The sequence below is a fragment of the Pipra filicauda genome, unplaced genomic scaffold (assembly GCF_003945595.2).
Source record: "Pipra filicauda isolate LSUMZ 115617 unplaced genomic scaffold, ASM394559v2 scaffold648_size187182_pilon, whole genome shotgun sequence".
NCBI lineage: Eukaryota > Metazoa > Chordata > Aves > Passeriformes > Pipridae > Pipra > Pipra filicauda.
In genome coordinates this window covers 128,866-187,151 of record NW_024104807.1, presented here as the reverse complement: position 1 = coordinate 187,151, position 58,286 = coordinate 128,866, and the positions used below count along the sequence as shown (strand labels likewise).

The 58,286-nt window shown below is 52.2% G+C and overlaps 3 protein-coding genes and 1 long non-coding RNA gene across 4 annotated transcripts in view; 3 read left to right on the top strand and 1 right to left on the bottom strand.

The window, feature by feature from the left end:
- Nucleotides 1-15,697: 15,697 nt before the first annotated feature.
- Nucleotides 15,698-16,186, top strand: LOC120324671 (olfactory receptor 14J1-like; the record flags this gene model as incomplete). The annotated part of the gene is made up of 1 exon (XM_039388412.1): nt 15,698-16,186. A coding segment is annotated over one exon (489 nt), but the record flags the coding sequence as incomplete, so codon positions are not given.
- Nucleotides 16,187-23,983: 7,797 nt separating this feature from the next.
- On the bottom strand, nt 23,984-24,685 carry LOC113983531 (olfactory receptor 14J1-like; the record flags this gene model as incomplete). The annotated part of the gene is made up of 1 exon (XM_027712714.2): nt 23,984-24,685. A coding segment is annotated over one exon (702 nt), but the record flags the coding sequence as incomplete, so codon positions are not given.
- A 5,549-nt stretch (nt 24,686-30,234) lies between these two features.
- LOC120324674 lies at nt 30,235-32,948 on the top strand. The gene is made up of 3 exons (XR_005566159.1): nt 30,235-30,299; nt 32,190-32,251; nt 32,794-32,948. It is a non-coding gene; the product is annotated as an uncharacterized LOC120324674 (long non-coding RNA).
- A 25,186-nt stretch (nt 32,949-58,134) lies between these two features.
- Nucleotides 58,135-58,286, top strand: part of LOC114003808 (olfactory receptor 14J1-like) — a 972-nt gene continuing 820 nt past the window's right edge. Inside the window, exon 1 of the mRNA XM_027751155.2 lies at nt 58,135-58,286. This exon is cut by the window's right edge and continues 820 nt beyond it. Within this exon, the coding sequence (XP_027606956.2) occupies nt 58,138-58,286 (149 nt within the window). The 5' untranslated portion in view covers nt 58,135-58,137.

Here is a 58,286-nt window from a genome sequence, read left to right as displayed (position 1 = left end):
GAGATGAAGGACTGGGACTTCTGTGGACACTTGTGCTGGTTTCTTTGGACACTCGTGTTCCTTCAGAGAGCCCCTGGAAACACTCTGCTGTTCACTCCCAGTGCCACCAGTGCCTGGGTCCTGTCTGCAGCAGCAGATTGCAGTGGGACAGGAGAAATGCTTTTCTGAGCCTCTGGGCTGGACACAGGCACAGCCTGACCCTGAACCCAAGGGAAACAAAGACAAATTCCACGGCTTTAGCTGGAGCAAGGCTGGGGGGGTTTCCTGAGGGCAGCACTAACCAGACTGTTTTGTGTGTGTGTGAGACAGGCAGAAGCACAAATGCCTGCAGAGCCCAGAGCAGTCAGTGTGGGGCTGTGCTTGCTGCTCCAGAGACCCCCAGGGAACAAACCCAGGCAATACTTTGGGTTTATTCCTTGCTCTGTGTCAGTGGAATAGAATGTTCCACAGGAGCTCTGTCCCCCTCTGTGGCACCGGGTGGTTTGAAGCTGAAGAGAGAGGGGGGTCAAGTGCAAGTTCCCTTCTGAAGTGTGTGTCCCTAAGGAGGACACTTGTTCTATTACTGCTTATTATTTGTAACATCTTACAGATACATCATACAATACCTAAGGATGGATTCTATAGAATATGTGCCATATATATGATACAGAATATATCTGGTTATTGCTTTATCTGTCTGTCCAGACAGATATTGTGTATGCAGAGAGATTGTATTTGAGGGATATGTTCCTCTCAATACTCTGTGACCTCTACTCCCAGTGCCAGCAAATTCCTGAAGCTCCCACTTCTGTGCCCTGCAGGTTTTGGCAGATTTGCAAGAGCAGGGGAATCATTCCCTGCAGCCCCTTTGCACTGCAGGAAATGGGAGCCCTGTGCACATCCTGCTGCCTCCAGATTCCATTCTGGGTGTGGGAAGGACCCTGTGGGGAGCCAAGAAATGCCTGGTTCTGCAGCAGCTGCAGATGCTCAAGGGGCAGCAGGACCAAGTCAGGGGCCTGGGGGGGCCTGGGGGGCTTTGGGGTGCGGGAGGGTCCTGGGGGAGCTGGGGAGGGGCTTTGGGGATTGGGAGTACAAACCAGGACAGACCAGGACAGACCAGGACAGACCAGTACCTCCTCACTGCTCCCCAGATCTCTCCTGGAGCTGGACCACATTGTCATGGGACACCTGAGCCCCCCCAGTGCCCTCCCAGTACAGCCCAGTGCCCCCAGTACAGCCCACTGTGTTCCTGTCCCAGGGTGCCGGGTGATCCCTCTTTGGGAGGAGTTGGAAGGGATTTGAGGGGGGGCTGTGGGAGATTTGGGGGGATCTGAGGAGTTTGGATGGGGATTTGGGGGTTTTGAGTGCCTTTAGGGAAGTTAAAAGAGGTCTTGGGGACATTGGGGGGTCAGAGGTACCTATGGGGGGGGGATTAAAGGGAAAATGGAGGTTAGGAGACATTTGAGAGGGGTTAATGAGGCCTGGGCGGGCAGAGGAGGGGCTGCACCAAGATCAGGTGAGTCCTGAGACCCCCCCTGGTGTCCCCAAGACCCTCTTGGTGTCCCCAGTTCCTCCCTTGACACCCCGAGGCCCCCCTGGTGTCTCCAGTGTTCCCAGGACCTCCCCATGGCCCCAATTCCCCCCTTGACACTCCCAATTCCACTGTCCACAAACCCCTCCCCACTGTCCCCAAAGCCCATCCCTGATGTCCCCAACCCTCCATCTCACCCCAGGAGCCCCCCTGGACCCTCTGACCACAAAAACACCCCCACACACACTCACAGAAAGGCCAAGGGCATCTGGGGACATGTTGGGGACAACTGGGGGTTTTGTGGGGCACTGGGGGATTACTGGGGGATACTGGGACACACTGGGGGGAACCAGGGGGCACTGGGAGGGACTGGGGAGTTACTGGGGGATTACCAGGACACACGGGGAGACACTGGGCAGTTACTGGGCCATACTGGGGGTTACTGGGTGCTCACTGCAGGATCACTGGGCCATCCTGGGGGGCAGTGGGAGGTCACTGGGACACACTGGGTGGTCACTGAAGGGGTCACTGGAAAGTCACTGGGATATACTGGGGTCTAGGGATCCCCTTACCCGGATGTGGTACATTTCCCCCCCCGGATTTTGGGGGCCACCCCTAGGACCCCTCCACTTGGGGCTGGGAGACCCCCTGGACCCACTGCTGGGCTTTAGGAGACCCCCCCAAAATGTCCTCAAAACTCCTGAAATCCCCCCCCTCGACACATCAAAACCTTCTCAAGGTCCCCTCAAATGCCCTCAGAGACCTCATCCCTCCCCAGCACCTCTAAACCCTCTCAGTGACCCGCAAAACCCACCTGGGACCCCCCAGTCCCCTTTAGGGACCCCCCAAACCCCCTCAGAGACCCTCAAAACCGTCTAAGACCCCGTAAACCCCCTAGAGACCCCAAAACTGCCTAAAAGGTCCCGCCAGGACCCCCAAACTTCCTCAGAGACCCCCAAAGCCCACCTGGCACCCCCCAAATCTCCTCAGAAACCAAAACCCCCTCAGAGACCCCCAAACCCCTTCAGGAACCTTCAACCACCCCCTGAGTCCCCTCAGGACACCGAACTCCCTCAGGGACCCCTCAAAACCTCCTCGGGAATCCCCGAACCCCCCCGCTAAACCCTCCCGATCCCCCCCGGGGGGACTCACAGCACTCAGAGCGAACCGCAGGCCCCGCCGCCAGCACCGATTCCCGGCTGCGCGCGCACCGCGTTCCGAGAACGCCGCCGCAGCCAATCAGCGCGCGGCCACGCCCCCGCAGCCCCGCCCCCGCCCCTGCCGCGTTGGCTGCCGGGAATCGGTGATGGCGGCGGGTCGGTCGGTGAGCTCTGAGTGCAGGCGGGGGGTGCGGGAGAGCGGGGTCTGGGGATCCCCTCGGGGGCTGCGGGGAGCGCGGCTGTGGGGGGAAAGGCTGGAGGGCTCGGGAGGGTTTAGCGCGGGGGGTTCGGAGGTTCGGAGGACCCTCTCGGGGGCCGCGGGGCCCGGAGGCCTCCCAAGAACCCGGAAGGGTGATTCGATTCCTGAGAAAGGCCTTCGGAAAAAACATTCAAAACCACCCAACCAAGAAAAGAACCCTAAAAAAAAGGAAAAGAGAGAAAAAGGTGAAGGAAAAACTGCAGGGGCCAGGATGATTTTATTGTTTGCTTCAGTTTTTCCTTGGTTTCCTCAGATTCTTTGCTCCCTTCCTTTACAGAAAGCTCTTTTACTGTTCTGTGGTTTTGTGGTCCCTTAGAGGCTTTTAGGGGTGGCTGAGGAGGTTTTTGGGGGTCTGTGAGAGGGTTTGGTGTCGTGAGGGGACTTAGGGGGAGGTTGAAGGTTCCTGAAGGGGTTTGGGAATCGCTGAGGGAGTTTGAGAGTCCCCGAGAGAAACTGAGAGGTCCTGAGGGGCTTGGGGGGGTGTCTTTGAAGGAGTTTTAGAGGTTTCTAGGGGGATTTCAGAAGTCCCAGAGGGTTTTGAGGGTCCCTGAGGGGGTTTTTGAGGTCTCTGAAAGGGTCTGGGGGGTCCCAGATGGGTTTTGCAGGTTACTGAGAGGGTTTAGGGGGTCTTGGTAGGGGGAATTAGGTCTCTGAGGGGATTTGTGGGGCCCTTGAGGAGGTTTGGAAGGGTCCAGAGGTGGATTTCTGAGGGGATTTCTGGGGTTTTGAGGGGACTTTATAGGGTCTCTATGTCGGTGGACTGACCCCAAGGAAAGGGGATCCCAATTCCCCCCCTGAGCCCCAGAGACCCCCAAAGCTCAGCACACAGAGACCCCACAGGGAGGGGGGCCCGGGGGTCCCCTAAAGCCCAACAGTGGGGCTCAGGGGGTCCCCCAGCCCTCAGGAGAGGGATCCTGTGGGTGCCCCCAAAAATCTAGGGAGGGAGATGTACCACATCTGTCTAAGGGGATCCCAGTGCCCCAGTATATCCCAGTGACCCTCAATATAGCCCAGTAACCCCCTCAGTGACCATCCAGTGTGTCCCAGTGACCTCCCACTGCCCCCCAGTATGGCCCAGTGATCCTGCAGTGAGCACCCAGTAACCCCCAGTATGGCCCAGAAACCTGCCAGTGTCTCCCCGTGTGTTCTGGTAATCCCCCAGTAACTCCCCAGTCCCTCCCAGTGCCCCCTGGTTCCCCCCAGTGTTTCCCAGTATCTCCCAGTAATCACCCAGTGCCCCCCAAAGCCCCCCAACTGTCCCCAACGTGTCCCCAGATGCCCTTGGCCTTTCTGTGAACATAGGGGGGGTGTTTTTGTGGTCAGAGGGTCCAGGGGGGCTCCTGGGGTGAGATGGAGGGTTGGGGACATCAGGGATGGGGTTTGAGGACAGTGGAACTGGGGATGCCAAGGGGGGAACTGAGGACACCGAAAGGGTCTTGGGGACACGAGGTGGGTGTCAGGACTCACCTGCTCTTGGTGCAGGCCCTCCTCTCCCCCTTCTAGGCCACTTTAACCCCACCAGATTTCCCCCAACTCCTCTTTTTTAACTTTAATCCCCTTCCCCCAGATACTTTTAACCCCCCAATGCCCCCAAGACCATTTTAACTCCCCCAAATTCACCCAAAGCCCCTCAAAACCCCCCAAATCCCCATCCAACTGCCCCCCCAGATCCCCCCAAATCTCCACCAGTACCCCCCTCAAATCTCTTCCAACTCCCCCCCAAAGAGGGATCACCCAGCACCCTGGGACAGGAACACAGTGGGCTGTACTGGGGGCACTGGGCTGTATTGGGAGGCCACTGGGGGGGGCTGAGGTGTCCCAGGACAACGTGGCCCAGCTCCAGGAGAGATCTGGGGAGCAGTGAGGAGGTACTGGTCTGTACTGGTCTGTCCTGGTCTGTCCTGGTCTGTCCTGGTTTGTACTCCCAATCCCCAAAGCCCCTCCCCAGTTCCCCCAGGACCCTCCCAGACCCCAAAGCCCCCCAGGCCCCCCCAGGCCCCTGACTTGGTCCTGTTGCCCCTTGAGCATCTGCAGCTGCTGCAGAACCAGGCATTTCATCAGCAAATGTGCAGGTGACCCCAAGCTGGGGGTGTGTTGATGTGCTGGAAGGCAGGAGGGCTCTGCAGAGGGACCTGGCCCAGCTGGATCCATGGGCTGATTGCAAGGGGATGAGGTTCCAGCAGGCCAAGGGCCGGGTCCTGCCCTTTGGCCACAAGAAGCCCCGTCAGCCCCCCGGGCTGGGGCCAGAGTGTCTGGAGAGCAGGCAGGCAGAAAGGGAGCTGGGAGTGGGGATGGACAGGAAGCTGAAGAGGAGGCAGAGTGTGGCCAGGTGGCCAAGAGGGCCAATGGCTGGTGTCCTGTGTGAGGAAGAGTGTGTCAGCAGGAGCAGGGAAGTGATTGTTGGGCTGGAGTGAGCGCTGGTGAGGCCACCCCTGGAGTGCTGTGTCCAGCTCTGGGCCCCTGAGTTGAGGAAGGCCCTGGAGGGGCTGGAGCAGGTGCAGAGAAGAGCAGCGAGGCTGGGGAAGGGAGTGGAGCACAAGTGGTGTGAGGAGAGGCTGAGGGAGCTGGGGGTGTTGAGGCTGGAGAAGAGGAGGCTCAGGGGAGACCTCCTGACTGTCTGCAAGTCCCTGCCAGGAGGTTGGAGCCAGGTGGGGGTGGGGCTGTTCTGCCAGGAAGCAGCAGTAGGACAAGAGGGCTGGGTCTGGAGCTGTGCCAGGGGAGGTTTAGGTTGGATATTAGGAAGCAATTTTTTGCTGGGAGAGTAATCAGGCCTTGGAATGGGCTGGGCAGGGAGGGGGTGGAGTCAGCGTCCCTGGAGGTGTTGAAGGTGAGAGTGGATGTGGCCTCAGTGCCATGGTCTGGGAAGCACGGCGGGGTTGGATCAAGGGTTGGACTTGATGATCTCGGAGGTCTTTTCCAACATGGCTGATTCTGTGATTCTGTGATTTCCATTCCTATGGCAGCACATGCTTGAGGCTCTATCCCCAGGGTGATAGAGATGTCTGTCCATATCTATCTCCAAGGTTAGTCTGTAAATGTGTGGTGTTAGAAAAGCAGGCTGAGTTCTGGGATGGTTGTAGAAGGAGAAAGAAGCCCAGAGGCCAGTGCAAGCAGGCAGCCCTCAGCTTGCACCTGATGTCCCCTCCCTGCAGGTTCCTGTCCTTGAGCCCAGGCCCTGAGGTGAGGCTGAGAAGTGGCGCGGAGGTGAGCCCAGAGCTGTCCCTGAGGTGAGGCTGAGAATAAGTGCAAGGCAGAGGTGCTGCTGAGGAAGGAGAGCCCCGTGGTTGGGAAGAGACAGAAGCTGTGAATGCCCATCCCCGAGCAGGTGCTGTGTCCATCCCCTGTGTGCCAGGTGAGCTGGGGCTTTGCTGCAGAGCTGCGGGCGCTGATTTGAGCGGCTGCAAGTGCTGAAATGGTGGGCACCCAGGAACACAAACTGTGCCTGGCCACGGAGCCTGCAAGGAGGAGCAGAGACAGCCCTGGCAGTGTGGGGGGCCAGGTTGTCCCTGTGCCTTCCCCTGCAGGCCCTGTCTGTCCCTGCTGGGCCCCTGTCCATCCCCATCAGGTCCCTGCCCGTCCCCCCGGGCTGAGCTCCCCCAGGAAGTGCCGTGGAGCTGAAGCTGCTGCCATCCCCCCCTGCAGCCGCTGCCCCAGCCAAGGGAGCAGCAAAGGCAGGGCCAGGAGCAGAGGCAGCAGCAGGGGAGCCCTGGGGGGGCCGGGAAGGTCTTGTGTGGGTCAGGAAAGAGGCGCTGGGCACGAGGCCGGGGCTGTGCTGAGCAGGCCCAGCCCTCACATCCCCCCAGCCAACGCCGGCTGCCCGGGGGGCTTGGGAGGGACCCCCATCCCGTGTGCCCCACACTGAGCTGGCAGAGAGAGAGCCAAGGGACAGGGCCACGGGCAGGGCCCCGGGTGAGGGACAGGCAGGGCCATTGCAGGGCCACGGTGAGGGCACAGCCTGTGGCAGCAGAGCTGCCCAGGGCCGGGGGCAGCCGGGGGTGTTGGTACCAGGCAGTGCTGGGGCCGAGCAGAGCACGAGGCCTCTTGCAGACCCCTGGAGCAGCCTCCCACTTGCCAGCCCCGCCCTGGTGGGGTGACACTGTCCCCTCCCTACAGGACACTCCCCCAGAACTCTTCAGGGTGGGCTTTTGTGTCTATTCCTGGTTCCTGATTCCTTCTGGGGACCTGAGGGAGCCTCTGCAATCCCATGCATGGGGCACAATCTCCTCTCCAGAGCTTGACTCACTGCAGACTTTGCAGGGAAATCTGTGCTGGCAGCTGCATCCTGAGCCCCAGGGCAGTTTGTATCCCCGAGTGCTGATCCATTCTGGGGACCCAAGGGATCCTCTGCCACTCCATCCATGCAGCAGGAGTCACCCTCCTGCCCTTGACTCCCTGCAGAGGAACAAGTGCCCTCTCTCTGTTTGGGAGAAGCCAGATGCTGCCCCTGGGCCATCAGAAGTGGTGCTGAAGCCTCTTTCAGCCCAGCCCCGGGTGCAGTTTTCTCATCCCCTCACCGAGTGCCCGCTCCCCCAGCCGGCACTGACCAACCTGGGCGTTTGGCACACGTGGTTTGGTGGTTTGGAGAAACAGCCCTGGACTGGCAGGGGGCCAGAGAACCTCGAGGAACAGCCCTGGAGAGATTTAAGTGATACTACATTAATACAGCTTTTGATTAACATATAGCAACTCAATCAAGTGCTCATGAAGTGACCTCACTCCCCTCATCTTTCCAATTAAACACCTTTTTTTGGACTGAATCTTCATATTTTGGCATATTTTTTGGCTGAATTTTAACTTTTTGCATTTTGTGAGGGGGTTCATCATGCTATTTCTGAGGGGTTTTTTGCCTGAATGTCGGTGGTTTGGTTTTTTCTGTGCTAAATTTTGGTGTTTTGGAGGTTTTTATGGACACAGGATGCCCAATGAGCTCTAGAGATGGACTTGGGCAGGAGGAATCCCCAAGCCAACACGCTCAGCCCTTGTTTTCTCCCCCATCAGGATTTGTCCTTCCCAAAGCTTGGACGGATGGAGGAGGAGGCTGCGAGGAAGAGGAAGATGCCTTGGTCCCCCCAGGCAGGTGAGGAGGAAGTCAGTGTCCCTTTGGGCGGGTGTTGTGCTGGCTCTGGCAGCCTGTGGTGGTTTGAAAAACAGGAATTTCAAAAAGCTAATTTTAGAACTTTTCCTATAAATTTTTCTAATGTGAGAGAGAAGAATTTTTTAGACACACACACAACTTAGTATAGGGGGAGAGGAATATATATTACAGTTTTTTATTAACATATATACATATATATATGTACACGTAGCAATTTAACTATCTCTTCTATGGTGAAACAATATATATACATAGATCGTCTCTCCTTTCCTTCAAAAAAGAGTCCAGAAGGAAAGGAGAAGAAATCCTCTTGCACTTTCAGGCCACAGCTCTTCCAAATTAATTTTCTGTGGCACTGGTAAACGTCTCTTATTTTTAAGGCAGCAAATTTGATTTGTCACAGCCGGGATTCTTCTTTCTTCTGCAGCACGAAATACTAGGAGTTAAAGTCTTTATCCCCTGCTCTTGTTAAGTGGAGGTTCTGGCCCCTGGAGGTTCTGGCCCCCAGGGAATGAGTTCTCGGAGATTTCCACCTCTCCTTCCCAGGGAATAAGAGTTCTAAGGTTTTTAGTTTAGTTCAAGTTCTTACCCTAGAACTGAGTCCAACTAACTCTCTTTCTCTCCATCTGCTCTGTTCTTGGATTCACTGGTTCGGCTGTAGCTGCAGGGTCCAGCCAGCTTCTCACCACTTCTCCCCCTCCACGGTGGGAAAAGGTGGTGAGGTCAGCTGGAGAACTCCTGGGGAGTTTAACTCCTGCAGTCCTGGCTGGGCCAGGACAGCGGGGCCCAGGGATTCCCCAAACCCATGGGAGGAGACTCCCCTCGGCCCTTCCATGACTGTGTGCTGCAGCCGCCTTTCCAAAGGCCAGGGCTCTTCAGCTTGGCCCTCTCCAGCCCCCCCTCGACTCGCGCTGGCTCCGCTCCAGCGCCGCGTCTGCGCCGATTGCAGCCCTCGGGCACCATCGGGCACCTCTGCCGTGTTCCTCCCCCGCCACTGCGAGGGGGGGAAGAAAATGCAACCCAGGGGGTCCTCCCGATCTTTCGGGGTCCCCCTCGGTCACTGGCTTCAGGGGGGCTCCACTCAGTGGCCGTGCTGCTCCTGGTCCCCCCGGCCAGGAGCTGAGGGCAAAGGCCCCCCGGCAGCGCCACACGAGTCCCGTTCAAAGCATGGCTGCCTCTCCTTCCAGCTACGCAGTTAAAATTAACCCTTCTCTTCCCTTTCTGTGAGCAGGTAATTTCTGCAAGGGCGCACAAAGTTTTTGATTGGTCCAGTATCAAAAACACCACCCCTGGGCAGACTATCACAAGCCCCAGGGGGAAAGATTTTTTTTCAAACCACCACAATTTCCACCCCTCGCCCTTGCAAAATTACATACTTACAATGATTTCAAATTCTACAACTAACATACAATCTTCAATAAACAAAATATAATGAAAATTTTTCTGCTACAATTCAGTACAACATTATTACTAACTTAACTCTATCTTTAAGTATTTATATCACAACTATAGTTTTGTTCTCTATAATGGTTTAGTCTGTTGTGTCTGAAAACTTTCTTAGTTGTTTTAAAAAAGAGTTTCATAATTTCTGCTTGTATGATCTAGGCACGCATGACCTAGCATGATCCCTGGCTGCAGAACAACCCCTCTGCCGGGGCTGGAGTTGGGGGTTGTCCTTGGCCTTCCCTGTGGGCCGGAGGCCAATCCCCTGCCTGTCCTTCTTGCTTCCTGCCCCAGGCCCCGAGGTGAGGACGGAGAGCCCGGAGGACAAATCCCCCCGTGAGACCCTGGTGGGAGAGGCCGTTTTGAAGGGCTCCCCGGCGCAGGAAGGCAGCGGGGAGGAAAAGGGCCGGAGATCCCCCCACAGGAGGGGCTCCAAAGCCATCCCAGGGTGCTCTGAGGAGGAAAGACCCAGCCTGTGCCGGGAAGGTGGCCGGAGCTTGAGGCGGAGCTCTGACATGGTAGTGCCTGAGCAGCCTCCCAGCAGGGAGAAGCCCTTCAAATGCTTGGAATGTGGAAAGAGCTTCAGTCACAGCTCCGACCTGACCCGACACCAGCACATGCACACTGGGGAACGGCCCTACATGTGTAGGGAATGTGGGAAGAGCTTCAGTCAGAGTTCCGACCTACTCCGACACCTGCACATCCACACTGGGGCACGGTCCTACTCATGTGGGGAATGTGAGAAGAGCTTCAGGGACAGCTCCAGCTTGATCCGACACCAAATGATCCACACTGGAGAACGGCCCTACACATGTGGCAAATGTGGGAAGAGCTTCAGGGACAGCTCCAACCTGATCCGACATCAGCGCATCCACACCGGGGAACGGCCCTACAAGTGTAGGGAATGTGGGAAGAGCTTCAGGTACAGCTCCCACCTGATCCGACACCAGCTCATCCACACTGGGGAATGTCCCTACACCAGGGATCGGCCCTACACGTGTGGGGAATGTGGGAAGAGGTTTCAGACCAGCTCCAATCTCTTCCAGCACCAGCGGACGCACACGGATGAGAGGCCCTTCCGCTGCACCGACTGTGGGAAGGGCTTCAACCGGAACTCCAACCTCATCACCCACCAGCGCATCCACAGCGGGGAGAGACCCTACAAGTGTGGGGAGTGTGGGAAGAGTTTCAACAAGAGCTCTGGCTTGACCAGACACCAACGGACCCACCAGTAAGGGAAGCCCTACCAGTGCCCCGACTGCAGGAAGAGCTTTGGCTGCTCCTTCCACCTCAAATGAACCCCCTGATGGTGAGGCAACCCCTGGAGTCCAGTGACTGTCACTCCATCCCTTTCAACCACAAAGGACCAGTCCCCTTTCCCAGGGGCAGCTTCTTCCAACAGAACCCTTCCTGGTGGGGTGTGTTCAGGTTTCTGCCTTGGGTGGGGACGCCCCCAAGGTCACTGCTGGAGGTTGAGAGCAGAGATCTCCCCATGAGCGTTGGTCTGGGGGAGTTCCATACAACTCTAATTAAGAATTCTTTCTTTTGTGCCAGCTTGAGTAGAATTGCTTCAACAATTGCTTTAGTGTAGAGCCCTGTCCTATCTTATCCTGTACTCCTGGTAGTTTTAGTGTCTCTATTGTGCAGTAAATAATTCTGAGGAAGATCTTCTGTCTGATCATTTGTATCTCTAAATATTTCATTTTTATCAATAGATCTGTTTTACCATCATTAAAATCACGGAGGACCAAAGTGATTCAGTCACACTTCTGTAATTCCTCTAAAGTGGTGGCATAATCCAAGGCTGAGATTCGATCCAGCAGCCCCCAGTACCCCACAGTAAGTTGGGAGCTCATGGGACCAACCCCCTGGTGCTCAAAGACTCCCATGGGACCATCAGACTTGCCAGACCACCCTCCCTTTTCCACCCTTCTCCCTGTTCCTCCCACTTTAGGACTGTCCCCTCAATCCCCAATTTCTGCCGTGAACAGTTTTTGGGTCCCAACCCCCACTTTTTGTTCCCTCTCCTGTGGGCACTGAAGGAGAAAATGAGGCTGCACACACAGAGTTCCACTGCGGGCCTTGTCCGCCCATCTTTCCGGCGTCCCCCTTTCATTGGGGTTCCTTTGGAAACAGCGCCTGGGGTTATGGCCGGCAGGAGTTCCAGAACACACGCAGACAATCAATATGATCAGGCGATGTTCAATTTATTATTTAAATGAGTTAACTTTTATACAGTTTAGTTTTTCCCGGGTACGTGCTTACAACAAGGTGGTTGGATAGCTCAGTCTGTGCACGCGGACCACGCCTTCGGATCATTGGTTCTGGTGCTCTGTCCACGCGGCCTGACATCATAGGGCCACCCAAAGTCCCTCCTGTTGATCCGCCCTTAGGGACTTTCCAAGATCTTGCAGATGTTCCTTTATCTCCAGTTTTCCCAAAACTTTCAACTATAAACACAGGATTTTCTCATACCTAGGACTATAAACGTATAGCTAACAAGTATAAACATTGCATAGTTCACAGAGTTTGTAAGTATAAACACAGAGCTTTCACACAGTTTGCAACCTCCAAAGTCGTGTCAAGCAGGGCCTAGTGCTCCTTAAAAACCATCATACATTCCCATTGCAATGGTCAGTTACCATGGAAACCATCATACAGTCATGTTGCTACGGTCAGTTACCATGGCAACCATCATACATTCCCATTGCTATGTTCAGTTACCATGGCAACCATCATACATTCCCATTGCAATGGTCAGTTACCATGGCAACCATTCTACATCCCACTGCTATGGTCAGTTACCATGGCAACCATCATACATCCGCGTTGCTACGATCAGTTAGCATGGCAACCATCTGAATTCCAGTTTCTGTGGTCAGTTACCATGGCAACATCATACAGTCATGTTGCTACAGTCGGTTACCATGGCAACTATCATACAGTCCCATCACTACGGTGAGTTACCATGGCAACCATCATACAGTCACGTTGATACAGTTGGTTACCGTGGCAACCATCATACATTGTCATTGTTACAGTCAGTTACCTTGGCAACCATCATGCATTCCCGTTTCTATGGTCAATTACTACAGCAACCACCATACTTCACACTGGTACAATCGGTTACCATGGCAACCATGACACATTCCTGTTCCTACAATCAGTTACCATGGCAACCATCATACATTCCCATTGCTACACACAGGTACCATGGCAACCATCACACATTCCCATTGCTACGGTCAGTTACCATGGAAACCATCATACTTTCCAGTTGCCACAGTCAGTTGGCATCATAAAGTCCCGTTGCTATGCTCAGTTACCAAAGCAATCATCATACATTCCTGTTGCTATGGTCAGTTACCATGGAATCCACCATAGATTCCCACTGTTATGGTTGGTTACCATGGCAACCATCATACAGTCCCATTGCTAGGCTCAGTTACCATGGTAACCATCACACATTCCCATTGCTGCTATCAGTTACCATGGGAACCATCATACCTCTCACTGGTACAGTCAAATACCATGGCAACCATCATATATTGCTGTTCCCATAGTCAGTTACCATGGCAACCATCAGACATTCCCATTGCTATGGTCGGTTACCATGGCAACCAGCATACATTTCCATTGTTACCGCTGAGTGTCTTTCTGGCCCCAGGTTTGCAGAGCCACAAGGAGACACCTCTGTTGACTCAGCTGAGTCCCTTCCCTCAGTGGGGGTGAAGGAGATCCCTCCTGGGCACTGTCTGGGTTTCCTGTCTAATGATGGGACATGAAAAGGGGACTCTTGAAGTTAACTCTGTGTCTCTTTGGAGAAATGGCCCTGCTGAAAGAAGTGTCTGTGCCCAGCTGAGAGAAGGCACATCATTATTTCCTTCAGTTGTGTGCCAGCAAGTTCCTCTGGAGCCCCAGGGACAGCTGGAGGGAGCCCAGAGGGGCAGAGCAAGGGCTACCTGGGGCTGTTGCTGTGCTGCTGAGCTGGACTAGGCTCGTGGCACACAGGGAGCTCCTGGCAAGCAAGAAGAGCTTCAAAGAGACAGCTCTGCCCAGGAGCAGCTCTTCTGCACAGCCCAGCAGGGCTGAGGGCACTGCCTGCAGCACCCAGGGCACAGGAGAGAAGGCAGAGAGATGAGAGGCAGCCTGGGCTGGGAGGTGACTGAGCTCTTACTACGGGAGAAACATTCCCAGGATTTCAACGAAGAATTCTCTGGCTGTAGGAAAGTTCAACTTGCCTTCCTGGAGGCATCTCCTAAAGCTGCCACATCCCACAGCTTACAGGATCTTTCAGCAGGACTCTCCCAGTTGCTGCAGTGCAGGGGAAGTGGCCATATGGCAGAGCAGGGCAGGAGCTGCAGGCAGCAAGGGCAGAGAGGAGAAGGGAGCAGGAGGTTCAAGGGATCCTGGGCTGGGAGGACAGGGCAGAGCTGCTCAGGGCAGGAACCTTGCCAGCCCTTTGCCAGGGTCAGGCTGTGGCTGCAGAGCAGTGCAGGTGAGTTCCTGCAAGTGCCTCTCCCAGCTGCCAAATGGCAGCAGTGGCAGGAGCTGTCAGGATGGCTCTGCTGGATTTGCTGGGGTGCAGCAGGAGAAGCTGCTGCAGAGCAGGACTTGCTGCTGCCCCCTCAGAGGCCCAGGGCCAGAAGGTTCCCTGTGGCCAGGGCTGGCTGTGGGGTGGGAAGGTGGGGGTGCAGCCAGGGGTGCCCAGGGCTGTGGGGCAGAGCAGGGTCCTGCCCCCAGGGCTCTGTGTGCTGGGGCAGGGACTCTGCTGCCTGCCAGGGGCAGCTCTCAGCCCGGCCAAGGAGCTGCCACGGGGCTGGGGGAGAAGGGCTGTGGGGAAGGAACAACTCCTGGGAGGGCAGAGCAGGGCAGAGTCCTTCTGATCTCCAAAGTGGGCTCCAGGGATGAGGGCTGGTCACAGCTCCAGATCTAAGCAGGAAATTTCCCAGAAGGTATTTGCAAGAAGCACAGACAGACAGGGAGTACTTTAAAGAGAAAGAACCAGTTCTCTCAGTGTTATACTCTGGGTTGTCTGGGTGCTGACTGCGATAGAGAAATCAGTCTCAGAGCACAGGATACTGCAACTTGAACTCTGTTAGATTAGAGGGGATTGAACCTGAGAGTATCAGACATCAAAACTCTCTTACAGACAGCATCAGTGTCACTTTTCCAGCCTCCTCAGGGTTGCTCTTACATTGCCAGCAGAGCCTGCCCAGCCAGAGATGCCCCTGGGCAGTGCCCTGTGCTGCTGGGAGGGCTTTGCAGGGCAGAGCTGAGCCCCCAGGTGTGGGCTCTGACAGCACTGCCAGGGCCCAGCCCTGTGCCCAGGGACGCAGCTGCTGGCAGGGACAGCTCCAGGCAGCAGAGCCCTGGGCAGGGAGTGGGGGGGAAGTGTCCCCAAGGCCTGGGGGAGGGGGTGTTCAGGCAGAACTGGGGGCCCTTCCCTGCAGCTCTGCTGGGCACTGTGTGCTGGGCCATAGAAATGAGGATTTCTGCAGTGGAAAAGAACCTTCCCCAGGTATGATGGTAAAAATAGAAAACACAGGTACAATTATTCTAAGTTCAGACTAAGCTTCTGCTCTACAGCCCCAGCTCTTCTGAGTTATGAGTGTAGAGGTGGAACTTTTGTATTCAAGGTGGGTTACATCTGACATTCCTTGTGTGTGTGAGAGCTCTACCAAAAAATTCCATTTCCCCCTGGAGCAGAGCAAAACTGACTCCTTGGCAGTGCATTTGGTGACATTTGACACATTGATTTCTTGTAGCAATGGAGTGGTTTTTTCACAGAGGTGTGTCTTAACTCTTCCCTGTCCTTTCCTTTTTTGAACAGACACTATGCTAAGAAGCAGCAAATGTCCAACAGCAGCTCCCTCACCCAGTTCCTCCTCCTGGCATTTGCAGACAGGAGGGAGCTGCAGCTCCTGCACTTCTGGCTCTTCCTGGCCATCTCCCTGGCTGCCCTCCTGGCCAACGGCCTGATCCTCAGCGCCGTAGCCTGGGACCACCACCTGCACACCCCCATGGGCTTCTTCCTGCTCAACCTCTCCCTCACAGACCTGGGCTGCATCTGCACCACTGTCCCCAAAGCCATGCACAATTCCTTCTGGGACACCACAACCATCTCCTACATGGGATGTGCTGCACAGCTCTTTTTCCTTGCCTTTTTCATTTCAGCAGAGTTTTCCCTCCTCACCATCATGTGCTACGACCGCTACGTTGCCATCTGCAAACCCCTGCACTACGGGACCCTCCTGGGCAGCAGAGCTTGTGCCCACATGGCAGCAGCTGCCTGGGCCTCTGGGTTTCTCATTGCTCTGCTGCACACAGCCAATACATTTTCCCTGCCCCTGTGCCAGGGCAATGCCCTGGGCCAGTTCTTCTGTGAACTCCCACACATCCTCAAGCTCTCCTGCTCACACTCAGGCTACCTCAGGGAAATTGGGCTCATTGGGGTTACTGCCAGTTTATCATTTAGTTGTTTCATTTTCATTGTTTTCTCCTATGTGCAGATCTTCAGGGCTGTGCTGAGGATCCCCTCTCAGCAGGGACGGCACAAAGCCTTTTCCACGTGCCTCCCTCACCTGGCCGTGGTCTCCCTGTTCCTCAGCACTGCCACATTTGCCTACCTGAAGCCCCCCTCCATCTCCTCCCCATCCCTGGATCTGGTGGTTTCAGTTCTGTACTCAGTGGTGCCTCCAGCACTGAACCCCCTCATCTACAGCCTGAGGAACCAGGAGCTCAGGGTTGCCATAAGGAAAATGATGACTACATGTTTTTTGAGAAGCAATAAACTCCATCTTTTCTTCTGCAGAACACTCATTGTATAACTAATTTTGGGCCCAGCCTGCCTTCTAAAGCTTTTAATAGTTGTGGTGGTGGGGGATTTTCCTGTTTTTTTACTTCTGTTGATGTCATTAAGACTGAAATTTTATTCGTCATCCCATATTGTATTCACTGTCTATGTCTTTTTTCTTTTTGACCCACAAAATATACAAATCAGGAATCATGCTTTGTGTGCATTTGAACAAAATAAAAGTTCGTGCAGAAAGATATTTGTCAAACATCCTCCCTGTGATAGTTTGTATATGAGGAATCACAATCTCTGAGTGTAAGAAAGGACACAAATTCTTTTCTCCAGATTCTTCCTCAAGACCTCCCCTGAAGCTGGAGAACATTTCCACGTTTGCAGATGTGGAGAGGAAAAGAGTCCCAGCACTGCCAGGGAGCACCAGAACTGGGTCTGTTCAGAGCTGCTCTCTTTGCACTCCCACCCTCTCCTTTCCTGTCTGTGCCCAAGGCCTGAGTGCTCTGGCAGCTCAGTCACTGTCCTGCTGTGGGTCAGGCCTGTGAGCACAGGCAGGGACAGGCCCTGGGCACTGCTGGGACAGGGCTGGGCTCCACAACAGCAGTTCCAGCAGCAAAGGGGTTCCCCTCCAGGCTGAGGTCTTTTCCCAACACTGGTATCGAGAAGAAGTCCAAGGTGGACTCTCCAAAGTCTTGTTGCTTTGCTTGTTTCTCATGGAGACAGTGCAGTGAGGTCACGGACCCACTGGGACTGCAGGGACTGAGGGCTGGGTCAGATGTTGTGTGTTGGTGGCTGATGGCCAATGGAGGTGACAAATGGTCTCCAAGTCACCTGCCTAGGGCTCTGCAGATTGTGAGGGCTCTGATGGCAGGTGAGGACTTGTCTGTAGGAACTCAGGAAGTGCAGGAGAGCACAGAGGATCTGCAGGGACAGCCCGTCCCATCCAGTCAGCAGGGAATGGAACCCTGGAGCAGAATCCTGCCCAGGGTGGAGTTACTAGAGATCAAGTACAAAATCTCCCTGTGAAGGGGCAAACAGAGCTCTGCAAGCCCAGGGGACACAGCAGGTACAGGGAAAACTCTTGCCAGTGACTTCTCTTGACCTCAGTGAACTTCCCCAGGTCAATCAAGATCAGCCCCCAAAGCCATGTCCCAGCTCTGGAACAAGGCAGGGCCCCTCTGAGCCCCCCCCATGGCCACACAGGAGGGTCTGTGGGAGGTGGTCAGTGGCAGGGAGCACCATCAGCTGGCTCTGCCTCCCAGCTGGAGCAGCACAGCCCAACAGAGTCCCCCATGGCCCCGGGCCCCAGAGAGCAGCCTCTCCAGCTCAGGGGCTGTGGGGAGCACAGGCAGGGGGTGCAGGAAGGGCTGCTCAGGCCAGCACAGATGTGTTCCCCTGGGGAAAGGCTCTGTGGGGAGATGGGATGTGCCAAGAGAAGAGCAGGACACCCTGTGTGAGCAGAGGGACATGGAAAGAGGCTGCCCTGGCCCTGGGGAAAAGAGGGGGCAAAGCAAAATGTGGGAAACTCTCTGGTCTGAGATCAGTTGTGCTGCCCAAGAACACACTGACTCCAGAGGTGTCCAAGCGGGGCAGAGCCGGTGACTCCGGTCCGTGCGGCGGCGGGGGGGAGGCAGCGGCTCTGCTTGATTCCATGGAGTTCTGGGGAGGCACAGTGGCCCCTTGGTTCCATGAGGCTCTGAAATATCTCCTGAAATGAACCTCCCCTTTGGTTCCATGAGGCCCTGGAGTGTCACAGTGGTCCCTTGAGTCCATGAGGTTCCTCAGGGTCAGAATGGCCCCTTGGTTCCATGAGGTTACAAAAGGTCTCAGGTTCCTTTGTTTCCATGAGGCCCCACATGTCAAAATGCCCCCTTGGTTCCCCCAGATTTCAGTGTCCCTGTGTTCTTTCATTTCCATGGAGCCCTGCAGCGGCACAATGGCCATTTTGTTCCATGAACATCCAAAATGTCTCAGGGTTCCTTTTTTTTCCATGAGGCCCCACATGTCCCTTGGTTCCACGAGATTCCACAGTTTCCCTGTGTTCTCTTGGATCCATAAGGCCCTGTAGTGTCACAACTGCCCCTTGATTCCATGAAGTCCCACAGTGTCCCTGGATTCCTTTTGTTCCATGAGGTTCTCCAGTGTCACAATGGCCTCTTGATTCCATGAAATTCCACTGTGGCCCAGGGTTTCTTTGTTTCCAAGAGCCCCTGCAATGCCACAATGGCCTCCTGATTCCATGGGTTTCCGCAGTGTCACAATGGCCCCTTTATTCAGGAGGTTGCCCACTGTCCCTGGGTTCCTTTGGCTCCATGGGGCCCTGGAGTGTCCCAGTGGCCTCTTGATTCCATGGCTTTCCCCAGTGTCACAATGGCCCCATAATTCCATGAGGTTCTGCAGTTTCACAGTGGCTCCTTGATTCCAGGAGGTTGCACAGCATCATCACAAAGCAGAGCCCATCCTGATGAAAGTTCTGAGGAGATTGGGAGGAACTGGGACAAAAGGAATAAGAAAATTGAGGAAGGAAAGAGGGGCATGGCCAAGAGAGAGGAAAGATTTTGATGAGGTAAAACCAGGTTCAGGGAATGCTGAGGTTGCTGAAACACTGACTGTGCAAACATTCCTTTATGCACTTTGTAACCTCAAGCCCCAACACTAACCAAAAGTGCTGCCCCTCCCACTCAAAGGAATCCACTGCTCTAACTCCAAGGCAGAAAAAGCCCAAACCCAGAATTCCAGACTCTTATTTGTCCTCCAATGCCCACCCCAATCCCAAACCTGTATTACCGGTATGAAAAGCCAAGCTTTAATCCTAACCCAACCCAAAACCCTCTTCCCCTAATCATGAAGCAGACACTGCCAGCAGAACAACAAACCTCCCAAAGTTCTGCCTAATCCCCACCCTGAGCTCTAAACCCCAAGCCCTGACCATTCAGCACCCCCACAGCCCTTGGGAGCAGGGCAAGGACCTGGAGGGCCCAGAGCAGGCCCAGGGGTTTGGCAGAGGAATGGGAGGTGACCTGGATCTGCTCAGCTCTGCAGTGACCCCCAGGAGAAGGGCCTGGGCTCTGTGGCACAGGGGCTCAGGATCCAAGTTAATAAGGCCAACTGCACGTGGGGCTGCCTGGGGGGGAGTGTGGGCACCCAGAGAAGGAGTTGTCACCCCCCTGGACTCAGCCCTGGGGTCACCACATCTGGACTGGTCTGTCTGTCTGTGAGGTTCCCCATTCTGGAGGAATGAGGAAGAACTGGAGAGGGTCTAGAGCAGATCTGACAGGATGGAGCTTTTCTCCATATTGGAAAAAGAATGAAATCTCCACAAAGAGCAGCATTGAAGGTGCAAATTGAAGGTGAGGAAAAAAAAATGTCACTCAACAGGGACCCTTGTGCTGCAAGAGGTCACCCAGAGGGAGTCAGGATCACCTAATCCCTGATCATGTTCCAGGGAACAGCCAGAGCTGGTGCAGAGCCATCAGGGAGGGTCTGGAAATGCTGCTGGGAGGGGGTGGGAAAGCAGGAGGGGTGTGTGCAGCCTGCAAGGCCAGAGCAGCAGCAGGGCCAGGGCAGGACAGCCTGCAGGAGAGATGGCCAAGGGCTCTGGCAGGGCTGCAAGGCCCAAAGGCACCCAGGCCTTTTCCCCTTGCCTCTGGCAGCTGCCTCTGCCACTCAGGCCACCACAAGCCACTTTCCTGGCAGGTTCTGCCCTTGGGTTCTGCCTCGCCCCTCCCTCAGCAGCCTGGCAGGGGTTGCCCAGTTTTGGGCCTTTGTTGTTCCTCCCCCTCCCATCCCAGTGCCCCCCAAACAGCCCTGAGCCAGCCGGGAGGGACAGGATCTGCTGGGCCAGGGCCTGGGGCTCAGGCCTTGGCCTTTGTGCTCGACAAAACCAAGGCAGGCTTTGCTCAGCATTGCAGGGGCCTGCCCAGAGCCTTTGTCTGCCTGCACTCCTGGCCTCCAAGGAGCTGCTCCAAGGAGTCCCTGGGGAGGCTTTGGCAGTGCCTGCCCTCAGTGGGGCCCAGCAATGCTTCAAGGCACTTGGACTTTGGCTTCTGACTTCTTCAGCAGCTGCTTCAATCTTCTCTCAGTACTTCAGGACCATGGGCTGGGCTGCAAACACCCCGTGGGGCTCATTAAATTCCAGAAATCCCTCAGGATTTCTTTGTCTTCATTTAATTGTCCTCAAGGCAATTTCAAAACAAGCCTTCAAAATTTGTCCTTTTTTTGTACTAATTCAAGGATGGATATTTTTAAATTCAGAGAAGAGGTGATATAGGTGTTCTCCAAGTGATCTTGATGCTGAGTGTCTCCTCAGGAGATCCAGACTGACCCTGGATGATCAATCTTGCTCCTCACCCCCCAACCTCACCAGTTCTGACATGGCCCATCTTGGACTGACTGTTGATGCAACTCCAAACACACTGTGGGACCATTAAAACACAGGAAAACAAATTATTTCCCTTTCTTTTAATTGTCTTCAAGTCATCAAGACTTCTACAGCTAATTGGAGTTGTTTTGTAGTTTAGCTAAGGAGGAAGATTTTAAAGTGGAAGTCATGAAAAAAATATATTTTTTAATGAAAGAGAATGATTTACACAGAGCCTTGGGCTAGGGCGCAAAGGATTTTGATCCAAAGACAAGGAGGCAAAAGACATTAGTAGCACTTAATCATTGAACAATTGAACAGTTTTCAAGTGATTCAATAGCATTTGCCACAATTTTAACAGTGACTGAATTCTAGATTCACAACAACAACATTGCCACCACAGTCAGTTCACACCCACACCCAGGCAGAGATGTGTGGACACATCAAGAGCTGGCTGTGGAAAGGTCCCTCTCCAAAATTCTCCTCCTTGTCAGGGAAACACTCCCCCAAATCCCTTTGTGTTTGCCACCAGACAAGGGTCACAGCTGGAGGAGTGTTTGTTGAGGGGGATCAGAATTGTCCTGGGCACCAGCGAGGGTCTTTGGAGTGTTGGAAACTGGAGGGTTCCCGAGCTGGGAGAGGCTGCCAGAGGTGTCCCACTGAGAGGGAGGTGCTGGGGAGCTGCCAGGGCCTCCCTCAGCCCCGCTGGTTGTGGGCTCCCAAGGGGACTGGCTTTAGTTATCTGCTGAATTTCCATCCTGGTGTCAGGAATGACTGGAGTTTCCAAACTATTTGGGAATTGTATCCAAACTGTTCCATTTGGGTTAGGATTCAGTCAGGGAATGTTTCAAGGCTTTCATGGGGTGACTCATTATCCTGTGTTCCGCAGCTCTTACACCCATCCAAATCAGCTGGATGGTTTATTGACAATGTGTCCCAAGGGGCGGCACCTCCGATGCCATAGAAACCCCTCCCCCTGGATTAGGAAACCTTTGGAATTCAGGAGGTGTTCCAGTGGAGCATGACAATGAACAGCAATTTCCCTAAAGCCCAGAGCCCAGCAGAACAAAGGCAGGCCCCATCAGTGTCAGAGCAAAGGTCCCCCATCCCTGTGTCCCTGTGGCCGCTGAGGCGGCAGCGCAGGCCCGAGGCGGTGCCGGGTCCCGGTGCAGCCGGGGCAGAGCGGCGGCTGCGCGAGCGGCAACCCCGGCGGTGAGTGCGGCAGCCCCGTGGGAGCGGCGGCTCCGGGCACAGACGCCGGCGGCAGCCGCTGTGGCTCGTGGAACCGAGTGGCCATTGGGACACTGCAGGGCCTGCTGGAATCCAGGGGCCGGTGGGACACTGGGGAGCCTCTTGGAGCCAAGGGAACCCTGGGATATTCCGGAACATCGTGGAATCAAGCGGCCATTGTGACACTGCAGGGCGTTGAGGAACCAAAGGAATCCTGGGGCATAGTGGAAACTCATGAAATCATCAGGGCCATTGTGACACTGAGAGGCCTCATGGAACCAAAGGAACCCTGAGAGTTTTTGCAATGTCATGGAATCAAGGGGTTGTTTCTGGCAGGATGCTCTGCTCTAAGAATACCTAAAAAGTGGTTAGAAAATGCAAACAGTTGAAGCTCTCTGTAGTGAGTTACTGCTGGTGTCAAGGTGCTGTTTTTAATGTTGAATTATTCTAAACCCAAAATGGTTCCTGAAACTCCAAACACATATCCTGCTTTTTGAAGCAGGATTTGACAGGATTTTGAATCTGCTCCCTGCCCTTGAAATACATCTGGCAGTCAAACCCTTGATAACTATAAAAGCCCCATCGAACTTTCCTGTGGCAGATTCTTCCACAGACTTCCTTGAAGTGTGTGGAGCTTCTGCCATGAAGCAGAGACAGCTCTTCATGGTCACTGCCCAGGGGTTAAGTGAAAGAGAGAGAACTACCCCCTGTCATTGTGGGTTGAGTTACCTCACTCTCTGCTTCAGGATTGTTTCTTTTTGCTGGCTTTGATCCAATTGCTTTAATAGAATGACTTTGATAGACTGCACTGTCCTGTTTGACACTAGACTACTAGGAGGTTTTGGCTTTTATACTGTGTAGTAAACAATTCTCTTTAAGGTCTTTTTTCTGTTCACTTTTCTGATCAATTGTCTGTTCATTTTTCATAATAAACAATTCATTTTATCAGAATATTTCTGATTTGCCATCACTAAAACCTGCAGGACAAAGTGATTGAATCACACCTCTATAATTCCTTCAAATGAAACCAAAATCTGAGTCTGAGATTGGATCCAACCACAGCCAGGCTCCTCTCTGAGAAGGAATTTAGAAAGCAAGGGAGTCCTTTGTGCACCTCGTAGCTCAACGAGACGGCTTCTGCCATCAACTTTGTCTAAGCCTTCCACCCCCCAGCCCCAAGCTGTGACACATGGGCATGTCTTGTGCATGCAGTGCAAACATGGACTCCTGAGCTGGTCATTTGCTGTCCCTCCTTGGAGGGAAGAACAAGCCCAATGGCCTGGGGTGAGAGGCCAGTGCTGGGAGCGGCGCTGGCTGTGCCAGGGCACTGCTGGGTGCCCCCACCCTGAGCACTCCCCCCCTTGTGCTGGTCACTGCTGGTTTCCTCTGCAGGGCGTTGTGTTGGGCACATCCTGGAGAGCAAAGTGGAAAGCAGATGGAAGCTTTCAGGCCCTGGCCTGAGGAGATGCCCCTGCAGGATGGCAGTGCTGCTGCAGAGGTCAGCTCTGTGCCAGCAGTGCCCGTGGCTGTCCCTGCCTGCAGTCCCTGGACAGTCCTGCAGCAGGACTGGGACCGACTGCCAGAGCACTGAGGCCTCCACCAACACAGGGCTCTGCAGGACAGTGTGGAAGGGAAGGGAGAGGAGGCCAGGCAGGAGAAGGGCTGCTGCTCCCTGGCAGTGCTGCTCTGCTGGGACTCTTTTCTGGCCCAGCTCTGCACAGAGGCACCGACCCTGCAGCTGCAGAGAAGTCAGAGAGGAAAGATGTCAGGCAAACAAGTCAAGGCAGAGTTCTTTATTTGGTTGAAGCACACAGCGAGTACAATTCCCAAATTGTATAGCCTGTGGGCCAGGCTAGAAAGGCAAACACTGAATTGAAAATGGTCTTTATATATATAAAGATATATATAGATATATCTCCTTATAAATATATTTATATATATAAAGATTTTTTGGTGTGAACAAATTGTCACAAAAATAACACCCCTACCAGGAGCAAAAAAAATAGATAACATATGTTGGGCAATTAATGAAGTCCATAACAAGATTGGCCTTTAATGTGGTACATACCATGCAGAAGAAAGAGAGTTTACTGCTTCTGAAAAACACCCAGTTATCATTTTCCTCAGGGCATCCTTGAGCTCCTGGTTCCTCAAACTGTAGATGAGGGGGTTCAGTGCTGGAGGAACCACCATGTACAGAACTGACAGGGCCAGATCCAGGGATGGGGAGGAGATGGAGGGGGGCTTCAGGTAGGAAAATGCTGCAGTGCTGATAAACAGGGAGACCACAGCCAGGTGAGGGAGGCACGTGGAAAAGGCTTTGTGCCGTCCCTGCTGAGAGGGGATCCTCAGCACAGCCCTGAAGATCTGCACATAGGAGAAAACAATGAAAACAAAACAACTAAATGCTAAACAGACACCAAACACCATGAACCCAAGTTCCCTGACATAGGACTGTGAGCAGGAGAGCTTGAGGATGTGTGGGATTTCACAGAAGAACTGGCCCAGGGCATTGCCCTGGCACAGGGGCAGGGAAAATGTATTGGCTGTGTGCAGCAGAGAATTTAGAAACCCAGTGGCCCAGGCAGCTGCTGCCATGAGGGCACAAGCTCTGCTGCCCAGGAGGGTCCCGTAGTGCAGGGGTTTGCAGATGGCAACGTAGCGGTCGTAGCACATGATGGTGAGGAGGAAATACTCTGCTGACATGAAGAAATAAAAGAAAAAGAGTTGTGCAACACATCCCGTGTAGGAGATGGTTGTGGTGTCCCAGAGGGAATTGTGCATGGCTTTGGGGACAGTGGTGCAGATGCAGCCCAGGTCTGTGAGGGAGAGGTTGAGCAGGAGCCCATGGGGGTGTGCAGGTGGTGGTCACAGGCTACGGCGCTGAGGATGAGGCCGTTGGCCAGGAGGGCAGCCAGGGAGATGGCCAGGAAGAGCCAGAAGTGCAGGAGCTGCAGCTCCCGCCTGTCTGCGAATGCCAGGAGGAGGAACTGGGTGAGGGAGCTGCTGTTGGGCATTTGTTGCCTCTGGATGTGGGGCACTGTTCAAGTAGGAAATAACAGTGACAAGTTAGGGCAGAACATTCTGAGAAAATTCAAAGCCACTTTCCAACACCCCTCTCGCTGCTCCATTGGTTTTCCTTTTCTAGGAGTCTCTCCTTCAGCTCCAGGGCTGGAGCCCTGGTTGGGGCTCACTACATCTTCCATGAGGAACAGACCCTCTGCCCACTTGGTGTGAGGGGTCAGCCCTGCTCTGCACCAGTGGGGTCATGGGAATGGGTGGGCACAGGGGCCCATCCTGGTGTTCAGTTGTGTCACATGAAACTGCTCCCACTGCACTCCCAGTTTCTGAGAAAAACCAGGACAGCAGAAGGCAGTGTCACAGGTTTGTTTCATTTTATTTATTTTTTTTTTCCAATTCCCTCATCTCTCCTGAGGAGTGTTCCTGGATGTCAGAACCCCTCAGCATTTCTGATCCACTCAGGGAGAACAAAGCAGGTCCTGCCAGGCAGGAGGATTGTCTGGGGCTTAGTGCAGAGTGAGAGGAGCTGGTCTGTCCCTCTCTTGTTCCCAACTGCCTTTGCTTTGCTTCTTCCTGAGATGGACATTGATGACACTCCCATTTTGGTCTGAAAAGCCACCAGACACTGTTGAGAGCAGAGGAATCCATCCCACACCCCTCAATGTCCCAGCCTGTCTGAAGGGCTCAGCACCCACTTGGAGCCAAGGACACCCGTGGCTCATCTCCCCAACCCAACAGCATCTCCTGGCATGGGCACAGCATCTCTGCCCCTCTCCACTGGGGCTTTCAGAGAACACAGCTGTGCTGGGAGGATGATTTGCATTCTCGAGGGCAGCTCCCACCTTAGAAGGACACCTCAGAAAAGAGCCAAGTGTCCTAATGACAGGGTCTGATTGAGGGAAAAAGAGCTCCTTAACCAGGCCCACAGACTTCACTGCCCACACCCCACAGGCCAGAGGACAATGGGAATGTCTCATTCCCAGGGACACACCTGCCATAGGGGAATCCCAGGATCAGTGTTGGACTCTGTAGTTTGAACTCCCCTCCATAAAGAGCCTGACTGAGAGAAGGAGGGAACAACCTCAGGACCAGGGGCAAGCTGAGAACCAAGGAAATGCACAGGGAGGGTCCAGCTGGGAGAGGCCAGGGCAGAGCCCACTGGGCACTCAGGGCAGCGTCACCCTGAGCCAACTGTGCCACCTCCCAGACACCAACAGTGCCAGCAAGTTGTTCTCAGCCCTGGGCAGCTCCTCAGAGTTCCCTCTGGAACTCAAACCACCAGGCATGTGGTTTGAGAGCTTGAGAGAAATCCCTCCTTGGACCTTCCCCTCGAAGTATCCCCTGGAAAATATCCTGGGGTGCTCTGGTTCTGTGAGCAGCCCTGACCCATGAAACTCTCACTCAATAGCAGAAGAAACCTGCCCTGCCCTGGCAGGCTTTGCTCTTTCCACCCCCAGCCTCTGCCCAGCCCTGAGGGAGCTCCCCAGCCCGGCTGAGAGCTGCCCCTGGCAGTGACAGAGCTCCTGCCCCGGCACAGCCCTGGGCTGCAGGACCCTGCTCTGCAGGACAGTTTGGGGCAGCCTGGGTGGCACAGCCCGGCTTCACAACCCTGCAGCCATCCCTGGGAGAAGGGAACCCTGCTGGGATGTGCCTGGGATGGTGCAGCAGGGAGTGGGATGTGCCAGCGTTAGGAGATCTTTGCACCAACTGCAGACACATTGCCCTTCATGCTGACTCACCGTGAGGGAGCCTGGAAAGATTCCTCCTCCAGTGGATATTCCTCTCCACTTCCCTCCCAGCCCAGGTTGTGTGTAACCTCTCTCTGCCTTGCTTTTCTTCCCTGGGTGCTGCAAGCAGTGCCCTCAGTTCTGCTGGGCTGTGCAGAGGAGCTGCTCACCAGCAGAGCTGCCTCTTTGAAGCACCTCTTGCTTGCCAGGAGCTCCCTGTGTGCCAGGAGCCCAGCCCAGCTCAGCAGCACAGCAACAGCCCCAGGCATTTAATGACCCTCAGGGAACATTGAGGTTGTTTACATGAGACTCAGTCCCTGAGAGGAAGTTCAAACAACTTTTCAAGAAGTCAAAATGAGATTGAAACGCTAAAGTTTCTTGTAGTGCAAATGAGTCTCACTGAGGGACACAACTGAGAACATGTCCCCAGGTTCCAGTTAGAGCAGAAAACTGAAGACAGTGATGACAAGGATGGACAAGCAAGGGAAAGGTGGTTCTGATGCTGAGGAAAACTGGACTTGTTTCCTTAATCCTAAAGGCCTGACCTTCAGCCCCTGGGAAGGGACATCCTTTCCCTGCCTCATTCCTCAGGGCTCTTCCTGGGGCACTGGGATGTGGGATGTGCAGTGCCAAGGGCAGGACCATGGGGTGGCACCTGCCAGGCTGCTGAGCAGGGACAAGGAGGCCATGAGGCCCCAGGGCTGCAAGGGCCACTCCCCTCCTCCTGGCATCAGGGGCACAGACAGCAGCCATGGCCAAAGGCCTGCAGAAGGTGGCTGTGTCAGGGCCTTTCAGCTTCTCCCCATCCCTGTCTCCTCTCCAGCCCAGGCTGTCCTACGGTGTCCATGCCCTGCCCCTTTCCCTGCAGGCTGTCGTCATCCCCCCGGCTGCCCCACCTGGCTGGCACCTTCCTGCACTGACATCTCTGCGTCCTCCCTGGCTCTTCCTGGGCACACAAAGCCTTGGGTTCATCCAGGCTCCTTCTTTGTGACATATTGCACCACAGCACTGACCTTGGAGGGGAATTTCTGACTTCTTGTCACCAGTCTAGGCCACCCCAGCTGCCTACTGTTAAATCAATCCCGGTCTGCTGACTTTGGCACATGGTCTCCTTTGCAGCTGAATTTGGGCAGAGGTGTCTCTTAATAATGGGAACCTGACAGTATCCATGAGGTTTTACAGTGTGGGAATGACCAACTTATTCCATGAGGTTCCACAGACTCACAGGGTCCATTTGGCTTCGTAAGGGTCTGTGGTGTGATAATGGACCCTTGATTCCATGGGTTTGCAAAAGGTCTCAGGACTCCTTTGGTTCTAGGAGGCCCCACATATCACAGTGGCCCTTTGGTTCCATGAGATTCCACAGTGTCCCAGGAATCCTTTGGTTCCATGAACCCTGCAGTGTCACAGTGGCCCGTTGGTTCCATGAGGTTCCACATTGTCACAATGGCCCCTTCATTCCATGAGGTTCCACAATGTCACAGGGATTCCTTTGCTTCCATGGGACCCTGCAGTGTGACAATGGCCCCTTGATTCCATGAGGTTCCACAGTGCCAATATGGGCCCTTGATTTCTTTAGGTCCACAGTATCCCAGGGTCCCTTTGTCTCCCTCACGCTCTGAAGTGTCACAGTGGCCCCTAATTCCATGAGGTTCTGAAAAGTCTCAGGGTTCCTTTTGTTCCATGAGGCTCTGCAGTGTCACAGTGGTATTTGAGTCCCCGAGGTTCCTCAGTGTCACAATGGCCCCTTGATTCTATGAGGTCCCAAAATGTCTCAGGGCTCCCTTGGTTCCATGAGGCCCTTCATGGCACAATAAACCCTTGGTTCCATGAGGTTCCACAGTGTCCCAGGGTTCCTTTGGCTCCAGAAGGCCCTACAGTATCACAATAGGCCCTTTACTCCTGGAGGTTCCACAGTGTCCTTGCTGGAACACACAGGGCTGTAATGTTGTCACCCCTGCAGAGCTGCCTCCAGCTCTGGGCTCCAGCACAGGAAGGACATGGACCTGTTGGAGCGAGTGCAGAGGAGACCACCAAAGGGATCAGAGGGATGGAGCAGCTCTGCTGTGAGGAAAGGCTGAGAGAATTGGGATTGTTGAGGCTGGAGAAGAGAAGGCTCAGGGGTGACCTACCTAATTGTGGCCTTACAGTGCCTGAAGGGAGCCAACAAGAAAGATGGAGAGAGACTTTGGACAAGGGTCTGGAGTGACAGGACAAGGGGCAGTGGCTTCACACTGAGAAAGGGAAGGGTTAGATGGGATATTAGGAAGAATTTCTGGACTGTGATGGTAGTGAGATCCTGGCACAGGTTGCTCAGAGAAGTTCTGGCTGCCCCATCCCTGGAAGTGTTCATGGCCAGGTTGGATGGGGCTCTGAGCTCTGAGTCTAGTGGAAGGTGTCCCTGCCCATGGCAGGGGGTTGGACTGAGATGCTCTTTAAGGTCCCTTCCCACCCAAACCATTCCATGATTCTGTGACTGGTGGGGGATGTGGTGGTCAGAGCCAACGGGCACAGAGACCCCAAAATGATGGAGTTTTCCATTCTGGGTGGAGGAAGGAGGGAGCAGCAGAACTGACACCCTGGACTGCTGGTGGTCAGACTTTGTGCTGTTTGGGAGACAGACTGATCTGGGTGTGATTGTGGATGTGCTGGAGGGCAGGAAGGCTCTGCAGAGGGATCTGGACAGGCTGGATCAAGAAGGCCAAGTGTCAGGGCCTGCCCTTGGCTCCCAAAAACCCCCTGGAACGCTCCAGGCTGGGGGCAGAGGGGCTGGAGAGCTGCTCAGCAGGAAGGGACTTGGGGGTGCTGCTTGACAGGGGCTGGATATGAGGCAGAGGGTGCCCAGGGGGGCAAGAAGGCCAAGGGCATGGTGGCCTTTGTGGAGAAGAGTGTGGCCAGCAGGAGCAGAGAACTGATTGCCCCTGTGTGCTGGGCACTGGGGAGGCCCCACCTGGAGTGCTGTGTCCAGTTGTGGCCCCTCAGTGCCAAAAGGCCCTTGAGGGGCTGGAGCGTGTCCAGAGAAGGGAACGGAGCTGGGGAAGGCTCTGGAAAACATGTCTGCTGAGGGACGGCTGAGGGAACTGGGCTTGTTGAGTCTGGACAAGGGGAGGCTCAGGGGGGACCTCACTTCTCTCTACAAGGCTATTTGTGAAGTGGCTTGTAATTTTTATAATCTGTGTATATAGATACATATGCCTTGTATTTGTGGAAAATAAATCCATTTCATTAAATGTCCCATTTCACCAGGGAGAACCTGCATTAAACTTTGATTGTATTTTGTACTTACTGAGTTTGTAGCATTAACGGTTGGGGATATTGTAGAACTCACATTTGACAACAGGAACAGCAGTAACAGGAGACTTCAGGTATTTGTAGAGGAGATTTTTGGGGCCTGTTTCTTGGTTTTGGGAACACAAAGGCTGATGCTTGGCAAAGATAGAATATTGTTATTGTAGTGTAGGTAACATTTTTATGAATTGAAAGACACCTGTGTTTTCAGCAAGTTTGTCAGTCAAGAACATTAGGACCGTAGGTGAGATCTGTCTGTACCTTGTTTTCAGACAAACCTGGTTTTGTTTTTCCTTTTTTTTTTCTTTAAAGGCTCTCACTGCATATTTTTCTTCCAAAGATTCAGATGACTGGTTGGGTAAAAGTCCTTCAGCAAAATTCTGTGCTGTTCGTGCCAGGTATGTTATACTGTGTTGTGGTTTTTTGTTTGGTTTTATGTCCCTTTTTTTTGTTTGTTTTTTAAATTATGTTGGAAATAATTTTCTTCAAAATAAGCATTAAACATTTAAGCTGAAGTGTTTTACCTTGTTGACTTTATTTTCTTTCAAGCTCAGTGCATTTGAAAACTGTTAGTAAGTACTGACTACAGCAATGTTTGTGTCTCCTGCACCTTTGAAGATTTCTATGGTCACTCACATACAACTTTAACAACCTGCAGTGACCGTGGTGACACGTAGTAAAGCCAGGCTGTGCACTGAGAATTGCCATCTCCTAAGGACATTGTCTAACCACACTTCAGAAGTGCTTTTCCTTAGTTCAAGGTATTCATTCATTAGCTAGGGACACTCATAAGCTTTTCCTTTCCAATCAATTGTTTGTACAATAAACTTAAAACTTCTCTTTTTGGTGTAAATTTGACTCTAAAGCCCAAAGCGTTACGAGGCATCTCGCTCTCCTCCTTGCAGTACAAACAAATCAGCTTTCTAATGTTTATAATTTGTTTTTACACTCTAAGATTCTGCATTTAGAACCAGAGGAACACGTTTCCTTTGAGTCAGGTTTTCCCCACTGTGTAATTCAAAGTTGGAGAGCTCGTTTGCCTCCCTGAACTGGTTCCTTTTTGCAGCTTCCCATGCTCAGGTACCTCAGTGCGTGCTCAGGACCTCAAAGCACGAGGTGTCTTCGTGAAGACACCTGTGTCAAGAATCTCAAAAACACTCTTGATAATTTGCTTTTTAAAATTACATATTTGATGGTGATAATTAAAGAATACAGTCGTGAACCCCTGCCTGAGTGCAGCTGTTTTTTTTGGCTTGGATGAAGCCTTCAGCCCGTTCATGTAAAAAATCGTGGGCCAATTTTGCAAAGCTTTATAAAAATGTCTCTCCGGGTTGTACTAAACCTTTACCTGCAGTGAGTCACTGCTGATGTGCAAGGCAGAATTCAGATAATATTTACAGAGAATGGACGTGTTCAAGATCATGGGTGTCCTGCAGCAAACAGGGCTGATGTGCAAATGTGTGACAGTGTGTTCTGGAACTGGGTTGTGTAACTGTCTGATGGGATCTGGGAGAACTGAGAGTTGGTGTTTAGAAATGATCTCAGACCTGAAGAACAACGGAGCACATCTGAAATCCCATGGGAATTTTCAGTGTAGAGGGTCAAAACCACAGATATTGCACAGTCTGTGACAATGAAGGCAAGACCAGTCTGAGGATAATGAGGGGACTGAGCCTGTGAGACCCGAGACTTGTGTTCCTAATGTTAAATCCTGAAATGTCTAAAGTTGCAACTTTTAATTGACCCGCTCTTCAAAAAATAGCAAAATTAAAGATTAAAATTAAACCCCGCAGTGTCAGGAGCAGATCTTGGCTGACCTGCATGTTCCATGCTAAATACAAAATTGAGCACTTCAGTCATAATGGTCTGCACCTTTCCTGGATTGCCCTGATGCTGTTTGTGCTGAACAGGTATTACAATAAAGGCAGTTTTACCTGTCCCTTGTTTACTTTTCTGAGCTCTTTGGAGCTGCCTTTTCTTGTAAGAGCAATATATGGTTATCTGTGTTTGTCTGGTGGTAATTTCTCAAGGGATTTGTGTACAGGACGGGGCCTGAATTTCTTGGGTGGTTTGCACAGGTTCTTTGATAACACATTCCCTGATGATACTTGAAAGTTTTTTATAAAATGTCTTTTGTAGCATATGCTGTCATCTGTAATGCTTGGTTGTTTTTTTTTCATTCAGGGATGGGACTTGTGTAATACTCACAGTCTAATGCTTGGTCCTTAGGATTTCTTTATTATTTTTAATTTTAATTCAAGTGTTTTAATATCCCATTTTCCCTGCAGATGTGTGGAGGAATTGATTTGGTCACTGTAAGCAAAATAGCTGCTCTTGGTTGAAGGGCTTGGTAAATTGTTCTTCCTTAAAACCATTTACTTTTTAGCTTTTTAAAAAAAGACCTTCACAAAGGTCTGGCTTTGCACAAAATGATATGTAATGCCAGGATGGTTTTCTGCTTGTTTGGTTTTATTTCTTTTTAAATTAAATTGTGAGCTGATAGACTTCAGATCATTCCTCATATAGTCAAAAAACCCACAACATTGGCAGGCTTGAGTAGAAAAAATAAAATTAATAATTAAAAAATTATTCATCTCTACTGGATGAATACGGGAACAGAATCTTTTCCAGTTTTCTTTAACTAAAAGGAATTTGGTCTTGACCTTTTGTTGTCCCTGCCACATTTTGTGACTTTGGAACAGTTATATCACTGAATTCAGTCCTGAAGCAAAAAAGTGGAATTCATGAATTGGAGGAATTCAGTTTTTAATGCGTGTCCATGAGCTTGGTTTTGATGCTTTTTGGCAAGTATTGAATCTCTTCTACTCCTGGGCTCTGTGAGTTTTATTACTTTGTTCCTTCAGAAGTCTTAAACTGTTTTTCCCACTGCAGGTCTGTGTAGAACAGCAGATTTCTTGCCAGGTTTCTCCTTCCAGCTCTTCCTCAAAACTCTTCCTGTGCCATCCACTGACGCCTTTCTAGCCCCCAGTCATCTGCTCGAATCTCTAAAACATGTGACTCATGTTCCATTTTTATATTCATCTTCACATGGCTCCTGAATCTTTCTGTGTGCATTTTTGTTGGTTTTCTCACTGGGTTGTAAATGAGCTGTTGTCACATCTGGTTTCTTGGGTAGGACTTTGGCCTTTCAGTTACACACCGAGTAATTCCTCCCTCCTTTTCTGGTTTGTAATCCTTACCTAAAGGGAGGGGCTGAATGTGAAAGCCTTAATTTACTTGGTGAAACAGTTGTCTACAAAAGAAGTTGCTTCAAACACCAATTGCAAAAGCATCCAAATGTGTGGATCCTGAAAGATCCAGTATTGCCCTCTCTGGTGAGCACAGATAATGTTTAGTTGAAGCACCGATTTTTATTTTCCATTTGTTTAAGAGAAGAGGGAAAATACTTGAAAACACTTTACTGAAGCTTTATTGAAGTTGACATACTTTGCTTAATGCAATACAGTTTATTATTTCAAACTAACACCCAAAAAAGAGTGCATCTGTGAATAAAGTCACATCTTACCGGGAATTCCTCTCTAAATGTGAGAAACCTGGCAAACAGCCTTAGCTAAAAATACCCAAACCTACATGAGTTGTGCTTTGACTGCTGTGCTTACAGAACATCTGATGGGGGTAAAATATAAATATGTAAAAAATGTTTAAATAAAATAAATGTTTAAATAAAATAAATATTTAAATAAAATGGTATCCAAAAAAAAATTCAAATTCCTGCGCCTTAAATACACTAAAAAAACATATAAATAAAGGTATAAAAAATGTTTAAATAAAATAAATGTTTAAATAAAATGGTACCCAAATATAAATTTGAATTCCTGCGCCTTAAATATAAATAAATGTAAATATAAAAAAAATGTTTGAATAAAATAAATGTTCAATTAAATGGTATTCAGCAAAAAACTGAAGAGAAAAACTTTGTAAATTTTGTTTCAGAATCGTTGCCTTGACCCTTTGGTCGAGGTTGGGAATGGTTTGTCTCCCTTGGCAGGGAGGGTCAGTGCTCTTTGTCATTCTGACAGGACCCTGATTTTATCGTGGCCAAAATACTGGGCTTGGAAACCAAACCAGGAGCTGGCAGGTAACAGCAGCTTGAAAAATGGGCTGATGCCTAATTGATGTGGCAGAAGGAATGAAAGACTCGTGACAGCTAAGAAAAAAATTGGGCTTTTCAGTGCCTACCTCAGGTTGGGATGACTGCCTGTGTCTTAGTGGAGGAAGATGTTTTTGTAACTTTATTGAAACTTGTTAGTAAAATGTGCCTGAATTCCTAAGGAAACAACCACTGTGAAATCTTTTAAACCAAATGGAGATTTCCAAAGTGTAGAAGTTGCTATTAATATTTTGGCCGTTCCTGTGGCATCTTTTTGGTGTATGAATAACTCTGAGAACAAGAAATTCTTAATTATAACACATTACCAGGTCTGTTTACTGCTAATTATTTTACAAGGTTGAGAGAAGAGTTTAAGATGAAAGTTGTGGGGTTACTTGCAAAGTTTTTGGGAAAAGCAATGCAGTTGAACCTGGTGGGGAAATTTGCCCTTAAAACTGGATTTGGCAGATCTCATGAGTGTCTAAGGCAGAGGCCAACCCAACTGGAAAGAGCCTTTCAAGGGTGACTAAGATGTAACTAAATTACCTTTTTGAGAGATGGGGAAAGCTGATGTCAGGAAGTAAATTTCCTTATGTTAAGCTTAGTAAAAATATAATAATATATAAATATTAAAATTATTTTAATGGTCTTATTTATGGGGTTTTCACTGTGCTTATGTTAGTACTTCTGAGTGTTTGATTGTGACAATAATGGACAGCTTTGTGTGTTTTTTTTTTTTTATTTTTCATGTTTTGATACTTTGGTCAAGGCATTAACATTAAAAATCATTCAAAATTTTAATTCATCTTCAAACACCAAAATAGATTTGAAATGAGGTCAATGAGAACAGTGGGGGAAAAAACCACCCGAACCCAAAATCAAAACAACCCCAAAACCTGTTCATTTTTCCATTGTATTTTAAACAGGGAAGTCTGTAGAGCAGCAGAAACAGGACACGTGGGCAGGTGTGAAAGTCAGACTGGGGCTTGTTGCACTGGTTCCAGTGCTCTTTGCTTCAGTGTAACTGGTCATTTTGAGATGAGACTGGGGAAACTGGGCTGCCAGGGCAGAGACCACTGGCTGGCCCCACTGGTTTTTGCTGGGCAGTGGGTAATTTGTGCCTCACTTGTCAGAATCAGCCCACGGTTATCAGGGAATGGGGTAATGGTGAATTTGGCTTTCAGACTAAAATGGGGTTAAACTTACACATAATAAAAAGAATAAATTGATGTTGGAGTGCAGATACTCAAAATCCTGAAGACCTTTTGAAACCTTTTCTGCGTGTCAGTTCTACGGTCGAAGCTCTTCCCGCAGTCGGGGCACTCACAGGGCTTCCCTTACTGGTGGGTCCGTTGGTGTGAGGTCAAATTAGACCTCTGGGTGAAGCTCTTCCCACACTCCCCACACTTGTAGGGCCTCTCCCCGCTGTGGATGCGCCGGTGGGTGATGAGGTTGGAGTTCTGGTTGAAGCCCTTCCCACAGTCAGTGCAGCGGAAGGGCCTCTCATCCGTGTGCGTCCGCTGGTGCAGGAGGAGATTGGAGCTGGTGTGAAACCTCTTCCCACATTCCAAGCACTTGTAGGGCCGTTCCCCAGTGTGGATGCGCTGGTGGCTGAGGAGGCTGGAGCTGTCCCTGAAGCTCCTCCCACATTCCCCACATCTGTAGGGCCGTTCCCCAGTGTGGATCTGCTGGTGCCGGATCAGGTTGGTGCTCCTGCTGAAGCTCTTCCCACATTCCAAGCACCTGAAGGGCTTCTCCCTGCTGGGAGATTGCTCAGGGACCACCAGGTCAGAGCTCCCCCTCAAGCTCCGGCCTTCCCGGCACAGGTTGGCTCTTTCCTCCTCAGAGCACCCTGGGATGGCTTTGGAGCCCCTCCTGCGGGGGGATCTCTGGCCCTTTTCCTCCCCGCTGCCTTCCTGCGCCGGGGAGCCCTTCAAAACGGCCTCTCCCACCAGGGTCTCACGGGGGGATTTGTCCTCCGGGCTCTCTGTCCTCACCTCGGGGCCTGGGGCAGGAAGCAAGAAGGACAGGCAGGGGATTTGCCTCCGGCCCACAGGGAAGGCCAAGGACATCCCCCCAACTCCGGCCCCGGCAGGACGGCGGCGCCAGCGGGGTTGTCCTGCAGCCGGGGCCATGCTCGGCTGACAGAGCCAGCACAACACCCGCCCAAAGGGACACTGACTTCCTCCTCACCTGCCTGGGGGGACCAAGGCATCTTCCTCTTCCTCGCAGCCTCCTCCTCCATCCGCCCAAGCTTTGGGAAGGACAAATCCTGATGGGGGGAAAACAAGGGCTGAGCGCGTTGGCTTGGGGGTTCCTCCTGCCCAAGTCCATCTCTAGAACTCACCGGGCATCCTGTGTCCATAAAAACCTCCAAAACACCAAGATTCAGACCAAGAAAAACCCAAAACACCCAGATTCACGCAAAAACCCCTCAGAAATAGCAAGAAGACCCTTAATTCCCCAAACTGTAAAAAGTTGAAATTCGGCTAAAAATACTCCAAAATATGAAGATTATCCCAAGAAATTTCTCCCAGAAGTTCCTCCTCTTTCATGTCTCCCCTCTGGGGTTCGGAGGGTCTCCCCTGTCTGGGATGCTGGGAGTGTTGGGGGTCCCAAGGGTCCCTTCTCCTCTGATTCTCGCCTTCAGGGAACCGCGTTCCCAGATATTCCCCCTCTCCAGGTTCTCCACTCTGTTGTCCTGGGGATCCCAGAGGTCCCCACTGTCCAGGCTTTCCTTTCTCTGCTTCCACCGTTTCAGTGGTGGAAGTGACCTGGGTCACTTCTCTCACCCATTTCCCATTGTGGCTGCTCCGCTGATCCGACAGCAGCAGGAAGGGGAGAGCAGGAACAGGAGCAGCAGGAAAACAAGTGCCTCCCCCCTCATCCTGTGGATGCCCAGGAAGAGGGAACTTGTCCCAAAGATCTGGGGGGAGCACAGGGGGTCAGGACATACTCAGGCTGCCAGCACAGATTTCCCTGCAAAGTCTGCAGTGAGTCAAGCTCTGCAGAGGAGATTGTGCCCCATGGATGGGATTGCAGAGGGGCCCTCAGGTCCCCAGCAGAAATCAACAACCAAGAACAGACACAAAAGGACTCCCCGAAAGATTTCGGGTGGAGTGTCCCATAGGCCTCACCCTCACCCCTGCCCGTGGCCCTGTCCCTTGGCTCTCTCTCTGCCAGCTCAGTGTGGGGCACACGGGCTGGGGGTCCCTCCCAAGCCCCCCGGGCAGCCGGCGTTGGCTGGGGGGATGTGAGGGCTGGGCCTGCTCAGCACAGCCCCGGCCTCGTGCCCAGCGCCTCTTTCCTGACCCACACAAGACCTTCCCGGCCCCCCCAGGGCTCCCCTGCTGCTGCCTCTGCTCCTGGCCCTGCCTTTGCTGCTCCCTTGGCTGGGGCAGCGGCTGCAGGGGGGGATGGCAGCAGCTTCAGCTCCACGGCACTTCCTGGGGGAGCTCAGCCCGGGGGGACGGGCAGGGACCTGATGGGGATGGACAGGGGCCCAGCAGGGACAGACAGGGCCTGCAGGGGAAGGCACAGGGACAACCTGGACCCCCACACTGCCAGGGCTGTCTCTGCTCCTCCTTGCAGGCTCCGTGGCCAGGCACAGTTTGTGTTCCTGGGTGCCCACCATCTCAGCACTTGGAGACGCTCAAATCAGCGCCCGCAGCTCTGCAGCAAAGCCCCAGCTCACCTGGCACACAGGGGATGGACACAGCACCTGTTCGGGGCTCTCACAGCTTCTTGTCTTCCCCACCACAGGGCTCTCCTTCCTCAGCAGCACCTCTACCTTGCACTTATTCTCAGCCTCACCTCAGGGACACCTCTGGGCTCACCTCCGCGCCACTTCTCAGCCTCACCTCAGGGCCTGGGCTCAAGGACAGGAACCTGCAGGGAGGGGACATCATGGGCAAGCTCAGGGCTGCCTGCTTGCACTGGCCTCTGGGCTTCTTTCTCCTTCTACAACCAGCCTACAACTTGGCCTGCTTTTCTAACACCACACATTTACAGACTAACCTTGGAGATAGATATGGACAGACATCTCTATCACCCTGGGGATAGAGCCTCAAGCATGTGCTGCCATAGGAATGGCAATCACAGAATCACAGAATCAGCCAAGTTGGAAAAGACCTCCGAGATCATCAAGTCCAACCCTGGATCCAACCCCGCCGTGCTTCCCAGACCATGGCACTGAGGCCACATCCACTCTCACCTTCAACACCTCCAGGGACGCTGACTCCACCCCCTCCCTGCCCAGCCCATTCCAAGGCCTGATGACTCTCTTGGGAAAAAAATGCTTCCTAATATCCAACCTAAACCTCCCCTGGCACAGCTCAAGACCCAGCCCTCTTGTCCTACTGCTGCTTCCTGGCAGAACAGCCCCACCCCCACCTGGCTCCAACCTCCTGGCAGGGACTTGCAGACAGTCAGGAGGTCTCCCCTGAGCCTCCTCTTCTCCAGCCTCAACACCCCCAGCTCCCTCAGCCTCTCCTCACACCACTTGTGCTCCACTCCCTTCCCCAGCCTCGCTGCTCTTCTCTGCACCTGCTCCAGCCCCTCCAGGGCCTTCCTCAACTCAGGGGCCCAGAGCTGGACACAGCACTGCAGGGGTGGCCTCACCAGCGCTCACTCCAGCCCAACAATCACTTCCCTGCTCCTGCTGACACACTCTTCCTCACACAGGACACCAGCCATTGGCCCTCTTGGCCACCTGGCCACACTCTGCCTCCTCTTCAGCTTCCTGTCCATCCCCACTCCCAGCTCCCTTTCTGCCTGCCTGCTCTCCAGACACTCTGGCCCCAGCCCGGAGGGCTGACGGGGCTTCTTGTGGCCAAAGGGCAGGACCCGGCCCTTGGCCTGCTGGAACCTCATCCCCTTGCAATCAGCCCATGGATCCAGCTGGGCCAGGTCCCTCTGCAGAGCCCTCCTGCCTTCCAGCACATCAACACACCCCCAGCTTGGGGTCACCTGCACATTTGCTGATGAAATGCCTGGTTCTGCAGCAGCTGCAGATGCTCAAGGGGCAGCAGGACCAAGTCAGGGGCCTGGGGGGAGTCTGGGGGGCTTTGGGGTCTAGGAGGGTCCTGGGGGAGCTGGGGAGGGGCTTTGGGGATTGGGGGCACAAATCAGGATAGACCAGTACAGACCAGGACAGACCAGTACCTCCTCACTGCTCCCCAGATCTCTCCTGGAGCTGGGCCACGTTGTCCTGGGACACCTGAGCCCCCCCCAGTGCCCTCCCAGTACAGCCCAGTGCCCCCAGTACAGCCCACTGTGTTCCTGTCCCAGGGTGCCGGGTGATCCCTCTTTGGGGGGTTGGAAGGGATTTGAGGGGGGGGCTGGGAGAGATTTAAGGGGATCTGGGAGGGGGGGGTTGGATAGGAATTTGGGGGGTTTTGGGGTGCTTTGGGTGCATTTAGGGGAGTTAAAAGGTGTCTTGGGAGGTCAAAGGGATCTGTAGGGGGAGGGGATTAAAAGGAAAATGGGGGTTGGGAGACATTTGTGAGGGGTAATGATGTCTAGGGGGAAAGAGGAGGGGCAGCACCATGAGCAGGTGAGTCCTGATACCCCCTTGGGGTTCCCAAGACCTTCGTGATGTCCCTAATTCCCCCCTTAACACCCTGAGACCCCCCTGGTGTCTCCAATGTCCCCAGGGCCTCTCCATGGCCATAATTCCCCCAATTCCACTGTCCCCATACCCCACCCCACTGTCCCCAAACCCCAACCCTGATGTCCCCAACCTTCCATCTCACCCCAGGAGCCCCCCCGGACTCTGACACCAAAAACATCCCCCATCCCCGCCACGCTCACAGAAAGGCCAAGGGCATCTGGGGACATGTTGGGGATAACTGGGGGGCTTTGGGGGGCACTGGGTGATTACTGGGGGATACTGGGATACACGGGGAGGAACCAGGGGGCACTGGGAGGGACTGGGGGGGAACTGGGGCACACTGGGGGTCACTGGCAGAGAACTGGGGAGTTACTGGGGGATACCAGGACACACGGGGGGGACACTGGGAGGTTATCGGGCCATACTGGGAGTTACTGGGTGCTCCCTGGGATACATTGGGTGGTCACTGGAGGGTTACTGGGCCAAACTGAGGGTCACTGGGAGGTTATTGGGATATACTGGGGGCATTGGGATCCCCTTACCGGATGTAGTATATCTCCCCCCTCTGATTTTGGGGAGCATCCCTAGGACCCCTCCCCTGGGGGCTGGGGGACCCCCCGAATCCACTGCTGGGCTTTAGGGGACTCCACAAAATCCCTTTAAAACCCCTGAAATCCCCTCATAAATCCACCCCAGGACCCATCGAAACCTCCTCAAGGACCCCCTAACTCTCCTAAGAGACCTCATCCACCCTGGGCCCCCCAAACCCTCTCAGTGACCCGCAAAACACACCTGGGACCCCCCAAGCCCATTCAGGGATCCCCCCAGTCCCTCTAAGGGAGACTTAAAGCCGTCTGGAACCACCTAGAGATCACAAAAACTGCTGCAAACGTCCCCACAAAACCCACCCAGGACCCCCAAACCCCCACAGAGATCCCCCAAGCCCACCTGGGACCCCCAATCTCCTCAGAAACCAAAAAGCCCTCAGGGACTCCCAAACCCCTTCAGGGACCTTCAACCTCCCCCCCCCCCGAGTCCCCTCAGGACACCGAACCCCCTCAGGGACCCCTCAAAATCTCCTCGGGAACCCCTGAACTCCTCTGCTAAGCCCTCCCGAGCCCTCCAGCCTTTCCACCCCCAGCCGCGCTCCCCGCAGCCCCCGAGGGGATCCCCAGACCCCACTCCCCCCGCAGACCCCCCCAGCTCACACACCCAAGCGCAGCTTTTCCCGGGGCCGCCGCCCCCGAATCCTCCACGCGCCAAAGATGGCGCCCTTCGCGCGCTTCGCATGGAGACACCCCCGCCGCAGCCAATCAGCGCGCGGCCACGCCCCCTGCCCGCCCTCCACCCCGCCCCCGCCTCGCGCGGGGCACCCCGGGAGATTCCCCAGTCAGTTCCCGGGAACAGCCCCGGCAGCGCAGCCCCCAAGGGCACACGATGGGCTGGGGGCTGGAGAGGACCCTCCTCAGCCTGGGCAGCAGGGCTACGGGGGGGGATTCCCTGGCCCTCCCCAGATGGGCCCTTCCTGCCCAACAGCTCCTGCTCCAAAGGGCTCCCACACACCCTGGGCCACTTGTCCCACTTGGGCACTGGAGCTGCCCCAGGGCATCTCTGGGCAGTGGCCAGCTCTGGGACTGCTCTGGCAAGTCATGGCCTGAAGCCACGAGTGTGGAATTTAGGAGACACTTGAAACCTCTGCAGAACAGGACTCTTGATAATTGCTGAAGGCTTCCTGGCCAGCATTGCCAGACCTTTGATTTTTTTTTTTTTTTTAATCTCAACAATTTTTCTCCATTTGTTTCCATTGACAACACCTTCTATATATTGTATTAAGCTGATTCTTTCATTGTCTACATGAATAGTTCTGTGCAGCTACTTATCAAAGTAAATATCCCATCAGTGATTCAATTATGGAAACCTGGCTCAGAGGAAGCTCCTGATTTTTGGGGCACCTTTCATCTCTCTAATTTTGCCTCTTTTGTTCTTCCTCTCCCTATTTTTGTCTTGAAAAAGCTCTATTCATCCTCTGAGCTGTGCCCTGTGCCATGGGACAGGGGACAAATGCACCTTCCAGAGAAATCTGCCCCTCCTGCTCACAGAAGCCCTCTGAGTGCCCAGGTGAGATGGTGCCCAGGCTGCTTTGCTGGTGTGGAATGAAAGGGCCAGGCCAGAAAGGCAGAGAGGGTGATGGAGGAGACAGGGCCATTTGCAGGGGATGTGTGCGAGGCTGGGGAGATGAATGTCCCTGGGCCAGTGAAGGCTGTTCCTGGAGTCACCCCAGAAGTGTCAGGGCTCTGACAGGGCTCCAGAGGGCATCCTCAGTGCCCCTCCTCCCTCCACTTTTGGGGGGTCCCACTCCCCTCCCGCTCAGTTTGGGGTCCCACCACCCCTTCTGTCCCCTCTGACCCCCCTTTTCCCACTGACCACCCCTTTCCCACCCCCCGCTCACCCGAGAGCTCCTCGCCCGCAGCCGGGGGGGCTCCCAGCACCACCAGTGCCCAGAGAAGTCCCCCCAGAGAAGGGGGTGGGTGGGATCCTGGGTGGGCTTTGAGTATGTTTAGGCAGTCCTCCAGAGCCTGTGTGGAGGTTTAGGGGGTTCCCAGCACCTTTCAAAGTGTGCTGGGTGCCTTATTGAGGGGCAGGTGCCCTCCCAGAGCCCCCCCAGAGCGGGCTGACAGGGGGGAACACAGGGGGGTTCCCATTCCCGATCCATCCCGGGGCCTGTTCTGCCCCCCCTCAAACTCGGCTCCACCCTTTGGGATTCCCCCAAGCCCCTTCCCCACTGCCCCCCAATAACCGGGACTGGGGAGAACTGGGAAGCTTTACTGGGATCAGGAGTGGCAGCAGGGGAGGGGGGGACACACAACCCCCCCAAAATCCTCACGGGGACAGGAGGGGTCCAGGCTGGGCCCGAGGCCCCGGGGAGGGGCTGCGGCCGCCGCCGGCTCAGGAGCTCTGTGGGGAGAGAAAAGGGGGTGACACCGGGGTGGGGGGTCCCCGGGGGGGCACAGACGCTCTGGGGGGACACACGACCCCCTGGGACCCCCCTCACCTTCTGGCGCAGGTAGAAGCCGAGCCCCAGCGCCAGGGAGACGAAGGCCAAGAGGAAGCCCCCGGCCCCTCCTTGGCAGCAATTGCTGAGGCTGATGGAGCCCGGCAGGGCCGGGGCCGCCGGCGGTGTCCGATCCCGGCAGGAAGCGGGGAGGGCCCCGGGGAGCGGCGGCGGCGGGCGGGGCCCTGGGGGAGCCGCCCCGAGGGGGGGGGCCTGGGGGAGCCGCCCCGAGGGGTCCCCGCTGCCCGTGGCACTGAAGGAGCCGCCCCGGGACGGGCCCTGGCGGGGGTCGCCAGAGAGGGGGGGCGAGCTCGGAACGGAATCAGCTCCGGAGAATAAACCAAGGAAAACCAAAGGGCCGCGCCGGGGGAGTCTCCGCCGCCCCGGAGCTAAAAGAGCTGCCCCGCGGGACGGGCGAGGAGGGGCGGCGGTGAAACAGTCGCCCGGGGTGTGGCGAGGGAGGCGGGAATGGGATAAAAGAGAGAGAATAGAGAGAGAAATCGCTTTCTTTCCCCCCTTCCTCCCCACCCCACCTCCCTTTTGTATACAGATAAAAGCAGAGATCAGCATGTGCTTCCCTTCCCCCTTTTCCCCTCAGGGGAACAAAAACAAAAAAGAAAACCTTGGGAAAGAAGGGGAAAAGCCAATTCTGGAAAACTGTCTGATCTAAGTTGTGCTGCCAAAGGAAACGCTGACTCCAGACCCTGCCCACTCACACCCTTCAGCTCAACATTGGGGTTTTCCCCTCCCTGGCACTGCCCAGTCCAGCCCCTCCCGGGTCCCCCCATCTCCCTGCCCCTGCCCCAGCCCAGCAGAGCAGCACACTCAGGGCTGGCCCTGCAGCAGGACATGGAGGCCATGGAGCTCAGGGACAGGCCCTCTGGGGCTGCAATGCTCAGCACATCATCAGCTCAGGCAGCTCCTGCAGCCCCAGGGCCAGCCCCGCTCCCCAGCACAGCAGCAGAGAAGCGGCCCCGGGCTCCTCAGGCCCCATTTGCCATCTCCAGGGGCACTGGCCACCACCAGCACCAGCTGGAGCAGCCTCAGCCCCTCAGCCCCCACAGTGGCACCCTGAGGGCAGCACACGGACTCCAGGGAGAAACCAGCAAGGCAAGGACCCTCTGGAGAGTCTGCTCCTTGGCCTTCTTCTTGAGAGCCCTGGAGAAGAAGAGCTGAGGCTTCAGGCTGTGCCCGGAGCAAATGGAGCCCCTTGTGTGGTGGCAAGAGTGCAGTGGAGCCCAGCTCATGCCAGCAGGGCCATGGCCACAGGACTGACCCAGCCCAGCCCAGGGACCAAGGCCCAGAGCACTGAGGCCTCAGCCCAGGCCCAGAAGGGGAGGGGGGCAGGAGAAAAAGAGCAGCTCTCAACAGGCCAAATGCTGCTGCTCCCTGGCACTGCTGCTCTGCTGGGACTCTCTTTCCCTGCCCCTCTGCACACAGGCACTGCCCTGCCAGACTCATCAGAGGTCTCAGAAGATTGAACTCACAAAAACAAGTCACTGAAGGATCCTTGACTTTGTTTCAATGCATTCCTCATTTACACAGGCTCTGAGTTAAATTCAAGATGTAGACAGTGACCCAGACATGGGATGAATAATCAATATTCACTGGACACAACTTTATCCCGGGAGAAAAACCACATGAAAACCCTAACCCAGCACCACAAAACCCTGAGCAGGCAGGCTGGACCAAGGAGTCCCATTGTGAATGCTATGGAAGAGAAAACAGGCCCTTTGTGCCTTCAGAAAAGCATCCAGTCATCATTTCCCTCAGGGCATCCTCGAAGCAAAAGACTTCTTAAGACAGATGCCAGAGCTTGGCAGCAGGCTGTCCTTCTCAGCTTGGGAAATCTCTGCTAATTTACCTAACAATGGTACAAACCCCCCACGTTAATGGTGTCAAACAGCTGCACCTGCAGGATTCATGTTCCAGCCTTACCTAATGCACAATTATCACACCTCTTTTTAAAATTAAAGGGGAGGAAAAAAAAAAGCAGAGGGTGGGGGGAGACTCCCCACCCCAGTCATCCATCAAGTGTGCATCCTGGCCACTGCTCCCCAGAAATTGAATATATGCTAAAAAGATATAAAAAGACATCAAAAGCTTTCAGAAATAAAAGTGCTTCAGAAGCTAGATTTTAATCTTTCCAAGTGGGTTTTTGCCAGATTATAAAGTTGACTGAAATGCCAGGATACTGCATTTTGGAAGCGGCAGCAGCTCACATATTGCCTTGTATTAGTGGCTGAAGTGTGTTGCTGATTCCAAAGCCAGACTATCATCATCTGTAGGGGAGAGTAGATAAATAAATGAATAAAAATTCACATTCCCTACCAACCCTGCTGCCTTGAAGCACTCTTTTCAAGTGCAGCCTCCACAGGAAAAAAAAAGTGAAGACCACTTTCTTTTGATTATAGTGCTTTCCCCAGGCAGGAATTTTTATTTCAGTTAGAATCTTTGAACCATTACATTTTCAGTGAGGCATTTTTATATTTACAGTTGACATCTTCAGAGAAGAATTAAACCTTTGAGCAACAGCTCTAAAGCATGAAGGTTGCCTGCAGGAAATACTTAAATTATTTTACACCCAAATAGAGCCTGTTGTTTTTAGCTAAAATTTAATAAACCTTAAATCAATGACCTTTCTTTTACTGAAAGCCTGCCCTTTGGAAAACTAACTTTCCCAAGAAACATATTTGGGTGAATAAATGCCAAACAAAGGGCTATTGAAATCTAAACATTTTCTCCCTTTATACCTTGTGAACATTTAGTTCCTAAATTCCCGACTGCTACCTAATGTACAGAACAGTGGTGCCTTGGTTGAGTCACATATCATTGATTTCAGAGTGTCACAGGGATCTCACTGACAGGAATCAATTAGAATCCAAAATCAATCAAATATGTTCATGCACTATCATTCAGCAAATTTGAATATCCCCAAATTAATTGTAAGCATGTGAAAGAACCTAGAAATAAATTTTGAAAAGGTACAAAAATAAAAATGAGTAAACTTTGAGAAGATAATAGTGCATCTGAGCATGTTTCCTGCCTGCTGGGGTAAGTTAATGGTGAATCACACCTTCCCTTCCCAGCACAGGCTGAGATATATTCTTTTTGGAACATGAAAATACCCAGGGACTGAAGGCAGAGGACACACCAGTCAGTGATCCAGCATTATTTTATGAACAGCCTGTTACACGCCCAATATCAAACATGCTGCCAGGATATTACAAAATGCACAAGTGTGTGACACTCTGAAAAACTGCACATTGTAAGTGAGCCACTGCACTTCAGGGAGAAAGAAAGGAGAGAATTCCTGAATCTCTACCAAAAGCAGGAATAGATGTGGCCACTTATCCAAAGAGCTCTTATTGTTGCTGTGAACTCCTCTCTAAACACATTCCCCTGTAATTCTGTCAGGGTAATAAATCCTTCCATTCATTACAGCACACTCAAAAGCACCCTGCTATTTAATTTCAGTGGAAAAATGGCCCAAAGTGTCTAAAACCTTTCCTTTTGCTCATGTAAAAGTGCTGGCATTTCACTTCCTTCCTGATAAGCCAGTGCCAATGGACCTGATTATTCTTTTCTTATTCAAAGCACATCAGTAGTTCCAAAGCACTCTCCATCTTATCAGGTGTCTGAACAGCACAGTTACTGAAAACAGTTTGTCCTGCTCCTCTCTCTTCCTGCCAGGCTATCAGATAAACCCAACTAACTCTCTGTATTTACACACCATCAAACATAAGCTGTGTCTTCAACCCACTGTAGCCTGTTTCTGGCAATGTTACAGGTTTGCTGCTTGACATTAGTTGTACCCAAAACAGCAGCAGTGAATTAGCTTAGAACAAAAATATAGTCACTCCATAGCAGGGAACACAGAAGGGACACAGGATAGGAAAAAAAAAAGAGAGACATTTTGTGAAGTAAGAATGATCACTCTCATCTCAGCAGTTCACAGGTATTTATCTGGTGCTACTTGAAAAAGAGCATGGAAGCAGCAGGATTCAAATGCATTCAAAACAGACCTGACACAGGCCTCAAGAGTAGAAAAATAATTTCTTGTTTTGTTTATTTTATTCTCCTGTCCTCTTGGAACTGTTTCTGATTTGCAAGGGGTGAGAAAGTGAAAGAAAGGAAAATGGTTACAGTGTCTGAAAGCATTTAAATGCCTTTACAGTTTTTGTCAGTAACAAGACTGATTTTCATGATCCAACCTTCATTTGGCACTAAAAGACCCCCACAAAAACAAACCAAAAAACACTCTCCCCCAAACAAGCCTCTCAGCAACTCTCCTTTTCATTCAGTGTCTCAGACACAGAATTTTCAGTGCTAACTACAGGCCTGTTCTCACATGCATAGGGGTAGCTAATTATATTAGCAGGTTATCATATAAATAAATGTGCCCAATTCTGTACAAGGACACGCTAAATGGCTTGATTAGACCGAGAACAAGGAACTTCTATTCCATACACCCTGATATACCAACTTACCACAGCACATGGCCATCCCTCTCCAATTTCAGATTTAGGTTCTGTGTTAGTGTCACAAAAAGTAAGAATTTTTTTTTGTTTTGCCTCATAAATTACTTTGATCTAAATCTGCAAATTCCATCAAGATTTCATACAAATTCAGAATGGTGACCCACAGTAAAAATCAGACATTCAGCGGTACAGAAAAACAGCACATGCTTATCTTACACTGTGTGAAAGTACCTACATTGCTCTAATTTTCATTAAGGGTGTTAATGGATATTTCTCCTAGCAAGTACAGGAAACTGAAGTGAAAAAATTAATTTTATTTCAATTTTAAAAGAATTGGGAAACGATGCTCTGATTAAAAAGCTGCGCTACTTAAAACAGGAAAATAAGTGGAAATTAGACAAGATTCCCTTTAATGCAAACCTGCAATATAAAAGAATAGCAAAGAGAAAAGCCCCTCTTTGTTTGAAGGAAATAAGAATTGTTGAAAAAACATTACAAGTGTTATGTAAACAAACCCCAGAGATTCAGGGCTTCTGTAACACAGCAAATCCATAAATTGTTTCAGAAGACACACATGTCAAAAGGCAGCAATCTACCATTCTAGAAAAGTTACACTCCAAAGTGCTACTGAAAAGGCAATACCAGGTCATTTCAAATATAATTAAGGAATACTCTCTAAAATAGCAGGATACAATTCAGTTTCATACTTTCTTTAATGTTTCACAGGATTTTTACTTCTCGACAAACAAACCACAACAAAATCAAAAAACCAAAATCCCCAAAACTATAGGACTTTTGGAGAGGACTAAGGACCATTAAAATTGAATGTGTATTTTATATTTTTGCCTGAGGACATCACGATGCACATTAACAACCATATGTAGGAGTCATCCCCCCCTAAAATAATTATATTCTTTAGGTGTAAATACAGCCAAGAACACACGTAGCTGAAAAAAACAGTTCTCCATTTGACAGCCCAAACTTACAGGAATATGCATAATTATTATTATTTTCATTTACTTAGAATGAGAAAATCTTAAAAAGTACAGCAACTTTTAAAAACAAAACTGTGAGTACAACACAAAAACTGCTAGATTGCGTGGAGAATCTGGTATAAAATCAGGTGCAAACACTTTACATTGCTGGCCAGCTCTCTTCTCATGGATTAAAATAAAAAAAATAAATAAATAAAAGCAGCTGGATTTTGACAAGCAACTGCACAGAGGGAAGTTATACAACTCTGCATATATATACTTACTGTGTACATGTCTGTGTGCACACACACAATAGAGTGCACTGCCCAAACTGCCTAAGGAATACACTCCATACCTGTAACACACACACAGGCACAGACAGAAACGTACTGGAACACAAAACTCGCTGTGCACAGACAGAGGATTGCACAGAAAATGCAAATATATAAAACAAACCCCCACACAGACGTGCTGCTCCAGATCTGACTGTGCACGTGTGACTGCCCACCTCGAGCCTGAGACGACCCACAAAATGGAAAAGAACAGGTAAGGAGTGGAATGTCGAGCTGCAGCCACTGTTGGTGTCACCCCTGCACAAGGAAACACTTAAGTGTGACTGGAGACAGAGAGGGGAAATATTTCACTGTCAGTGCACGTCGAGAAATGCAATTCATTTCTCTCTCATGGGCTTTGGGACAACGACAATGTAATACAAGGTCAGTGGATGGAAAAGAGATAAAAACTGAACAAACTGGCCCAGGACAATCACAGATCTCCTCCAGAGAGCTCGGCAGCGTGAGGCTCATATGCACTTGGAAGGGATCCACATTTTATTGTTTCTTCCCTCCAGGAATTTCCTGTCCGAGGCGCCCGGCGTGTTTTGGGGCAGGCGGCATGCGGCGCTGGGCTGGGGGCAACAGAACCAAATTCCAAAACATACAGGTTCAATTGACATGTTTGTGTCTGTTAACAGCAGAGAGATTCCAGTGTTATGTATTTAACCTGATGTGAAGACTGTGCCTGCTTCCTACAAACATGGTATAAATACAGTTAAGTTTAGGAATTGGAACCACCACAGCAAAACTACAGCTCAGACCACTGTAGAAAAGCAGGCAGTAAAAGCTTAATTACCAGTAGCATTATGCTGTCTATATTGTTAAATGGGAACTCTGTCATCAAGATGTAGATTGGCTTGTGAGCACTGGATTAAAGAGCTCTGAAATGACGAGTAAAATATAAGTACTCTGTAGAAACATCAGGGACAAAAAAAAAAATCTGTTTTTAACACATTTTAAAATGAGAGCTACTAATGCACAGTACTGTATTAGAACATCTTTAAGTAACAATTTGATAAACATAGATTTGGGGATCAAATCAGAACTTCAATATGATGTCTTTATGTATAGTTATCTGTATGACTGTATGAACTCAAAATACAGGTCCTACAAACTGATTTACATGTGCACATGAGCAAAACATGAAAATGCAAATATATTGTTTGTACTGAGTATCTCTCCAAGCTTTGTTTCTACTTTCCTTCATTATCTCCTAAGATTTGATATTCAGGGGCTGAAACATGAGGGTCTCTCCTTCTGTCCTGATCTGTCTCCTCCAAGCCCTCCTTTTCCTGTTCACATGCCTTCCACTACCTTGTTAGCTTGTCATCCCCCCCACTTTACACCCCCAAATAACACGTTTTTCCTCTCCCTCTGTGAGCCATCACTACTTTTCTCTCAACCCTCTTCCATCCAAGCCAGCAGCTCTTCCCTGCCAGTGCTGCTGCTTGGAGAGCCAGAAATCCTGGGCTGTCCTTTGCCTGTTGATAAACAAAGCAGTGGCTTCTTCCCCTGGGGACTGAAAGTGTCACTTCCCCCAGACTGGGGCCTGGAATTCCAACCACATTCCTGACCTTGGGTTTCACAGTTACCCATCAGTTTGGGGGAGGGGAAAAGAAAAAAGGTGAAGAGATTACAGCAGCAAGTAAACTGGGGCTAAGTGTACCTTCATTTTCTCCAGGTGTTCTGTAGAAATAAATAAAAATAGTACTATGGGGGGGGAAAACTCAAGCCAGGTATCAGTTTACTGAATGTTGTCAGGGAATACAGAATAGGAACATGCCTGCAAACACACATCTGCACTAACTTATCAAACTGTACAGTGCAAAATCTGACCACAGGGAATCTGTACAAAACAGTGGGAATGGAATCAGAGAGGGGAAGGAAAACATCCTCAGCAGTGCCTGTCCCAGTCCAGGGGCATTACTGAGCAGCACCTACATTTCCATGGCTCTCTGGGCAGGTCATTTCTCATGTGAGCCAAACAGCACATCTTGAAGCTTCTTCCCATTGAAATACTAGAGACATTTCAGGGCATCTGAACAGCCAGATTCTTAAAGCACAACGACCTCAAGGCAAGGGAAGAAGTGAGATTCAGTGGCACTTGGCAGAAGCTGCCCAGTGCATTGTGTCAAATGGGTATTTACCCAAAGGAGCAACAAGCTCAAGGCATCAGGGAAAGAGCCAGATGATGAAAGGGTGTTAGCTGCTGAGAATTTCTTTGGGAAGAAGTAGACTGTTAACTTGAGATAGAAATTTGCAATATACCATGGAACCTTATTCAAAGTCCAGCTGGAAAATACCTTAGTGTTAAGAGTGTGAAATAAATCCTAAAATGTCATCAACTATGTGATTTCCTCATTATTCACAATCACTAATTAAACATAACTCAGATGTGATCTCACTCTGTGCTCCAGTGACATTAACATTAGAACAAGATTGTCACTGTCTACTGGTCTCTTGTGCTCCTCACTTGCAGGCACTTGGTGCACCCCTGGATATCCTGCCAATGAGGTAAAAAACTAATTCTTCTAAAGTTCCAGATTTTCCTCACCTGTTTGTACACAGTTGGACAAACTGGACCAAGTTATTACTTGAAAGCCACCTGCTGGATTTAGCATTAATTACTCCTTTTTCATCGTAGAAGATCGTAGAAGAAAAAGCTCACACAACACAATCTCTGTGGACCCAACAGAGAAAACATCCCCAGGGTCTTGTTAGAGCACAAACCTGCAAACAGGGATGACAACTCAGAGAATCACAGAATCATCAAGGTTGGAAGAGACCTTCCAGATTTTCTAGTCCAACTTTCAACCCAGCACCACCAGAATCACCCCTAAACCCCATCCAAAGCGCTACATCCATATGCTACCTGAATGCTTCCAGAGACTGCACCACCTCCCTGGGCTACTTGTTCCAATGCCTGAGCACTCTCTCAGTGGAAAAAGGGTTTTTGAATATCTAATATGAACCTTGCCCAAAGCAATTTAAGGCCGTTTCCTCTCTTCCTGTCACTAAAGGCTTTAAAGAAGAGACCGACTCCCACACCCACTAAAACCTCCTTTCAGGTCATTGCAGAGAGCAATGAGGTCCCCCCTGAGCCTCCCCTTCTCCACACTCAACAAGCCCAGTTCCCTCAGCCGTCCCTCAGCAGACATGTTTTCCAGAGCCTTCCCCAGCTCCGTTCCCTTCTCTGGACACGCTCCAGCCCCTCAAGGGCCTTTTGGCACTGAGGGGCCAGAACTGGACACAGCACTCCAGGTGGGGCCTCCCCAGTGCCCAGCACAGAGGGGCAATCAGTTCTCTGCTCCTGCTGGCCACACTCTTCTCCACAAAGGCCACCATGCCCTTGGCCTTCTTGCCCCCCTGGGCACACTCTGCCTCATATCCAGCCCCTGTCAAGCAGCACCCCCAAGTCCCTTCCTGCTGAGCAGCTCTCCAGCCCCTCTGCCCCCAGCCTGGAGCGTTCCAGGGGGTTTTTGGGAGCCAAGGGCAGGCCCTGACACTTGGCCTTATTGATCCAGCCTGTCCAGATCCCTCTGCAGAGCCTTCCTGCCCTACAGCACATCCACAATCACACCCAGATCAGTCAGTCTCCCAAACAGCACAAAGTCTGACCACCAGCAGTCCAGGGTGTCAGTTCTGCTGCCCCCTCCTTCCTCCACCCAGAATGGAAATCTCCATCATTTTGGGGTCTCTGTGCCCGTCAGCTCCGACCACCACATCCCCCACCAGTCACAGAATCATGGAATGGTTTGGGTGGGAAGGGACCTTAAAGAGCATCTCAGTCCAACCCCCTGCCATGGGCAGGGACACCTTCCACTAGACTCAGAGCTCAGAGCCCCATCCAACCTGGCCGTGAACACTTCCAGGGATGGGGCAGCCAGAACTTCTCTGAGCAACCTGTGCCAGGGTCTCACTACCATCACAGTCCAGAAATTCTTCCTAATATCCCATCTAACCCTTCCCTTTCTCAGTGTGAAGCCACTGCCCCTTGTCCTGTCACTCCAGGCCCTTGTCCAAAGTCTCTCTCCATCTTTCTTGCTGGCTCCCTTCAGGCACTGCAAGGCCACAATTAGCTCACCCCAAAGCCTTCTTTTCTCCAGCCTCAACAATCCCAATTCTCTCAGCCTTTCCTCACAGCAGAGCTGCTCCATCCCTCTGATCACTTTGATGGTCCCCTCTGGACTCGCTCCAGCAGGTCCATGTCCTTGCTGTGCTGGAGCCCAGAGCTGGAGGCAGCTCTGCAGGGGTGACAACATTACAGCCCTGTGTGTTCCAGCAAGGACACTGTGGAACCTCCTGGAGTAAAGGGGCCATTGTGACACTGTAGGGCCTTCTGGAGCCAAAGGAACCCTGGGACACTGTGGAAACTCATGGAATCAAGGGAAAATTGTGACAATGTGAAAACTCATGGAATTAAGAGACCATTGTGATACTGCAAGGCCTCATGGTATCAAAGTAACCCTGGGAGACTGTGGAAACTCTTAGAATCAAGGGGTTCATTGTGCCATGAAGGGCCTCATGGAACTAAGGGAGCCCTGAGACATTTCAGGACCTCATAGAATCAAGGGGCCATTGTGACACTGAGGAACCTCAGGGACTCAAAAGCCACTGTGACACTGCAGGGCCTCATGGAACCAAAGGAACCCTGAGACTTCCAAACCTCATGGAATCAAGGGGCCACTGTGACACTGCAGAGCATCATGGAGACAAAGGGACCCCAGGACACTGTGGACCTAAAGAAATCAAGGGCCCATATTGGCACTGTGGAACCTCATGGAATCAAGGGGGCTTTGTGACATGCAGGGCCTCATGGAACCAAAGGAATCCTTGTGACATTGTGAAACCTCATGGAATCAAGGGGCCATTGTCACACTGTGGAACCTCATGGAACCAACAGGCCATTGTGACACTGCAGGGCTCATGGAATCAAAGGATTCCTGGGACACTGTGGAATCTCATGGAATCAAGGGGCCACTGTCATATGTGGGGCCTCCCAGAACCAAAGGAGTCCTGAGACATTTTCAAAAGCCATGGAATAAAGGGTCCATTATCACAGTGCAGGGCCTTACGAAGCCAAATGGACCCTGTGACTCTGTGGAACCTCATGGAATCTAGTGGCCATTCCCACACTGTAAAACCTCATGGATACTGTCAGGTTCCCATTATTAAGAGACACCTCTGCCCAAATTCAGCTGCAAAGGAGACCATGTGCCAAAGTCATCAGTCCAACTTTGATTTAACAGTAAATAGGAGGGAGAGACAGAGAAAGAAATAAAAAGAGAGAGAAGAAGGGGGTGGTAGGAAGCCAGTGAGAGAGAGACAGAGATGAAGTAAATATATCACACCATGGAGATCCCTGAGGCTCCCACCGGTCCTTCTTCACCCTGCTCTGCTCGGTGGAGGGTCCCCAAGTTGTGCTTCTGGGCTATCACTTTTATACAGCCCAAGCCCCAGGTATTCAGGGGGGTAGATGCTGTTCCCACAGCTTGGGCTGGAACGTGTACAAGGACTTGCTTCCAATCCCACAGCTTGCCACAGTGGGAGTTTTCCCAGTGTGCTTCCAGTCTGCAGGTGGGAATCTTTGTCTGGATGGGTTCCCCAGACCTGCCTTACCAGCCCTGGCTTCCTGTTGGGGCTGTCTGATCTTCCAACACTCTGCACAGTGCAATTCTGTCCTGGGGGCTACTTCCAAAGCTTCACCTCCGTTCAGGCCTTGGAATTAAAGGCCTTCCTGTTTGCCACCAGTGCTTGTGTGTTGTGGTGCCCTATGGGATTTTCCTGCTTTGACAGTGTTTTGAGACAGTTCATTGTGCCCTTCAAGTCCTTACATGTGCACACACACACACCACTCTCACCAGTGTCTGGCCCTCCAAAGAACACAAGCCCTGATGATTTGTAGCTCCCACTCCAGTGGTTGGCACTTGGACCTCCCTCCATACCCAGAGCTCAGAGCTCCCTTGTCCCAGAAAGTTTAAAGAGATTGTGCCTCATTCTGCCAAGACAACCCTTGGAAAAAAGTGTCCCTCTGTGTTTCCTGGGATAAGAGCACTCTATTGTCATCTTCCAAAACCTTGGAGAGGTCCCAGAGGTCTCCCAGGAGGGAATCTGGGGCCTCAAGCACATGACCCGTATATAGAGGCTGAGGACTCAGGGGTCAGTGGTGCAAAGATTGAGGACAGTAGAGGAGTAGCCTGAGAGGTCTGGAAGGGGGGTGTGAGAGCTGGTGGAGCTTTTCTTCCTGGCAGAAAACAGCCTAAGAAAGAACTAGTGCCACCAAGGGCAGCTGGGGTGGCCTAGACTGGTGACAAGAAGTCAGAAATTTCCCTCTGAGGTCAGTGTTGTGGTGCAATATGTCACAAAGAAGGAGTCTGGATGAGCCCAAGGCTTTGTGTGTGCAGGAAGAGCCAGGGAGGACGCAGAGATGTCAGTGCAGGAAGGTGCCAGCCAGGTGGGGCAGCCGGGGGGATGACGACAGCCTGCAGGGAAAGGGGCAGGGCATGGACACCGTAGGACAGCCTGGGCTGGAGAGGAGACAGGGAGGGGGAGAAGCTGAAAGGCCCTGACACAGCCACCTTCTGCAGGCCTTTGGCCAGGGCTGCTGTCTGTGCCCCTGAGGCCAGGAGGAGGGGAGTGCCCCTTGCAGCCCTGGGGCCTCATGGCCTCCTTGTCCCTGCTCAGCAGCCTGGCAGGTGCCACCCCATGGTCCTGCCCTTGGCATTGCACATCCCACATCCCAGTGCCCCAGGAAGAGCCCTGAGGAATGAGGCAGGGACAGGATCTGCCTTCCCAGGGGCTGGGGGTCAGGCCTTGGTCCTCTGGATTAAGGAAACAAGTCAAGGTTTATTCAGCATCAGAACCACCTTTCCCTTGCTTGTCCATCCTTGTCATCACTGTCTGCAGTTTTCTGCTCTAACTGGAATCTGGGGACACATTCTCAGTTGTGTCCCTCAGTGAGACTCATTAGCACTACAAGAAACTTCAGTGTTTCAATCTCACTTTGACTTCCTGAAAAGTTGTTTGAACTTCCTCTCAGGGACTGAGTCTCATGTAAACAACACCAATCCCCCTGAGGGTCATGAAATGCCTGGGGCTGTTGCTGTGCTGCTGAGCTGGGCCGGGCTCCTGGCACACAGGGAGCTCCTGGCAAGCGGGCAGCACTGCAGAGAGACAGCTCTGCTGGTGAGCAGCTCCTCTGCACAGCCCAGCAGGGCTGAGAGCGCTGCCTGCAGCCAGGAGAGAAGAGAAGCAAGGCAGAGGGAGGTTAAAGGCAGTGGAAAGATGGGAGGTGTTCAGCTGAGACTTCCCTTGGGGACACAATTTCACAGGCTCTACAGAGTGAGTCTACAGATGTAGGGCAATGTCGCTTGTGTGCCTGGAGGACTCTCCTAAAGCTGCACATCCCACAGCCTTGAGCATCTGTCAGGACTATCCCAGGTTCTCTATTGCAGAGGGGGAGGATGTGCTCCAGGGCTGGGCTTCCCTGAGACACCATCAGAGGGACAGGGCAGGACGGCTCCTTCTCCCAGAGATGGCTGCGGGTTGTGAGGGTGGGGGTGCAGCCAGGGGTGCCCAGGGCTGTGGTGCAGAGCAGGGTCCCCGTGCTCCAGGGTTCTTTGTGACAGGGCAGGGACTTTGCTGCCTGCCAGGGTCAGCAATAACCCTACGCGACCATTTGCCCTCATCTCTACAGGGAGAAGCTGGAAGTGGAGGGAGAGAAGCCCAGCAGGGCCCAGGCAGGGTCTTCCTGCCCTTGAACGAGTGCTGTGTGGGGTCAGGGCTGCTCACAGATCCAGATCACACCAGGACCTTTCCAGGGGAACTTTAAAAGGGGAAGGACAAAGCACAATTATTATGAAGGAAAGGAACTTCTCTGAGTCAGTGTTTTCAGTTTCCAACTCCTGAGGAATCTGGGGCTTGAGAAGTGGAAAAGGAGCTCTCATGTTGGACAAGTCACTGAGACTCCTGAGCTGTAACTTTGAATGAACAGTGGAGCTGAGAGCAGCTTCCTAAAGTGCCTTCAGCCTCTCCTCTGCCTTTGACAGAAGCAGAATCACTTTTGATGGAATCATCAGTTTTTTTCTGACCTATTTTTTTCTACCTGCAAACAAGAAGAAGTGCCCAGTCAGTGCCCTGCAAACAGGCAGGGTTCTGTAGGGCCAAGGTGAGTGCACAGAGGTTGGAATGGGATCTGTGAGTGCTGACAGGGCGAAGTCATGGCACAGGGAAACAACTGAAACACCTCCAGTGTCATGGAATGTTTAGAGATCCCCATATGACCCCTCCAGTGCAGAGCCCTCCCTCTGAACAAGCCCCCTCCCCTCCTCTCCCACCCAGCCAAGCCTCTGCCCTCAGGGCCAGGGGGTCCAAGGGCTGAAGCCCCTCCTGTGCAGGCAGAGCTGCAGCAGAGCCGTGGGGCAGCTCTGCAGCCCCGGGCCCAGCTCCCTGAGCAGAGCACAGGGCTGGGAGCAGCTGCTCGGCCCTGCGGGGCTCTGGGAGGTGGCACAGCTGGCTCAGGGTGACCCTGCCCCGAGTGCCTGGTGGGCTCTGCCCCTGCCTCTCCCAGCCCCACCCTCCCTGTGCTGGGCCTTGTTCCTCTCCTGTCTGTGCCAGGGTTCTTGTTCCCTTGGTGGTGCTGTGGGGCTCTCTGGGCAGGGCAGTTTGAGCTGCAGAGTCACCCCCTGCCCTTGTGGGTCCTTTCCTGCAGCCCTGTCCATGGGAACAAGTGTCCCAGCTTTCCTCTGCCCTGAGGGCTCTGGGCAATGCTGTCAGTGTATCCAGGGAAGGAGCTGAATCTCCCTGAATCAAATGCCATCATCAGGATACTCGGCTGTTTCCCTAAAGTTTCATTTCTAGCTGGGAGCTTCCCTCCAGGATGAACACCTTTCTGTTATCTTTGTGTTCTCTGAAAGCCCCAGGGTAAAGCACAGAATTCAACAATGTAGAAAATGCTGTTGGGTTGGGGAAATGAGCCATGTGTGTTTTTGGCTACCAGTGTGGTGCTGAGACCTTGAGAAAGGGACAGACATTTGAGGGTCTGTGGTGGATCCATCTGCTTTCATTAGTATCTGGTGTTTTATAAGGAAGGCACTGGGGTGTGATCACTGTCCTTCTGAGAAAGTGAAACCCCAGAGAATCCTGGAACACAAAAGAGTGACAGACCACGTCCCCTCTCTCCCAACTCATCCCTTTCCCTTACAGAACTCCCTTTGTTTCCCCAAGGGCAGCAGAAATGATGAGGTTTCTGACATCCCAGAATAGTCACCAGGGGAGATACAGGGAGAGCTGTAAAACCCTCCAGAACTTTTACCCTGCCTTTACAACTGCCATGGATTAGCACTGGAGGTGCAGATGCTGACAGGCCCTTCCACATTGGCAGAGGTTTCACAGGACAAAGTTGAGCACCAGCACAGGTCCCTTCCCCTCTAATTCCACAGAGTGGGGCTGAATTCAAGAGCCCGTGGGCAGAGGCCCTGCCCTTCATTGCACACATGGCCAGCACCATGAACAGAGCTAAAGAAAGGACTGCTAGAAAAAGAAAAGTGTCTGTTTGTGACAGAGGGAGGGGAGTGGAGTGTATGGGAATGGCTTTGATTTTGCTCAGTTAGGTCCCCATTTATTGACACTGTTTTTTCTCCTCTGACAGTTCTTCATGTCCAGAGGCAAAAAATGTCCAACAGCAGCTCCCTCACCCAGTTCCTTCTCCTGGCATTTGCAGACAGGCGGGAGCTGCAGCTCCTGCACTTCTGGCTCTTCCTGGCCATCTCCCTGGCTGCCCTCCTGGCCAACGGCCTCATCCTCAGCGCCGTAGCCTGGGA